The sequence below is a fragment of the Magnolia sinica genome, chromosome 12 (genome assembly GCF_029962835.1).
Source record: "Magnolia sinica isolate HGM2019 chromosome 12, MsV1, whole genome shotgun sequence".
Lineage (NCBI taxonomy): Eukaryota > Viridiplantae > Streptophyta > Magnoliopsida > Magnoliales > Magnoliaceae > Magnolia > Magnolia sinica.
This window is the reverse complement of record NC_080584.1, coordinates 40,180,612-40,252,700: the sequence shown is the minus strand read 5'-3', so window position 1 is coordinate 40,252,700 and position 72,089 is coordinate 40,180,612. Positions and strand designations below refer to the sequence as shown.

The 72,089-nt window shown below is 41.1% G+C and overlaps 1 protein-coding gene and 1 long non-coding RNA gene across 3 annotated transcripts; one reads left to right on the top strand and one right to left on the bottom strand.

Moving 5' to 3' along the window:
* Positions 1-29,714: 29,714 nt before the first annotated feature.
* LOC131221257 (uncharacterized) lies at positions 29,715-57,434 on the top strand. Of its 2 annotated transcripts, XM_058216460.1 has the most exons (6): positions 29,716-29,896; positions 30,970-31,097; positions 41,264-41,433; positions 42,026-42,103; positions 54,102-54,246; positions 56,754-57,434. In XM_058216460.1, exons 1-6 carry the CDS (start codon positions 29,800-29,802, stop codon positions 57,168-57,170), a joined length of 1,035 nt encoding a protein of 344 aa, XP_058072443.1. In that variant the 5' UTR covers positions 29,716-29,799; the 3' UTR covers positions 57,171-57,434. The 2 variants fall into 2 exon arrangements, with proteins under 2 accessions (XP_058072444.1, XP_058072443.1); XM_058216461.1 differs by lacking the exon at positions 42,026-42,103 and having other exon boundaries at positions 29,715-29,896.
* Positions 57,435-68,986: 11,552 nt separating this feature from the next.
* LOC131220481 (uncharacterized) lies at positions 68,987-69,502 on the bottom strand. The gene is made up of 3 exons (XR_009158615.1): positions 69,456-69,502; positions 69,237-69,345; positions 68,987-69,047 (listed from the first exon to the last, which is right to left on the bottom strand). It is a non-coding gene; the product is annotated as an uncharacterized LOC131220481 (long non-coding RNA).
* Between the last annotated feature and the right edge of the window lie 2,587 nt (positions 69,503-72,089).

Here is a 72,089-nt window from a genome sequence, read left to right as displayed (position 1 = left end):
AATTGTGCGATTCATTCGCTCAGCCACACCATTATGCTGGGGGGTCTTGGGAACCGTTTATTCATGTCGTATACCCAGGGACTTACAATACTCATGAAAGTCGCCAATGTATTCACCACCATTATCAGTGCGGATGCACTTCAATGATCTATCGGTCTCTCTCTCGACCATAGCTGAAACAATTTAAACACACTAAAGACCTCGTCCTTGGATTTTAAAGTATAAACCCAAACCCGTCTAGATGCATCATCTATAAAAGTGACAAAATACAATGCCCCACCCAAGGTTTTTGTTCTCATTGGACCAGAAACATTAGAATAAACCAAATCTAATGCATGCACTTTATTAATATGAGAAGCAGTTTTAATAAATGAAACTCTATGTTGTTTCCCTAATAAACAATTAATACAGGTTTCGAGAGGTGTACCTGTCACGTCTGGAAGGAGCTGCTTCCTCGCTAGTAGCTGAAGCCCCTTTTCACTCATGTGGCCTAGACGCCTATGCCACATGTCAATAGCTGAATCTTCCGCTACGTTCAACCCACCCTTGCACACACTGACACTTGCCTTGTAAAGGGTGCAACACTTCTTTCCTCTGGCTACTATCAACGAACCATTGATGAGCTTCTAGCGCCCACTAGCAAACCGGCTTTCATAACCATCATCATCTAACCTTCCCGTCGACATCAAGTTGAGGCGAAGGTTTGGGATATGCCTCACATCCCTGAGAACTAATGTGCAGCCTACATCGGTCTTCACACAAATATCACCGATCCCTACGATCTTCAATATATCAGAATTTCCCATTTTCACAGTCTCATAGTCATCTGACTTGTAGCTTGTGTAGAAATCCCTGCGTTGAGTCAAATGAAAAGAAGCTCCCGAGTCAATCACCCAGTTGGTGTCCTGACTCGTAGTTGTGAGACATATGTCATGATCTGCTGAAAGAATAACTACAACGTCGTCATCTGAATGACCGTAGTGGAATCTGATTCATCTTCCTTCTCCTTTCCTTTTCCTTTCTTGTCGTTCTTATTTTTACGACATTCATGCTTATAGTAGCCCTTCTTGCCACAATTCCAACATTCAACATCCTTCCTAGTACTCAACTTACCTCTTGATTTATCTCGGGCCTTCCTACCCTCCCTATTCTTTCCTCTCCCCCGTTCTTGTGTCACAAGGGCCTCTTGCTGAGTAGACCCCTGAGACTTCCTCCTTGTCTCCTCATTGAAGAGACAGCTAATAACCTGTTCCATGAAAATCTTTCTATCTGGCGTGGAGTTACTTAAAGATACCACCAATGTCTTCTAACTGTCAGGCAATAAACTAAGCAATAGCAAAGCCTGCAATTTATCATCCATAACCATCTTCATAGAAGAGAGTTGGTTAACTATATTGCTGACCTCATTCATGTGCTTGGCCACAGAACCACCATCTTTGAACTTGAGATTCATAAGTTGCCTTATTAGAAAAATCTTATTACCGATTGTCTTCCTCTTATACAGCCCTTCCAATTTCAGCCATAGGCTAGTGGCTGAGGTCTCCATAGACACATGGTGGAATACGGAATCGTCCAACCATTGTTTAATAAACTCCACCGCCTTCCAGTTCATCTTCTTCCAATCATCATCAGACATATCCTTGGATTTTGTTGATATGTCTAAAATTAGAGAATATAGGTCCTTGCAATAAAGCAAGTCCTCCATCTTAGCCTTCCATATGATCCAGTTAGAACTATTGAGGCTGATCATCCTTAATAAGCCACCTTCCATAATTCAAAACCAATCCCACTCCATTCAATGAACGTAGCTCTGATACCACTTTATTGGGGGTCTTGCACAAAACCTTAGGATCTAGCCTCCCAAAACAAACTAGAATTATGGAATAATAAAGTAATAAAATAAAGCAAAGCATAAACCACACCACACAAGAGATTTTTACGTGGAAAACCCTCAAAGAGGTAAAAACCACGGGATCTCATCCAGATCAACAGTCCACTATAAAGTAGAACGTTACAACCCTCTTCACTCACGCAGGAGTGGATAAATAATAAGAGAAATAAAGAAAACGAAGAGATCTCACCGATTACGAGGACGTGGAAGCGCTGAGATATGGTAGATCACCTCTACGAGCATAACCTCCCTTCCACAAGCTTCCTCTCTCTCTCTTTCTCTCTCTCATACCTTTGATAGCCCTAAACCCTTTAGCAAACCCTTACAAAGCTTTAGGAAACCCTCTTGCCTTACCTCTTGAATACCTTAGAAAACCCTAGGGACCTCCTATTTATAGTTTAGAAAACTCTCTTTTGCACCCTTGTGAAAGCTGCCTCAAAATTTTGAATCCCACACTGCGTAACCAGGACTGGTCGTGCAGGCTGCAAGATTGGTCGAGCATTGTTCGCTCGATTGGTCAAGCATTGTTCACAGAGCTCGTTGGACTTTGAGTCGAGTGACCCAGGACTGGTCAAGCACTGTTCACTCGACCGGTTGAGTAGGCTGCAGGATTGGTCGAGCAGCGTGGGGATTCCACTGTTTGTGGCATCCGAACCGCACTTCATCTCCTCTGACCTAAGGAGGAAAACCCCATCGGTGTTAACTCCATTTTGAACTAAGTAAATCCTTTAACAAAAGGATTTGCAATAGATCGAATAAAGATAACTACAAAAAAAGAGGCACTAAGATCTATAAAATATATAACTTTCACTTTTGATGGTAACTTTACCTAGGTTTTGAAATATTAGATAGGTTTAAAGGAAAAAATAAGTCAAGTAATTGATCAGAATATATGTTAGAAAATTTTGATTCTTATTCCTAATAATCTAATGTTTAATTTTTGCACTTATGTAAGAGGATAAATATTAACTTATAATAGATTTATAGGTAATTTGTTGGTGATGAAGTAAATTATCCTCAATATATTTACCTGTATAAGTAAAGAAGTGAGGTTATTTTTGAAGAGATTGAGATCTGTTCTAAAACACTCATGAAATTAGGATACGCATAAAGTCATAAATGTGTGAACTTTTTATATTTTTATGTTATATATAAATAGATGCGTAATATATGTTTAATGAGTCATATAAGGCCCTTTATTTAAGCTTGATGAGTTATTAAATGCATGACAAAATTTTGATACATAGGCACTAAATAAATGCTCAAGTTTATAAGGTATCTTTAGTTATGCATCTATTTATAGATATTCCATTTGTTTTTATATTAATATACCATTCATTTTTTAAACTATGGGGGATTGTTGTGCTTTTTTTTAAATTATTAAATAAATTTTAAAATAAAATATTTTATTTTTAGAAAGTGAATAAATGTATTATATATAAAATATTTTAAAACAATAAATGTGGACCAATGGTAAGAGGAGTTTTGTCATGAGAGGTATGGGTTTAAGTCTTCATAATTAACATCATCCATTCACGCACGCCTTTCGATGCCTTATGAGATATATTTTACACTTCACATGTGCACATCATCAAAATGCATCTTTTTAGCAAATGATTTGAGCCTATTTGAACCATATTGTGACTAAGCTTGAATTAGGGTCTAAGTAATGGTTCAATTTATTGATGCAAAGGAATATAATCCGTGGTTCAACCGTAGTATTTGCTAGGTGCCTACCAAATAGTTGTACACATAACATTACTATAGTTAGGTTGTTTAAGATCTAAGTAGCAATTGCAATTTCTATCTGTAACATAATTTCGTCCAAGTGAGCCCACCCTGCATGGAGATATGTATTATGCCAGTTATTAGATAACTTGCCTACCCATTTCTATAGCAGTTATGTAACTACACAAACCATCTCTCTTACTCGCAATAACTACATAATTTGGATCCATCTCAAATAAAGATGAAAACTGTAAAATTCGGATTACAACATTAGAGAGAGGATTCAACCAAAGAAAATATAGAGGATAATAATTAAATAAAAGACTAAATAAGGGAAAATCTATGTTCCATCAAACCATATGATTTGCAGTGTGAATTCTTGACTTAGAAAAGATTGCTCCCTTAGACATCTTCCTTCACCAGTGAAGTTACACACTTGCTTTTGGCGATATGAGACGCATCCGGTAAGATCCAACATTTAAACATCTACCTTCTACTGCCGTTGGACTCAAGGAATTGCTCCAAGGTAGATAATGGTATCAGAGCCCAATAGTGATAATGACATCCAAAAATGTTGTCACTGACCTCAATAAGGGCAAGAAATAATATAGGAATAATTATGATATCTAGCATCATAAAATTCAATATATGTTGGATTATCAATGGATTCTAGAAACACTTACCACATGTATGGACCTGCCTGAAGAAGGCAATACCGCTCATCACTGGCACTCCTAAGAAGAGTACCAGAATTATATAAAGAGAGATCGATGTGCAGACTTTACTATGCTGAGCAGCATACATAATGACTTCATTGATGAGTTTGAGGGGTACTCCATTGCCAAGAAAATGTGGTACGCCTTAGCGCTTGCTTATGGTGGCACCATCGCTACTTGACTGAGAGCTTTGACTCTCAAATTTGACACCTATAATATGGCTCCAACATCTCAATGGAAGAACACCTTAGGAAAATGTCGACAATGATCCACGATTTAAAGGCGGTGGAAAATGTGCTTATAGATGAGCAACAAATCCTATCCATACTACTCTCTCTTTTAGATTATTGGGAACAATTGAAGCTCACGATAACAGGTAATGAGGGCACCAAAACCTTTGTCCAATTGTCGCATCATTTGTAGTTGGAAGTTGAATGCCAATCTGCACTTAAGAATAGTCACATTCTTAACAGAGTCTAGTAAGCACAAGGGTATAAGACCCCAGCACAAACTAAGGACCGTACCTCTCAAGGGAACAAGTAGGAAGGAGAAGCAAATAGACAAAAGTGATATGGTAGTAAGTAGGGGAAAATGGCAGTAAGAAAGACAAGTTGAAGGTACGCAAAGTGCTACAACTATGAAAATCTTGGTCACTTCACTCAAGAATGCTCTAAGTCGAAGAAAGAGCAAGCTAACACATAGCTTGGGGTCAGACGGTGTTCGTGGAGTACCGGAAGTACCTAGCTAGAAGGCGAAGGATTTACATGGGAAATGATTTCTTAGAGGATGTACTGGGAGTTGGGTCATTTTGGCTTTACTTGCGGTCAAGACGCTCACTCCTCTTCCGTGACGTACTCCATGCGCTCGGTGTTAGGTGCAATTTGTTTTTTGTGCTTTCATTAGCTAGAATTGAGTTTTCCTTTACTTTTCATTAAGATGTGGTAGACATCTTTTTCAATTCTTCTTATTATGTACGCGATAATGTAAATGATGGTTTATTTATGCTTGATTCTGATTATTCATATGATTATGATGCACATACTTTTTTTTTAACTTCAACAGATACTGACCCGCACATTTGGCATGCTAAACTAGATCACATAGGTTAGGATAAAATGTGTAGACTCGCTAGAGGTCTCCTATGCCCACTCACAAATGTAGTTCTTTCTACCTGGGAATATTGTCTGAATAAGAAGTCAACTAGAAAACCATTTAGTAAGGCAGTATGCGCATCAACTCCCTTAAAGTTGGTTCACTCAGACATCTGCGGACCCCAAAATGTCAAGACATGACGTGAACAATCCTACCAAGATAGTCCCATGCAAAACAATCAGCAAACTCCCCAAGTAATCTAGTGAGTTGTACCTAGATGTGTGAGTCTAATAGTCCACTGATGAAAGTAGGTTTGGAATGTTACTCTATTCCTAAATTTATTTCAATTAAAGGATCTTAGACTTGACCTTGAGCATCATCTAGCTTTTCTGGAGCCTGTTTTAGATCCCTCAAATCAATACCATCGTCATCTACTTAATCGGTCGACACTGCTATTTCGGTCACATCAACAAAGCATCCATTATCATATTATTTCAGACTATCCCTGAGCTGCTTTATTCTAGCTGTGAAGTCAGCCTTAATTGATATCTTAGTCATTACGGGACCTCTTCTATAATGCAACTTGTAGTTGCTTGGAAGGGAATTATAACCTTCGAAAACATATCGTCCATTCGTATCATAGTGGCAAGATTTTGCATGACGTTATTTGGGTTAATTCTAACATCTATCCTATTTAGTCTGCCATTTTTATCTCATCCTATAAAACTATTGGTCTGATCTTGTTTCAATAGAAATAAGCTTCGATCATGTTGGATATGACTAGAATGGTTCAACTAAAACTAACTCTACTTTGTCTTAATTTCAGAAAAACACAAATTGACTAGTAATGATGAAATACATGAGAAAGAATAAATCCAATCTCTTCCAAACAAAGCATTGAATTTTGAGGAGGTATTAACTACAAAGAAAGTGGTCATCATCTTCTTGATTCCCCCATTAATTCAATAGGCAAAACACCATGTGTTTATGCCACCCCTTTAACACAATCATTGACCTTGACATTAGTTGGTATCAGGTCATCTTGAGTCTTCCCTTTGGCCATCATCCTGGCCGAAAGGATATTTACGGTTGCATCATTATTGACAAAGACCTTAGCGATTAGACATCATTCCAAATGCAAGAGAATGTATAGCAATTTCAGATGTTGAGTTGTGAGGCCCGTATCCTAGCCCGTACTGTTCCGTAGGCTTCCACGGTCCTCCCGGTTGAATTCCAGCGACCTGTGATGCGTAGACAGCAGTTGCCCACGATCCTAAGTCATATCCCATAGATCTGAGTCGACTCAATCTAAGACTTTTACCATTGTGACCGCACCGTCGCCGCGGTTCCGACGCTGCGTCTTGCACACCGATCCGATACCCTGGCCAGGAGATGTGGGCCCGCGTTTAGTTCGAGGAAAACACCGCGTGTTTGCAATCCAAAGAAAATCTCTACAACATGTCCCACCAATCAATCAATCACCTCATGTCAAGTACAAGACCAACTTCAAAGTTAACTTTCTCCCTCTCTCTCTCTTGCACACCCATACATGTCAAGTATAACTATCACCTCACATCCATCACTCACGCCCATCACCTCTCTTACAACCACCCCCCCTCTCTCTCTCTTTTTCTCTTCACAATTTCTAAGCAACACCAAAGAGGTGCACGTCCAAGAAATTCCAAGAGAGAAAAGTATTGTGTGTGGCCCACTTCTCATCCCATGATCCATTATCCTAGCCCTTCCTTTCTCATCACCTTCCATCAAAGTGAGACACAAGGAGATCGGCATTCCATCGGACCAAGAAGATCGAACGATGGGTGTTCTATAGGCCTAGATTTCATTCTTTTGATGATGGGCCAAGTGAGGTCTACCGATTGATGGTATGGATCTCACTTTGGACCCTAGGTGTGGCCGATAGCCCACCTTGATTCTCATAATCATTTCATGATGGGGCCATTCTCCATGGACCCCATCATGATGTTTATTTTCCTTGCTTGAATAGGGTCATCTAGACCTTGCATTTCGGTGGAGAAATGATCTCCACCGTTGATTTCAATCTTTAAGCCCACATGTAATGGGACCCACTTAATGTATGTTATGATGTATGAAAGGGAGGGTCCATAGTGTCGGGGTCCCTCCGTCACTCGATCTCTCTCTCTCTCTCTTTTTCCTTGTTGTTGGCCCTTGATGTATGCAATTTATCCAAGTCGTCCACCTTCGTGGGACCCACTTGAGGGACGGGTTGGATCTACACCATCCAGGCCATGTGGGCCCTACCTTATGGTGATGGAAAACACAAATATCAGATTAATCCAAATCAAAGTGGGCCACGTCCATGTGGGACCCACCTTGATATATATTCATGTTGTCCGTCCAACGTCCTTGGACGCTAGACGTGGGTTGAGTGAAGTGTGAATAAACAGTGAGATTTAAGGTTTTTGGATGGGCTGTTCATGCAGGCCCCACCTTGATGTATGGGTCTAATCCACGCCATCCATTCCATTCCCCAGCTCATTTTATATGAGGCCAATCCGATAATCAAGTGGGCCATACCATAGAAAACAGTGATATTGACCGTTAAAGGCTGTTAGGACCCACTCTGATGTTTCTATGCACCGAAACACATCGCATATTGGGCTCATTTGGTCAGTCATGAGCCATAGAATGCAATGGTTGGGTTGGATCCTCCTGATGCAGGCCCCACATACGTAAAACCACAAAAGAATGGTTTTCAAAAAAATAAAAATAAATAAACAAACAATGTAGCAGGCACTGCTGCAGTAACGTCCTGCTGTGCTGTGCTGGAGGGGTAGGGACGTGGTCCCAACCGTGGGCCCCACCATGATGTGTGAGAACATCAACACCGTGCATTTGATGGCCCCTTATGGCTACGTCGCCCCCCCCCCCCCAAAAAAAAAAAATCAGCCATATACACATCTCAGGTGGCCCAAACGACAGGAAATAGTGAGGATTGAGCGTCTGCCATTGAAACCCTTTTGTGGTTACAGGAGTTTTAGATCATTATAAAAATTGTTTTTCCTCTTCATTCAGGTCCTTGTGACCTTACTAATAGATTGGATGGAAAGGAAATGTTATGGTGGGCCCCATGTGAGACCCACTGGAGTTGTGTTGAACCTACACCGTCTCCACATATGTAAGTGGGACGGCTGGTGTACCTCACTCCAGCTACATAGCAACTATAATGGCGTCACCAAGTTCTGTGGACCCCACCTGTTTCATCCATGTTGTCCATCTATGGGACCCACCATGATGCATGTGTTGCATCCAAATCGTCTAACCATTTTGACAGATAGTTTTAAGACTTGAGACTAAAAATAAGACAGATCTAGGATCAGGTGGACCATATTATAGAAAACAGGGGGTTTGAACGTCCACCATTGAAATCCCTTGGGCTACCAAGTTTGGACCTATATGATACTCGTTTTTCCCTCTAAATCCAGGTCCTTGTGACCTTATGAATAGGCTGGATAGGAAATGAACCCTATGATGGGGCCCACTGGAATTTAACCCTTGGAAATCATTATCACCACGGTTAGATATGTTATGGTTCAGTTGATCTTTTGATATGATTCATTTTTTATATAATACCCTATATTGATCTCTAAAAAAAAAATTAAATAGATGAATTGTGTTAGCCCATTCAACTCGGCCCATTCGACTTGGCCCTTTCAACTCGGCTCGTTCGAGTAGGCCCATTTGATTAGGCCCGATGTGATGTGCTTCAGGCCCATTTAATTAAGCCCGATGCGATATATGAGGCCCGTTGTTGAGGCCCACCTTAATATATATGAGGCCCATGTGATTCGTCCCATTTGATGTATTTGAGGCCCATGGGTTGAGGCCCAATGGGATGTATATAAGGTCCATTGTAATGTGTGATTCCACTATGGTTTATGTAATGATGTTTATAACGGGTCATGCCTTGGGAGCAATGATGGTTTGATATCCACATTGTAAGAATAATGTTGGTTAAATGTCCGCATTATGACTCTCCCTAGGGCCCATTGATAGGCCCATACTTGTTGTGTGTAGGCTGTCTAGACCCATCTTCGTTGTGAGGATAGTTCATCACCATATAACATGCTTAGTATAATTTCATGACTCATGCCATACGCATCATATGTATGCTTGATATGAGTAGTGACTGATCATAGCATATGCCATTGGGCAAATTATTTATGGGACTCACTGATAGGAGTTACCCACATGAGCGTGCGGTATGTGCAAGATTGCTGCATGACTGGACGGTGTGACTCATGCATCTCGCATATGTGTGACATGATCATTGTACGCCCTAGCGACATCAGGGTCGTGGCCTCTACAAGCATATCGTGGATGGCCAGATGGGACACCGAAAATGTTTGGTTCGAGCATCTGGGCACTTTGGATGTTCGTGGGTGAAAGTCCTTAAACCTCTGAAGCCAGGAGACGCCCCAACGTCTAGACCAAGTGGATACATGAGCGCTCGAATGCCGAATACCAGTAGACCATGTCTCCTACTATGTCGTGGTCCGTTGGGAGGGGGTGTGGCCTTATCCGCCCGAGTGAGGGGGCTATAAGCTAGGCTAAGTTTGACTAGCTCACAAATGGGTCGGTTATCGACGAGCCGGGTAGGTTTTGGCAAACTACTGGTCAGGAGGATAGTGTGGTCTCTTCCACCTGCTGGGTTATGCGGTTAGGGAGGCGGCAGTCAGTGTGGTGTGTACTAGACCCTGATGATGATCCTAGAGAGGAACCGTACTGATATGTGGACTTATTGAGCAGGAATTGCATACTCATTCATTCATTCATTCACTATCCACTCAGGCTGGTGGTGCGCAACTATTTGTTACGTGTACCTTCGCATGACCAGGATTTCGGTTGGGTGCGCGACTAACCTGAGATCAGGAGTTTACCACATTGAGTCTGACTATCCAAATTTAGGTATGGGACTGGTTTGGATAGAAGTCCCTTGTGATGAACCCCGTAACCTGTGATACTACGTACTGTCATCCCGATCTCACACTCCAGCTTGGTCATTTCATTCGCATCGCATCCGCAGGCATATGTCATTTTGGGTTGTTATATTTTCTGTACTTATTGGCTTAGACGGACTTAGCAGGATTTACATATTGCATTGTACCCTCGACATTTGATATTTGGCTCTCTATAACTCCTCATTTGCATAGTTGATTAGTATTACGTACTCTAATATTGTATGACTAATGGACTTGTCAGTATTTTCATTTACTCTGTATTCGTATGATTCATGATCTTACCAATATTTCTGACATTGTATTGCATTGAATACTTGGCACTTATCTTGTGCACACACCTTCACCACCCTCTAAGCTTTCTATAAGCTTATGAACGATAGATGCGTGCAGGTGGCATTAGGTTGTAACAGCATTGAGCATGGAGTGTGCAGCGGTCTTCTGGAGCTTTGATTTCGATATATGTATTTCCCTTTTAGCACTATATTCAAATGTTTATATTAGTGGATATGTGATGATGATGTTGCCTTTGTGATTTGGGTAAACTTGTGGTTATACTTATTACAAGATAAATATACATTGAAAAATCCTCCTTTTAAGATCCCAGGATCGGAATCTAGCGTATGCGCGCTGGGAGCCGAGAATGGGGTACTACAGAGCCTGTCGGCACCGGATTAGGCGATCAGGAATTTTGTGAGCCCGATTTCCGGGTTTGGGGCGTGACATGAGTCATGCTATGAGTGGGTCTTTCGATCACCATCTTTTTAGATGGTGAACCTATTTCAACCGTAATAGTCAATATATTTTTGGTATCTTCTTCAGAGTCAAAGGAACCATATTGTATGATTATGGGAGAACTAATCTCCTCCACATATCCTTCCATCTTTTTTGGTTGAAACAGTTTTGCCCAAAAACTCAATGGTAAGGTAAGTACCATGTTGTCATCTAATACGATCGGTGGAAATGACCAAAATTGTATTAACAAATTCGGATATTGCCCCTCCAATTGTCTGCAAATTTGGTCGTTTGTTAGTCTCATTTGTTGTTTCTAACCAATTATCCTTATTCAGTTTGGATGAGTTTTTTTCCAATGACTCTACTTTTGTAAGAAGTTCCTCGATCAAAAGATCATCCGAAAAGCATTCATTGCTGAGGTATTCGGTCCATCCTTCAATGTCCATGCCCTCCTTTTTAAGATTTTGGGCATTCTCAGGTGACTTAGATCTCACATGAAATTCGACCATATTTATCATTATTTATTTTTCTTCTGCTTTTGGAATTTTCAGTCATGATTGCATTCGCATGGCCTTCATTTGATGTTCACCCCATACAACGGCTACTTGTCTTTGTTTAGCTACTTGCTGCCTTTGCCAACATAATTTTTTAATATGTGTCATCCCTTTTCGGTATAACTGGAAACTTTCGATGACTCGGCATTTTCCAAACTCCTTCTCAAGTAGGGCAACTTTTAACCATCCTTTGTCTAGGAGTTGACCTAGGGTGATTATCGGTTTACTTTAACCCTTTTGTTGGTGAAAAGAGCTACCATCTTCAATATTTTGAATGACTGACGGTTTTGTTCAGTATTTCAATTGATAAAATCGCCTATATGGCCGAATTGGCCTTACACATTGTTTACACAAGTGTGGCCTTTCAGAGGTTAAAGTTATTGTCTTTAGACATGCTTCAGTATTCTCAATGGTCTGTATAAATGTCCCAGTTTTTTTTTTCTAATAGCTCGATCCTTAGCGTAATTCTTTTGAGATTCAAGGTCAATTTGTTGTTGTGGTTGAACCAACTTTCGAGGATTAATCGTGGCTATGTTAATTTCTATACTAGATGGGAATGAATAAGTATCGATCAACATTGCCTTTTCTTTTTTCATAAACTTTAGCCATCCTTGGTCGATGTTGTCTTGGATACTATTTTTGAAAATGACACACTTTTTAGTGGAATGAGACCGAGTTTCGTGCTATTTACAATCATTGATTTTCTTTAACTCTTTGGTTATAAGTATCTTATGACTGATAGGAACTTTGATAAATTTTTTGGCTAACATGATATTAAAGATTTCGTCAACTTGAATAATATCAAAGGTATATGCCCTTTGAACTTTCTGAGTGTACGATGCAGTAACCTTTGTTTTAACCAATGTCGAATGGACAAATGGTCGTTTAGCCACTACCTCGCCCACTACTACGGTAGTTAGGATCATAATAATATGTTCCCGCTGACGAATTCTTTTACCGTGTCACCTCCTGAAGAAGAGCCTCATACCTAGATACATTTTTAGTTAGATAATAAAGATTTGTGAATTTTGTTCCAATGAACTTCTTTCGGAGTTTGAAGTCCATACCATTTTGGGTCAATTGAACGAATTATGCCTCGGTCGTGACTACCTTGCATCGACTTTTAAACCAAATAATACAAATTTTGATTGATTCTCCTATAAATTGCTGAAAACGTGCAAGACCAACCATGAAATTTTTTCTTGTCCTTATAAAAGAATTGTGTGTGAAACTTTTCTTTCGTTTTCTATTAAGTTTATATGAAATTTAATAACTAATTAGAATACTAGGGAAAAACTACCCCAGTTAGTGAATGGCTGAATAATTGTAATTTAAAGTATTCATTATTAGGCAATGCCCCACGCTATATAGTAAAACGACTAATATGTTATATGGCTGATTGCCCAGTATCACATGTAAATAGTGTAAAATTAGGTCGATAATTCACCAGTAATGGAAATTGTCGGTCGATCTAATCAAGATAAGGCTTGTGATACACTAGAGTAGTAGTTTGGTTGAAAATTGGCCTGCTACCTCTTGGACCATCAAATGTGACTCCAAACCAATGGGGTACTGCTCCTCATTAAAAGATTGATTTCTGGGCAAAGGCTATCTCGCAGGTAACACTTGATTCCTAGCTTCATGGATAAAATTACTGTTCTCATGTTTAGGTTGCCTGAAATCCACAGGTGGTGATGAATTTCGCACGTCTTATACTGGAATAGGGGTAGGATGTGTATTCCATTGAGAGGGGGAGCATGTGGTACTGGCTGTACCGAAAGTACTGGTGTCAGATTCCCAACTAAACTAGCATCAACCATTAAAGGTTTCAGTCTGAGCTCGTGACTGTTCATCTTGAATATGTGACAATTCTACAATGTGCTAAATTCCCTTTTACACATCAACCATCATGACTGACATAATCTCATTAGTTCAACCTGAGATGTCAATAATATATCTATGCTTAGTGGAACGGGCATCGGATTGGGTGGTAAATTCACTTTCTCAAGTACTTGTTGAACATGCAACTTTCCCTCTTGAGTAGGAGGAGGTTCATTAGCTAAAGCAATATTAGTAACCACAAAAACATCAAGACCACCTATTTGGCCCACGATTCTACAGAATTATTGCATCGATAAGTATACTAGTAATCAAAGTCCTATTGAATGTGTCACAAATTGTTTCTTTTTATACTGCTAGTGCAAAATGAAAATTTATAAGAGCCAAATGGTTTTTGTGTCCTATTGGGCGTGCCAAAATTTGTTGGTACTCGGTTTGTTTTCTATCATGTGTGGAGTGTATGGGCATGTTAGAATTGATATAACAGTTCGATTCAAACCGAACAACTTAACCTCAAGCACCAAAATAAGTAGATACGTCAAACTTGACAATATATGATCGAGATATAAGGCAATTGGTCGCCCACTCAGCTACTCACAGAATATTTGTAATGATCAGGCGATAGTCGGAGGGTGAAGTTCTTCCTCTAAAGATGGGTTACGCCTTATCTTTCACAAGAAATGACTTATACTATACTGGTGCAATCAAATAAAAGAAAATACTTACAGTCAGTGTCACGCCCCAGATTTAGTGACCGGAACTCACAAGAATCCCGATAGCCGATTCTGGCGCCGACAGCCTCCGTAGTACTCCATTCTCGGCTCCTGGCACCCATTCACCAGGTTCCGATCCTAGGATCTTACAAGGAAGATTTCTATAAAATAATCCGATCCATAAAGGGCATATCCAAGATCATAACATAGTAACCATAGATGATAACTAAGGAACAACATTACAAAATCCACTAGGAATTTAAACTTTATATAAGGTACAAGGCTCAAAGGAAAATACATAAACAGAATAAGGGAAATCTCCAAAAGGATCAGCGGCATGCTCTAGCTCCTGCTCCGCTCTTTGGCTTAGAATCACCTGCACGCATCAATCGTGCATAAGCTTATAGAAAGCTTAGAGGGCAGTGTAAGTGTGTGCAGGGCAAGTGCCACGAATGCGATATCAGAGTACGCGGAAGAATGCGGCATGAACCATAAATACCATTAATGCCAACAGTCATACCAAGGCTATACTATACCAAGCATGAATGCAGTAAGCCATACCAAGGCTATGCAATGCAACATATGAGTATTGGGCGCCATACCAAGGCGATGCACAAGAGGCCTACATAGCCAATGCCATATGCAAACTGCAAACACGATCATGCCAGTCCTCATGTCCAATCCACATATCCATACAGTTCCACTTTAAGGAAACCACCGCAGTTAAATACACTGTCAGCTAACTGCCGCTCTCATAGCCGCACAGTTTAACGAGCGTAAGAGACCTCACTACCCACCTGTGGACATCCAATCACCAACAAGGCTCGATGGTAGCGGACCCATTCACGAGCTGGTCAAACTCAGCCTAGCTATTGCCCCCTCACTCAGGCGGGTAAGGCCACACCCCATCTCGACCGACCACGCTATAGTGGGAGTCGCGGCCTAATGGTATATGACACTCGGGCGCTCATATTTTCCACTCGGTCTCGGCGTTAAGGCGTTTCCTAGTACCATGAAAGTTTATGGGCTTTCACCCAAGGACATCCTAAGTACCCTAAATGCCTAAGTAACATTTTCGGTGTCCAAACACGGCCATCCACGATATACCTGTGGAGGCTACGGCCCTGATGAAGCAAGGGCGAATATCCACGTGCTATGCAATACCAGATGCATGAATCACATGATCAACCATGCATTAATCCTAAGCATCTAACGTGCTTAAGAGAGAAAACTCCATCCCTCACAATATCATGCCTAATGGCATAACCATGACCAATCACATCTCAACTAAGCATGCATATGATGCGTATAGGAGTGGGTCATGAAGATGAACAAAGATGCTAATGTGGTGAAGATGTACTCTCCTCCTAACCAAGTAGGGTCTAGGTACTTAGACAATTTCTCATAAGGAATACAACCTCTAGTGGGGGCCCAATAGCCTGGGGTAGCCCACAAGACTAAGTAGACAAAGCTATGGGCCTAAATGATATAAATGGGCCTAACAAGAGTCTAAGGTGGGCATTCAAACACTCTTAGATGGAAATGGGCCTAGAGGGGTCCATAATGAGGACATTTAACCACCATTTCCCCAAAAGGCATTCCAACAATAAACCATATAGATACAAGGCCCAAGGCCCACATTCAAGATAAATAGGTGGCCACATACATATATCCCACATAATGGGCCATAAGAAAAATGGTCCAATCTACCTACAACAATATGGGCCAAAAGAAGGGAACCAAGGCCCAAGTCTCAATGGCCACCGAATCCATGCATTAAGTTGGACTTGGTGAGCAACCCATGAACCCAAGTACATGGCCCAAGTCAAATCTAAGTTGGGTAAAATGGGCATCACAACATCAGCCCAAGATTTGGTAATACAAGTGGGCAATTAAGGGCCCAATTTCACCCTTATCTCAGCCCACAAGTCCAACAAAATGGTAGGAAACAGCCCATACACATGGCTGGGCCAAGCTGGGACGTCCCAGCCCAATCTAGGCCCGCTGGATGTCCCAGAAATCTGATCTAAGTTTTGGTCCTCATATGATCACTAAAGGTGATCCAAAAATGCACTAATTAAGCCCAAAAATTCTAAAAATATAAGCATGCAACATATACCCAAGTTTCTCAATATGGTGGGCCCCACATCTAAAAAAATTTCAGCCACTAATATACATTTAAGGCCCCTTGCTGGACTTTCAGCCCACCCAACTTCCTGGGCCCGCTGAAGTCCATAAATTGGTCAAACTATGTGAAAAATAATCTCAGGAAGGCCAGCAATACTCACAAGGGACCCCACCAGATGGAGAGTGTGTAGTCATCATAAAAATCAAGTGGGCCTGCTGCTGGAGCCCTAGGACAGTGGGCGTCCACATGGTTGGGTGGTCCAAGGCCTGGATGGCGTGGACCATACATACATTAAGGTGGGCTCCACATACATTAAGGTGGGTTCCACAGTAGACGTCCACCAGGGGTGGACACTCCCACGTGGGCCACACCAAATGGGGGACGGTTGGATGAAACACATCATCATGGTGGGCCTAAGAGTTGGGGACGGCCAGCCCATGCTGGACGTCAACCCAGCTGGGGTATCCAGGAGGGCTGCTGGCCCAGCTTGGTGGCCCTCAAAATATGGCCCGGTGAGCCCCTAAAATATCAGAGGTGAGCCCCAATAAAACAACCACAAAGTACAATGGGTTGGGGCCAAAAAACTTCTACAATGACATAATGGACAGTAAGATTTTCTGAAAAATTCTGCTACTACATACTGCTGTCTTCATCTTGTGCACTCCATTAGAATGGGCCCAGGACCTCCAAAAATTTGAAAAATAGGGGGCCAAGATCCCCTAACATGTGTACATCAAGGTGGAGTCCAGAAAAGTGGCCCACCCCTTCTAGAAAAATTTATGAGTTTAAGTTTCCATCAAACAATATTGCTGGACTGTCTAGAAAAATCTGGACTGTCTAACCCTCTTGGCCCACTCTTTTGGGTGCCTAAATGAGGTCAGATGGAGGTGAAACTTGGCATGCATCTAGGTGGGGTCCACACCTTCAAGAATAACATATCAATGGGGATCAAACACCCCACAAATCATTCCAAAATCTGAGCTCAAGTCAGCCCACAAATCTGTCTAGAAAATTTCTGGACAGCAACATATTGCTGAAATAAAATAAATATAAACACCACAAAAAGGGGAAATCATTCCATAAAATTTGTGATATGGACCACCTCAGTGGGCCCTACAAATATGTAGACCATTTCCACCACTAAAAACTCTTTGCATGTGCCCAATTTTGGGGCATTTAGGACCCCAACGTCCATAGAGTGACTGTCATTGGCGTCTACTCTCCTTGGACGGTCTGGATGTTTCCGGGCCACAAGGTGGGCCACACGCATCATAAACAAAGGGATAAACAAGGGAATAAAAAGGATCCGGTCACAAGGGAAGGGGCTCCGCCACATTGAGGCCCTTCCCCTCATCACACAACCACAAACATTCACTATTTCATGATTTATATGGATCTACATGAGTATAACTCTTCCTACTCAAGATCTATGGTGGAGATGCCATCTCCACCAAGGATCAAGGGTCTAGATGACCCAATGATCGTTAAACATAAGAGAGGAAACCATGATGGGGTCCATGGAGGATGGCCCCATGCATGGATCATGCATGCACAAGGGGTGGGCCATGGGCCACACCCATGAAGACATGGGGGCCTCCACCATCATTTGATGGGCCCCACATGCTCCCAAGATGAAAGAAAAAGGAAAAGCATCTATGAAATCAAAGGAAATCAGAAATTCCTATCTACCAGAGCACCCACCTCAAGATCCTTCTTCTTTCCTTCAACACAATGTCCTTCTAGCTCCAAGGAAGGGTTTTCAATGGTGGAGATGAGTTAGTAATGGGTAACTTTGAGAGGGATTAGAGAGAAAGAAGGCTGGAGAATGGAGGAGAGGTGGGACATCCAAGGGATGCTTGCTATGGAGGGAAGGAAGAATGAGGGAGAAAGAGAGAGGGCTGGAAGGGTTGTAAGAGTGTTATGATTAGTTTTTAGGAAAATTTGAATTTTGAGAAGAGAAATTACTTATTGCTCATGGGATAAGGTGAATCATGATTACCTAGAGAAAACAAATCTCATGATTGTCTCTTGAAAAGAGACTCCATCATTGTTAGGCTAGGGGTAGCATGCTTGGGAGATAGTGCACTAGGTGGGGCCCACATGGGGAAACGTGCCCATGGGTCCAGGTGGGTCCCACATGCACGATCAATGACCCATATAATACATGGCCAATAACTTATGATGTACACATCGGGTGGACGCACGAGATGCAGCGTTGGAACCGTGGTGTCGATGTGGTCGCGATGACATAGGTTTCGAGTCGATCTGGGTCGAGTCTACATGACTGGATTTAAGGATGACTGCAAATGCAAACCGTAGGTCGCGGGTCGCTGGAATTCGACTGAGAGGACTGCGGGACCTATAGGAACGAAATAGACACTTAGGGTAGGGTCTTACAGTCGGTCACTTAGAATAACTGCAAGAATGCTTTTTTTGAAAGAACTACTTATATTAGATAAGGATCAAGTCTAGCGTATGAGCATAAACGTAGATTACAATTAATAATTATAGTTAAGGATTACCGTTACTAGATTATCATTACTCTTATAATATATTGAGATAAAGTAATTTGATAGATTTGATTTGGTTTGATTGATTTGAGTTAGTCTTTTTCAACTAAATCTCTAGTTATTTATAGATTTCTTGTGCACCTATTATTCGAACGCTTCTCTTCTTTATTGGACGATTGTAGCAGCTGAGGTGTCACCATCTAAATCTTTTCCTAGATACATTTCCTTCCTGCCTATTCCTCTTCTGTCAACCACATTCCGATTCTGGGTGCCCCTCGATCACACCTTGCAACTCGGTCATGCATCCTGATTCTGTTTTTTCAACTGCATTATTTTATCGGTCTGATAATGTATAGTATTAAATTGATGACAGTTATGAACCCACAAATTTTGCTTTAAATATCTTTAAAATATTCTCATACGCTTCCTCCCATCTTTAATGTAATGCCATTTTTCTAATGACTTTTACAAAGACAGTAAAAAAATAGTTACACGTATCCAAAACTTACATGAAACATATGCCGCTACCCTTCTATATTTGTTATTGAGCATGAGCAGCTGTCAAAAAAATCAATGGTTCTCAATCAACTTCACAGGTCAATGGTCAAGAAGACCCCTTTGGCGTGGTTGTTTTACATCATGTCCCATCTACAATAGGGCCCCAAAGATGGACGGTTCTGATCATTCGACGATGGTCCTAAGTATGCAAAACAAACACTTTTATGGACGTTTTTCAACACCACACCTAGTAATACGTGACACTATAGCACACGGTGTAAGATTTAAACTTGAGAAATCTACGACTGTGGACCCCACCTTTTATCCGTTGGATATTCTTGAAACAATACACACTTAACATACTCACTTAGACCTCCTCGTACGGACGACAAATTCCAGGACGAAAATACCCCTCCTTTTCACAGATACGGATTGGCTACTCCGCCTGCCAACCGCCAATGGCAGATCGTCGTGGTCTGTGGGCCCCACCATAATTTATGTTTTTCATCCATGCCGTCCATATATTTTTCCGGATCATTTTATGGTATGAGACAAAAAATGAGGTATATCCAAATCTTACGTGTACCACATTACAAGAAACAGTGTTGAATGAGCGTCAACCATTAGAAATCCTCCCCCGTCTAAGTTTGGGCCCACTGTGATGTTTGTGAGAAATCCTCCCCGTCTAAGTTCATTCATAGGGTCACAAAGACCTAGATGAAGATGAAAAACAAATTTCATAATGATCCAAAACTTGATTAACCCCTGAAAGGGTTTCAATGGTAGATTTTCAATTCCCCACTGCCTTTTACAGTGTGGTCCACTTGATGGTTAGATCCATCTTTTTTTTTTTCCCTCAAGCCTTAATATGAGCTCACCAAATAGATGGACGGTTTGGATATAACACAGACATCATGATGGGACTCACGAAAACAACCTAACCAAAAAAAAAAAAAATGGCACAGATGGCCGCGGCACTGCCGTTGGTTCGGTGGTAGTGCCGATGCTGTCTGGTAGTTTTTTTTTTTTTTTTTTAAATTTTAACAGAGAGAACCTTTTCTCTCCTACATTTTTCTCTAATACATAATTATGTAAATATGTATATATAAGTATATAAAAATATTTTTCTATCTTTTAATTTATTTCTTTGTCTATTTATTAAACAAGCATATCTCTTAAATTAAAATGTTTTTTTCTCTTTTTTTTAAAACATGCACACACATCCCCATGCACTCACACTGGTAGAATTTCACCACTTATGGATACTCTAACACTTGACCGGGTGTTGAAACTCCTAAGAGTCTACCACCCGAATCCAAACTAGAATGATTTGCTTAACGTACCATATATGATTTTCATGCAAACATGAAAATGAGCAAGGCAAACATGAAAATGAGCAAGGCAAGCATGAAAAAGAGTGGGGCAAATATGAAAAAGAGCGGGGTAAACTAGAAAAAGAGTGGGGCAAATATGAAAAAGAGCGGGGTAAACTAGAAAATCAGCGGGGGAAACATGAAAAGCAGCGGGGCAAACTAGAAAAACAGCGGGGCAAACTAGAAAATCAGCAGGGGAAACATGAAAATCAGCGGGGGAAACATGAAAAGCAGCGGGGCAAACTAGAAAATCAACGGGGGAAACATGAAAAGTAGCGGGGCAAACTAGAAAAACAACGGGGCAAACTAGAAAAACAGCGGGAAAAACATGAAAAGCAGCGGGACAAACTAGAAATCAGCGGGGGAAACATGAAAAGCAGCGGGGCAAACTAGAAAAACAGCGGGGCAAACTGAAATTTGAGCGGGGCAAACTAAAAAATCAGCGGGGAAAATATGAAAAGCAGTGGGGCAAACTAGAAATCAGCGGGGGAAACATGAAAAACAGCGGGGCAAACTAGAAAAACAGCAGGGTAAGCTGAAATATGAGCGGGGCAAACTAGAAAATCAGTAGGGAAAATATGAAAATCAGTGGGGGAAACATGAAAAACAGCGGGGCAAACTAGAATGCTAGCATGGAAATCCTGTTGTAGAACATCAATCCAAGCTGCAAATAGATTTTAAAGTTGCTACCCTCAAACATTAGACACTTCTTTAGTTGAACGTTGACCATTACATAGTTTTATGCCACTAATTAGAACATTAAGATTATCCTATTGAAATTTTTTTATACTACTCTTTCTGGAATGAGACTGAACAGACCAATCCAAATCATGGATGGATGATGTGGATTCCTCACAAACATCACAGTGGGCCCCACCTAACATCCCAACTTCCTCCAAAGGTCTCTCATAATCCGTGCTCGACCTCAAATCCCAAACCGTTCTCTCGCCCCAAACCCTCAACTCTTGTTTTCCCTCTCGCTGCGCCTCAAAGCCCCGAAGCCCCAAACCCTCTTCTCTCTCTCTGTTGGCGTTTTTCAGGTATTTTCTTTAAATAAGCTTTGATTTGTTTTCATTTTCTCTCGAAATTGAGGGATTTTTCTTCGCTATCTTCGATTTTCAACTGATGAAACCCTCTTCTCTCTCTCTCTCTCTCTCTCTCTCTCTCTCTCTCTCTGGGGTGAATTTGCTCTCATTTTCAAGTTTGCACCGTTGATTTTCTAATTTGCCCCGCTCATAATTCAGTTTACCTCGCTCATATTTCAGTTTGTCTCGCTGATTTTCTAGTTTGCCCCGCTCATTTTCATGCCTGCCCTGCTCATTTTCATGATTGCCCCGCTCATTTTCATGTTTCTCCCGCTGATTTTCTAGTTTGCCTCGCTCATTTTCATGTTTCCCCCGCTGATTTTCTAGTTTGCCCCGCTCATATTTCAGTTTGTCCCGCTGTTTTTCTTGTTTGCCCTGCTCATATTTCAGTTTTTCCCGCTCATATTTCAGTTTGCCCCGCTCATAATTATGTATTAGAGAAAAATGTAAGGGAGAAAAGTTCTCCCAGTAAAAAATAAAAATAAAATTTTCCAGACTGCCGCGACACTGTCGCCGAACCGGCAGTAGTGCTACGGCAGTTTGTAGATTTTTCTCCCTTACATTTTTCTCTAATACATAATTATGTAAATATGTATATATAAGTATATAAAAAAAAATTCTATCTTTTAATTCATTTTTTTGTGTATGTATTTAACAAGCATATCTCCTAATCTAGAATGATTTTTTTTTCTTACACATGCACACACACCCTTACACACTCACACTAGTGGAATTTCACCACCTATGGATACTCGAAAGCTTGACTGGGTGTTGAAACTCCTAATAGTCTACCACCCGAGCGGGGCAAATAGGAAAATGAGCGAGGCAAACATGAAAATGAGCGAGGCAAATTAGAAAATCAGCGGGGCAAACTGAAATATGAGCGGGGCAAACTAGAAAAACAGCGGAGTAAGCGTTCATATTATTATGACAAGATAATATGAATAGTACTCTCGGGTCTTAAGTTTATTCAACTGTGACACATGGTTTAGTGATCCAGGCCAATCATCTAATGGGTCGCACCATGAACCAAATTTTTCCCTGCAAGTAAATCATTCTAGTTTAGGATTCTTACTCTTGGTCGAGTGGTAGACTCTTAGGAGTTTCAACACCCGGTCAAGCGTTCGAGTATCCATGCGTGGTGATATTCCACTAGTGTGAGTGCATGGGGGTGTGTGTGCGTGTGTAAAAAAAAAAAAACATTCTAATTTAAGAGATATGCTTGTTAAATAAATAGACAAAGAAATGAATTAAAAAATAGAAAAATATTTTTATATACTTATATTTTCATGTTTGCCCCACAATGCTTGCCCCGCTCATATTTCAGTTTGCCCCGCTCATATTTCTCTTTATGGTAGTGTAATAGTGCTTAAGTAACTACTTATGGATCTTGGAAAATAACTAGGTTGGTACTGAGTTAGTCAGTACGCTCCCATTGTGGAGCGTAGCAAGCGTAATCGGATTGCGTACCGAGTTAGTCAGTACGCTCCAATTGTACTAAGTAAACTCAGTTGGGCCCACATTGAATGTATGTAGTATATCCGCGCCGTCCATCCGTTTTTCCATCTAATTTTAGGTTTAGCCCCAAATTAAAGCATATCAAAAGATCAAGTGGATCACACCACGGGAACCAGTGGGCATAATGATTTCCATCGTTGAAACCATAGTGGGCCCAACAGTGATGTTTGTTTGTTATCAAACCTATTCATAAGATCATATAGACATGGATTAATAGAAAAAACAATTATAGGCTTGATCCAAAACTTCTGTAGCCCCTAAGAAATGATCAACAATAGAAGTTCAATTCAAAATTTCATTTTGTGTGGTCCATTTGAACATTGGATACATTTAGATTTATCGGTTCAAGCCATGAAATTATCTGTTAAGTTTGCCCCGCTGAATTTCATGTTTGCCCGCTGATTTTCTAGTTTGCGCCGCTGCTTTTTATGTTTTCCCCGCTGATTTTCTAGTTTGCCCCGCTGCTTTTCTAGTTTGCCCTGCTACTTTTCATGTTTGCCCCGCTGATTTTCTAGTTTGCCCCGCTGCTTTTCATGTTTCCCCCACTGATTTTCTAGTTTGCCCCGCTGCTTTTCATGTTTCTCCCGCTGATTTTCTAGTTTACCCCGCTCATATTTCAGTTTGCCCTGCTGCTTTTCATATTCCCCCCGATGATTTTCTAGTTTACCCCGCTTTTTTTCATGCTTGCCTCACTCATTTTCATGTTTCATCTGCTCATTTTCATGTTTGCCCCGCTAATTTTCATGCTTGCCCTCTCATATTCATGTTTGCCCCATTGAATTTCATGTTTGCCCCGCTCATTTTCATGTTTGCATGAAAATCATATATGGTACGTTAAGCAAATCATTCTAGTTTGGATCCTTACTCTTGTTCGGGTGGTAGACTCTTAGGAGTTTCAGCACCCGATCAAGCGTTCGAGTATCCATAGGTGGTGAAATTCCACTAGTGTGAGTGTGTGGGGGTGTGTGTGCGAGTGTTAAAAAAAATAAAAATCAAACCATTCTAATTTAGGAGATATGCTTGTTGAATACATGGACAAAGAAATGAATTAAAAGATAAAAAAAATATTTTTATATACTTATATATACATATTTATATAATTATGTATTACAGAAAAATGTAAGGGAGAAAAAGTTCTCCCAGAAATATTTTTCTTTCTTTTAATTCATTTCTTTGTCTATTTATTTTATAAGCATATCTCCTAAACTAGAATGATATATTTAAAGTACCACAAATGATTTTGGGGTAGGAGAAGCTAATTTAGCCAACCAACCTCATTATTTTCCAAGATTCCATCGGGTTGATGGTCGAAAATCCATTTCATTCAGTTCATGGTCAATTTCAATCAGTTCGCGGTCAAATTGGAAATTCAGCGGGGCAAACATGAAATTGAGCGAGGCAAACATGAAGTTGAGCGAGGCAAACATAGGTCTATGTTTAAAAGGACATGTATCAGCAATCCCATGGATCTTAAAACGTGCCAAGCTGCCCCTCAATGGGCATAAACATTACCAGGAAGACACCACCTCACTCACCAACAACACGGAGGCAAATTCGACTCCTCCACTCTTCGACCTTCTTAAAATCCCACGGGCCGAAGTGACCACTCTCCCTACATATAATATTCCACTTATACAAACCAACCAGCTGCCACACCTTCCCATCTAGCCCTCCCAACTTCTGACCGTAGACCATAGTTTGCTGCTATGATCTCACATCCAAGACCCTGAACCAACCTTAGTGACAACACCTCCAAGGGAAGGCCTTCCACAACAATACATAGGCAGCATCCACTAGAAGAAGTAGAGAAGATAGACTGAAGCAAAGAATCATGAAATTGAGCAGGGGAAACTAGAAAATCAGCGGGGCAAACTAGAAAAATTAGCGGGGCAAACTAGGAAATCAGTGGGGCAAACTAGAAAATCAGTGGGGCAAACTAGGAAATCAGCAGGGTAAATTAGAAAATCAGCGGGGCAAACTAGAAAATCAGCGGGGCAAACTAGAAAATCAGCAAAGAAAACATAAAAATCACATTGAATGTATGTAGTATATCCATGCCGTCCATCCGTTTTTCCATCTAATTTTAGCGGTTTAGCCCCAAATTAAAGCATATCAAAAGATCAAGTGGATCACACCATGAGAAACACTGTGCATAATGATTTCCACCGTTGAAACCATAATGGGCCCAACAGTGATGTTTGTTTGTTATCAAACCTATTCATAAGATCATATAGACATGGATTAATAAAAAAAACAATTATAAGCTTGATCCAAAACTTCTATAACCCCTAAGAAATTATTAACAATAGAAGTTCAATTAAAAATTTCATTTGGTGTGGTCCATTTGAACATTGAATAAGTTTAGATTTATCGGCTTAAGCAATGAAAATATCTGTTAAGTTCGCCCCGTTGAATTTCATGTTTGCCCTGCTCAATTTCATGTTTGCCCCGTTGATTTCCTAGTTTGCCTCGCTGATTTTGTAGTTTGGCCCGCTGATTTTCTAGTTTGGCCCGCTGATTTTCTAGTTTGCCCCGCTGATTTCATAGTTTGCCCCACTGATTTTTTAGTTTGCCCCGCTGATTTTCTAATTTGCCTCGCTGATTTTCTAGTTTGCTCCGCTGATTTTATAGTTTCCTCCGCTCAATTTCATGTTTGCCCCTTTGAATTTCTAGTTTGCCCCCCTCAATTTCATGTACGACTGAAAGTTGGGCGAGTTCAACCCGACCGACCTGTGACCGACCCGACATTGGGTTAGGCTCGGGCAGGATATATCAGGTCCGATCTCAAGTTTGGACTATACAAACACCAACTCGATAAAACTTAGGTTGGGTTTAGGTTGAGGTCTCAGGTTGCCTGACCCAACCCGAACCCAATCAATATATTAGTTACTTATAAATTATAATTGAGTGTGGATTGTATGTGTAGAAGGTACATTAGTGATGTCGGGTCTCATTTGTCCACGTCATTTCCAAGGACTTAAGCTAACAAGATATGTCGGATTTCTCTCTCACAAATAGACATGTATACACTCGACCAACCTAATCAACCCGTCGAGCCCTCTTGGGTTGGGCTTGGGTTGAGAATTCCCAACCCAAGATTGGGTTGGGTTAGGTCAAGGTTTAGGTATAGGAACCTTGGGTTGGGTTAAGGTTGAGCACCAACCCGAACCAACTGGCCCGACTTTCAGCCCTAATTTTATGTTTGCCCTGCTCAATTTCATGTTTTACCCGCTAAATTTCTAGTTTTCCCCACTCAATTTTATGTTTGCCCCGCTGAATTTCCAGTTTGACCGCGAAGTGATTGAAATTGACCACGAACTGAATGAAATGGATTTTCGACCATCGACCCGAGGAATCTTAGAAAATAACTAGGTTGGTTGGCTTAATTAGCTTCTCCTACCCCAAAATCGTATGTGGTACGTTTAGTAAATCATTCTAGTTTAGGAGATATGCTTGTTAAATAAATAGACAAAGAAATGAATTCAAAGACGGAAAAATATTTTTATATACTTATATATACATATTTACTTAATTATGTATTAGAGAAAAATGTAAGGGAGAAAAAGTTCTCTATGTAAAAAAAAAAAAAAAAAAAAAGTTGGACTGCAGCGGCAGTACCGCCGGTTCGGCGGCACTGCCGCCGAACCTGCCGCCAAACCGGCGGTATATATATATATATATATATATATATATTTGCAATGTTACTTTTGTAGGTCCCATCATGAGGTCTGTGTTATATCCAAACCGTCCATCTATTTGGTGAGCTCATATTAAAGCTTGAGACGAAAAATAAGATAGATCTAACTATCAAGTGGACCACACCCTAAAAAGCAGTGGGGAATTGAACGTCTACCATTGAAACCCTTTTAGGGGTTACAGAATTTTGGATCATTACGAAATTTGTTTTTCCTCTTCATAAAGACCTTTGTGGCCTTATGAATAAATTGGATGGAAAATAAATGTCATGGTGGGCCCTACAAAATTTCTAACGGTGAAAAATCAATTTTTCCGCTACTCTCTGTGGTGTGGTCCAGTTGATCTTTGGATATGATTTTTTTTTTTTGGGATAATGCTCCGAAATGATCTCGAAATATGGATGAACGTTGTGGATCTAATAAATACATGGCCGTGGGGCATGTAACTTTGATCTCTTTTGAGCCGTTCGTACAACTCTCGGTTGGAGGAGCGTCAGCGCTCGTCTTCGAAAGGAAGGTGGGGGTATTTTCATCCTGAAATTCTGACTCCGTACGAGGAGGTCCAACTGCGTATTCTAAGTTTGTATTGCTATAAAAAACCACTGGATAAAAGGTAGGTTCCACAGTCGTAAATTTCTCTTTAAACTTTCCAACAGGCGGACTGCACTATTTAGATATTCTCTCGGATGTTTCATACCATTCCACGATGGGTACTCTGAATCCATGACCTCTTGCTGAAAACTCCTGTAATTCTAGGCTGAAGCATGAGTAAGGCCATTTCACACCTTATGGACAGAGAATACCAACAAATAGACAGCCAATAAATATTTTTACTGTCAGTACATAGCTCATTGCGGCCCACCTGAGCAGTGAAACAATATGGTATTTCAGATGGATAACTAAGAATGATTTCCAACTAGATGGAAAGATCAGATCTTAAACACGTGTACCATATATGCACGTGTGCCTGCATGTGAATGGGTATTCCACAGGGCCCACACGCGTGTGGAATTAGGAAATCTCAAGTAGTTGTGTTCGCTGGGCACCAAAATTGGAATTGAGGTAGGTCCATGGTCTGTGGGGCCTAGCCCACCATGATGTATATACACGAGGTTCATACATTTTCCAGCTCATTTTAGGGATGACCCAAAAATAAGACATGCAAATTTCAAGTGGACCACACGGTATGAAATGGTGGGGATGATTGAACGCCCCACTGCTAAAAACTTCTTAAGAACTACAAAAGTTTCGGATCAAGCTCATATTTATACGAGGTCTTTGTGACCTCATCAACAGGTTGGATGAAAAAAGAACTTTACTGCTTCCTTCAGTGTGGTTCTTCTAAGATTGGATATACCTCATTCCTTTGGTTCATCCCTTGAAATAATTACACGAAAGAGATGGATGTCATGATAAAACACACACATCATAGTGGGGCCTACATAGCATGACCAGTACCAAAGTCGCTGCTAGTATGCACTGTGAGAGAAACTCTTGATTTTTTTTCCCAGAGTTTTTTGATAATATAACACCTCATTACTCAAATTTAATCTGATTTTTCCTAAACAGCATCATTAATGGGTGGCCATTTTTGTCACTTTAAGAAAAATTACAATTTAAACTAACTGAAGTTAAAGAAAACTAAGGGGTGGTTTGGCACCATAGATTTGTTGGGATTTCAAATCCCCGCTTGTTTGGCAGCTAAAGTAAGCGAGGGTTTCAAATCCAGTGGGTTTCTAATCCCCTCAAAGAGGGGGTTTAAAATCTACGTGGAAAACTTAAATTACATCTAAAATTCTTTCAAGAGTTGCATGTGTAATATGTGTGTCACCTTACTATTATTTGAATGATATCTGAAACCAATTGGATTATCAATTGCATCACTACAATTAATTTAATATGATGATCAGCACCGTCCAAACATTGTACATGTAAATCAATGGTTAAAAATCGTTGGTTAGTTAGTTGGACATGACCTTGTGCTTGTGGCCCATCCGAGACTTTGAATTTCATCATTTTTGGGTAAAACATATATTTCAACGGGCTTATTACAACCATTGTGTCAAACATTACATATGTTACTAATTAGAGATATTAAAATTTTTTTAATAATTAAATTCAAACCCTCCTAAATATACCATTCATAACTACTTTTTGATTAAAGTTGATTCCCAATACCAGGTGCCAAACATAATGGGAGGATTTGAAATCCAGGGGTTTCCAGTCCACGCTCCCAAACAGGCCCTAAGAGAAGGTATCTTTGGCAAATTGAATTTAAAAAGGTACAGAGATGGAAATACCATATTAATTAGGTACTATTTTGTAAAGTTCCATTGTTAAAACCTACCCGTTCATCAATGTCAGCCCATGGTGAAAGTGGGACATCCTCGAAATCAAGCCATCCCACCAACTATTAGTTAAATCAGAAAGTGGTAAGATATTAATGAAAATTTCGGTGGCTGTGCATTATTTTCCATGGGTTGACCCACCTGATAATAGGATGAGATGTAATTTTTGGAACATGATGTGATCCTGAGAACCCCTCTCCAAATGAAGATGGGAGACGTGACACGTTTTCTGGTACACACGAGAAAAAAAAACATCCATTTCCAGTGTTTTTTTTATTTTTTTAAAAAAAGAAATACATACGCGCAAAAAAGGAAACAAAAGAAAAGAAAATAAAAGAGAAAGGAAATCTGTGCTTCGCCACCCTTTCCGTCTCTTCGTATGATGGAAAAAGGCAAATCTACAGCTAAACTAACTTCTTCATTGGAAAAGCTTCAGCTAAATTCGTTTCCGAAACCCCTTCTTACAGCATCATACGGTATCTTCTTCAAACCCATCATTTCTCTTCCTTTCCTGCAAAACCAATCTACTTGTTTCCTTCATTTTATGTGATTTTTCGAAGAACCCACATGATTGTTTCTTAATTGGGGTGATTCTGTGCAAAGAGGGATTACCAGCTGGGTGTCCATGGTTCAGTTATGCAGGCCGTTGGTGCGTTGAACCCCATCATGGATTGCATATGCCTTGAAATTCCCTCAGATTGGATAGCCACCAATCACGTGCCTTTTCTTTCCGTTGAATGTGGAAAATTGATGTATTTCTCTCCTTTAACTGTTTATTTGCATCGCACTAATGGAAAGGTAAAGATTGTCTGATCATGGTGATCTTTTGGGCATGATCTTTCCATGGTGGGGCCCAACACACCGATGGTCTGGATTCTGGATCGTTGAATTATCGGTCCCACTTGTACAAACTGAAAAATCGAGTACTTTGCATATCTGCGGGTCAGGATCCTATAATTCTTTCTTTGCAAAACCATGTGATGTTTTCTTAATTGATATGCTGAAAAACCCATGTAATTATTTCCTTGACTGAGGATTGGAGCCAGAAAAAAATTCATTTATTTCTCATATTCATCAATTGCTATTACATGCATAGATTAGGGCTTTTTCTTGTCCTGTGGAGATAAGAGATGGAATATACTGGCCTGGACTTACACACACACACGCACACACACACACACACAACTAGGCATATTGGCATCTATCTGATTGAATGATTGTAACACCAAAAATCCCTTTACGAGCCCTCCCTACATGTGTGTATACACAACCATTTGGCCTAGGTGCTTACGGTTGGCATTTAAAGTAAAATCAATCATACAAATGGGTATTCCAGACCTCATCTGACAGTTGTATAGACTTGTGGGATGCATGGTCCATTCAGTTAAACATGTGTCTCTCTCACATATGATGCATGGGCAGGATGCATCACTAAGTCTATTTCAGAAGATGGTTTCTCAGTGAATGCTGTATTTGAATTTCATTGGTGTACAAAGTGAAAATGCCTACTCTTGAGAGGATATTAACTTGTCAAGAATATCCATTACAGGGTCACCTCTTGAAAAGGTCAAACGTCGAAGTCTAGTCAGCTTATGTCTCGGAGTCCTTGGGCGACATTTTGAGGACATCATTGCTGACTTAAGCGAGATTGCTGCAAGTTTTCCACCAGATATAAAGGTACTGGATAGAAATTATTTGTTGAATCCTTCAGTATGTATTTGTAGTTTATTTCTTTCTCTCTCTTATATGAAAGGAAACTTCTTAGTAAAGTGGTCGTTTCTTTTATGTCAAGAGACTGTTTGAGTTTTGGTGTGATGATATAAACGATTTGAGAAGACAAGCAGGTCACACATGTTGAGTGGGGAAGAGAGAAATAAGATTACTTCAACTTTGATTAAAAGGTAGCTTAAAGCTACAAATATCAGCCAAGAGTGGCCTGCAAACTCGACCCAAAGGTCTACAAACTCAGCTTCACAAAGCCTACAATGGATTAACTCCAATCTTCATTCAAATATAAAAAATAAATTGAACTCTAACATCAACTAAGAAGCATATATAAAATTCTACATAGCCTGCATAGGAAAAGGGAAAAACATAGGAAATAAGAGAGAAATAAATGCAAAGTTGGCTTCCAAGGCAAGCCATAACTATTTTCATGCTTTTTTTATGGCTTCTCATGGTTTCTATGTATATGATGAGGGTTCCAAGCTGCATGTGGTGCTTTCCAAAATGCATAAGAGTCCCAAGGTGTGTGAGAAGTTCCAAGATACACGGGTATTGGTTGCACTTGAGTCTTTCCGAGGTTTTGACTAGTCAACATGCTTCTAGCAATCTTTGACTTGTCAAAGAGAGCATGAGCTGGTCTTTGGGTTTGGGCTTGAACTTTTGTGAGTTCGATTGGGTGTACAACACGTGCAAGGTTGGGCCTGTTTGCATCATTCTCCCTAGTTTGGAAGAGAACTTGACCTCGAGTTCAGCCTTGTATAGGTTCATTTTGGTGGGAGCAATCTCTCTCAATTTGGTTTCTGATATCCAAGAATTTTTTGCATCCGAGCGATTCTTCCACTTGACAAGGTATTGTGTACAAGAGTTGCTGCGAGAAGTGATGTTTCTATGATTGAGAATGCGGTCCACAATTTCTTCATCATATTTTGGATCTGACATTTGCATTTCTTCGTTGGGCAACTCATTTGGATCGCCATGTTACCTATATAAATCAACAACATTGAAGATATGGGAGATGTTTTAGCCTTTAGGAAGGTTAAATTTTTTTTTGAAAGATAACCAAATATCATTAAAGAAGAGGAACAAAACAAAGAAAGCCTTTAGGAAGGTTAATTTTATAAGCATTTGGCCCAAGTTTCTTTAATATCTTGCAAGGTCCTATCTTCTTGAATTGTAGCTTGTTATACGTTCCCTTTGGAAATCTTTTTTTTTTTTTTTTCCGTAAGAAAACCACAACGAGGTCCTCCTTTTCAAACTCTTCTTCTTTTCTATGCACATCAGTCGCCACTTTGTAATTTTGATAACTTTTTTGAAGATTTTGCTAAACTTATCGATGAAGTTCTTTGATCCTTAAAACATTAAAAAAAAGTTCCTTAATCCTTTCTACCATTGCTGCTACATCATCACTCTGTTGATTGAGAAGTGGTAGAGGAATCAAATCAAGCACACTATTAGGCGGTCTCCCATACACCATTTCGAAGGGGCTCTTTCCCATGGATTGGTTAACCGATCTATTGTAGGCAAACTCGGCATGGGATAGGAGTTAGCACTAAATCGTATTGATTGGCCTTCTTGCTAGCTAGAGCTCCTAACAAGTTTTCCAAACTTTGATTTACAACCTCTGTTTGGCCGTCAGTTTGGGGATGGAAGGCGCTGCTATTTTGTAGCTTGGTCTCCAACTTCTTCCATAGGGTTCACTAAAAGTGACTTACAAATTTTACATCATGGTTGGAAGTTATGGTTTTTGGAACGCCATGCAAACTAACAACTTTCTTAAAGAAAATATTGGCCACATTTGTTGCATCTGTGGTGTGACCTCAAGGTGTAAAATGAGCCGTTTTTTAAAACCGGACTGCTACTACAAAGAATTGGTGTTTCTTTGAGTTCGGGGCAGGCCTAGCATGAAATCCATGCTTGAATCAGTCCATGGGACTGTTGGAATCGGCAATGGCATGTAAAGGCCACTGTTTTTGGCACTCCCCTTGGTTGCTTGACAAGCAGGACAACGTGACACATATCAAGAGATCTCTCTCCTATACTTAGGCCAAAAGTACCCTTCTTCAAACAAGGTTACGGTTTTGTTCTAGCCAAAGTGTCCTCCAATGTCTTCTTTGTGAATTTCATCTATAATTTTAGTTCGGAGAGAACTATTAGGAATGCACAACCTGTTTGTTTGAACAAGAAACCATCTTGCATTTTGAAAGCGCCAACTAGTTCTTGTTGCCCATCATTCATTTCTTCTGTGATTTTCGAAAAATATTTGTCATTCTTATAAAGTTTAGATATTATTTCAAAACCTATGACCTTGGTAGCGAAGGTTCCAAGGAGAGTCACCTTCCTACTAAGCACATCCGCCTCCTTTCTATGCTGGACTTGTGTCCAAGGTGTTCCGCAACGGTAACAGTGGCTGTAACAGTCACCACCGTTACCTTTACGATACGGGGCATAACGGCTGTTACGGTCTCTTTTTAAATTTTTTATTTATTTATTGAAAACCCCTGAAAAACCTGTATGTGCCCTGTAGTGTTGATTAAAAAGTATGAAATACATGTGTCGTCTCGTAATAATAGACCATTACGGGGCTATTATGGCCTTTATAGGGGAAGTAATGTGCCATTAACGGCAATTACGGGTCATTTTTTTCCATAACGGCTGTTACGGCCGTTACGACCCCGTAACTTGTAACAGTTGCCACCGTTACCTTTACGTAACAACCTTTACGACACACCATGACTTGTGTCGTAAAACCAACATGAATTCTTGTAAATAAGCTACCCACTTCGTATGTTTGCTATTTAGTTTCTTTTGGGCATTTAAAAATTTGAGGGCTTCATGGTCTGAGAATAGAATAAACTCCCTTTGAATGAGGTAACGCTGCCAAAATCGCAATGCTTTGACTATGGCATAGAACTCCAAGTCATATGTTGAGTACTGGGCCTTTGTGTCATTGAGCTTTTGGCTAAAGAAAGTCACTAGCCTTGTTTCTTGGCTTAGGACAACTCCAATGCTAACTTTAGAGGCATCATAATGAACTTCAAAAGTTTTGTCGAAGTTTGGAAGGGCTAAGATGGGAGCTTCGATCATGAGCTTCTTTATGAGTTAGAAGCTTGCCTCGACTTCTTTTGTCCATGCAAACTTGGCTTTCTTCAAGAAATTGGTGATGGGGACTATGATGGAGCTGAAATTTTTGATCAGTCGTCGATAAAACGATGCCAAGCTATGAAAGTTCTATACATCTCCAATATTCTTCGGGGAGGGTGACGCAGGACAACTAACCACTTGCTCTAAAGCTCAAACTGATATAGCGTGGCGAATCAGTCATTTTTTCTAATAGCCCAGCCCCACTTCCCATGGGTTAGGCCCTCGGTCGAACCCCCTTGTGGGCCTCACTTCACATGGGCCCATTTCACATGGGTCTCGCCTCGCACAAGCCACCCGCCTCGCATGTGCTGCCCATACCAAGTGTGCCCCCGCTTCACATGGGCTGCCCGCTTTGAGTGTGACCCTGCATCCCACAGGCTACCCCACTCAAGCCTGGTGTGAAAATGCCCGTGCATTAATCACCCTCGGTGAGGAGTTTTGAACACAAGACCTTCTGCTTTGATACCACTTTGACGCAGGACAACTAACCACTTACTCTAAAAGCTGCCACTTTGATACTGCTTTTATCTCATAGCCTAGGCCCCACTTCCCATGGGTTAAGTCCTCAGCTGAACCCCCATCGTGGGCCCCACTTCACATGGGTTTCACCACACACAAGCCACCCGCCTCACACGGGCCGCCTATCCTAAGTGTGCCCCCGCTTCACATAGGGGTGCCCGCCTCACACGAGCTGCCCACCCCGAGTGTGCCCCCGCTTCACATAGGGGTGCCCGCCTCACACGAGCTACCCACCTCGAGTATGCCCCCGCATCCCACAGGCCACCCCACTCAAGCCCGGTGTGAAGATGCCCCTATATTAGAGGACCAGTCAACTATAGCTTGAACCTTGTTTTTTATCTACTTGAACACTTGTATGAGACATTAGAAAACCCAAGAACACGAGCTGTTCCACTATGAATGAACATTTCTTGAAGTTGTCAAATAACTTCTCATCCCTAAGGATTTGAAGTACTTGCTGAAGGTGTTCAAGATGTTGCTTTGGATCAGTGCTATAAATGAGAATATTGTCAAAGTAAACAACCACACATTTACTAATCAAACGAAGGTAAGTTTTGGTTCATCACCCTCATGAATGTGCTCAAGCGTTGGACAACCCAAATGGCATCACAAGCCATTTATAAAGTCCTTCTTGTGTCTTGAAAGCGGTCTTCTATTCATCACCCGATCGGATTCTTATTTGATGGCATCCGCTCCTAAGGTCTATTTTGGGAAAGATTTTTAAACCCACCTGCCAACATGTCTACCGTGTCATCAAGTCTAGGAATAGGGAACCTATACTTGATGGTAATCCAATCGATAGCCGGGCTATCAATAGACATTCTCCATGTTCCATCCTTTTTGGGTGTTAAGAGGGTTGGGACAACACAAGGACTTTGGCTTTCATGGATCAAGCCTTTGTCCAATAGCTCTTCAACTTGTTGGTTTAGTTCTTTGCATTCTTTTGGACTCATCCGGTAATAAGGCAGATTTGGAAGGCTTGAACTGGGAATGAAGTCAATTTGGTGCTGAATATCTCTTAGTGGAGGTAATCCACTAGGTTGCTCATTCGGAATCAAATCATCAAACTCTCTTAAGAGAGCTTCGACCGGCTTCGGGATAGGGGTGGGGCTGATTTTGTCTTTTACTACTAAAGCGTGTACCACTTCATCTCTTTTAATTTCTCTTACAAATTGAGTCATGGTAAGAACCTTCAAGTCTTCTTTAAGCTGGTCTAATTCAACACTTTGATTGAATGACCGAATAGTTTTCTTCTTTTGGTCAAGTTGAATCGTGTAAGTGTTTTTTTGGCCATCATGGATTGCTTTTTGATCAAATTGCCAAGGTTTCCCCAATAGAACGTGACAAGCATCCATCGACTCTTTATAGTTGTTTCTAATCGAAAACTTTACCAAGCATCGTTTTTCGACCAGAGTCTCGTTACCTTTTTTGAACCAAGCAATACTATATGAGTTTGGATGCTTTTCGGTTTTTAGTTTCAACTTATCAACCATCTCTTTGGAAACAAGATCATTGCAGCTACCACTATCAATAATGACATTGCAAACCTTTCCATTGGCTGTGCACTTTGTTTGGAAGATGTTATGGCATTGTGATGGCTGTTTCTTTGCTTTTGGAACCGAAAGGACTTGGTGAATTACCAAGGTCTCTCCATCATCCGGGTACACATCTTCTCCATTTGCCGAATCTTCTTGGATGCATCATCAAGCTCCTCATCAGGTTGGTTTTCCTCTTGTTCTTGTTCTTCGTCGTAAATAGGATCTGCAAGATGGGTTTCAACTTTTTGCCTTTGAACGGGATATTCATATGAGCGGTGGCTGGCTTCACCACATCGGAAGCAAGTGATGGAGTTTTGGGCTACTTTAGAAGGGTTAGAAGAAGTAGAGGGTAGGCTTTTTGCGGTTGGGGTAGGCTTAAGTGGATTAGGTTTTTTGTAGATTTGAGCACTTTGGGTGGTTGGTTTCTTAGACACAGTTTGAGATAATGTTTTGAAAGAGCAAGAAGTAGAACGGGCTAGTTTGGCTTCAACTTTGGTGGCAAATTGGAAAGCTTCTTTGATGGTGAAGGGAAAGTTCATCTTGCAAGGGTAGATTGAGACCACCAATGTTTCGAGCCACAAGTTGGTCATTGGACTCGTGAATGTCATTTCGGCTCCAAAATTGAAAGAATTCTTCTGTGTACTTGGTCATAGATTTGTTTCTTTAACGAAGATTGAGAAAGCTTTGATAGAGTGATTGAGCATAATCTCAACCGACAAGAACCTGGACTTCAACTTTTTTTTTTTTCATCTTCTCCCAAGTTTGGATTCTCTACTTGCCCTATTATTCTCGGGCATGCTTCCACCAAATGAGTGTATATCCCTTTAGGTGACTTGCTAGTGCTACAAACTTGACCTTCTTTTCTTCGGTCAAGTTTTTCCATTCAAAGAAAGTCTCGACGTTGTTTAACCAGTCCACAAACTCGTCGGGATCAAGTCGACCTTGATAGTCCGGCACTTCAACCTTGATGCCATGATCAGGTTATTTATTTATTTTTATTTATTTATAACATTCACCAATCTTTTTTCTAGAGAGGGCTGTTGCCGGCACTGAAAATGATTTTCAAAGTTGGAGAAGTTGCTACTACTGGAGTTCGTACCTTGGTCCGACTGCTATCTACAGTTTAGCTCTTGCTTGAGCTCCTCCACTCGCCTTCTCAAAGCCTCCATATCTTCAAGAATTGCATTTTGTTCCTGACCACGACTCTTCCTTGAGCTGCCATAGATGGGAACAAGGTGTGGGAATAACCTGCTTTGATACCAATCTGATGTAAACGATTCGAGAAGACAAACTCGATCCAAAGGTTTACAAACTCAGTTTTGCAAGTCCTACAATGGATTAAACTCCAATCTTCGTTCAAATATAAAAAAATATATTGAACTCTAACATCAACTAAGAAGCATATATAAAGTTCTACATAGCATGCATAGGAAAAGGGAAAAATATAAGAAATGAGAGAGAAGTAAATGCAAAGTTGGCTTCCAAGGCAAGCCATAACTATCTCCACATTTTTTTTATATGGTTGCTCATGGTTTCTATGTGCATGATGAGGGTTCCAAGCTGTATGTGGTGCTTTACAAAGTGCATAAGAATCCCAAGGTGTGTGAGAAAGTTCCAAGGGGCATGGGTATTGATTGCATTTGAGTCTTTCCAAGGCTTTGACCAGTCAACATGCTTCTAGTAATCTGACTTGTCAAAGAGATCATGGGCTGGAGTGGGCTGGTTGTCGGGCTTGGGCTTGAACTTGTGTGAGCTAGATCGGGTGTGTAACACATGCAAGGTTGGGCCTGTTTGCATCATGTGAGGCCGACACTTCTATTACCATACATTGTTTCTTAGCCACTGCTTACCTTGTTGCTTGAGCCGTAGATTGGTTTGATATAGAGCCTTCATATTTTGGTTACTCGCTTTGCTTGTGAGGGAGAACTACAATGGCCACCTGCAGGAGTAGGATTTGAATCCTATTCTTCCCATACATGCTTGCATGCGAGGCCTAGGGCCATTCATTATTTGGGTCCCATCATGTATGTTCTGTAGTAAAAAAATCATGCTGATCAGTCAACAGGTAGGATGCATGTGTAGGAAAATTGGATGATTGAAAAATAATTGACCAACTTCGTCTCCGTAATCGTAGTGGGTCAGTCTTTGAGGTCTTTAGGAGGGCTAAAATGGATGTAAGGGCATGGGCGTCAAATATAGAGGACTTTGCTGAGTGTCCTATTTTGTTGTGATTGCCATTTGGTTGTTTTCTGGCTTCAGCCTTACCCTATAATAAAATTGTTACCTTTCACCAAAGAAAAAAAAAAAAAAAAAACTTCTTTGACATGCTCATATGGCCCAGCTTGACCAGCCTGATTTTGAGGTCATGGCTTTTTATAATCTTATGTGGGGTCTGTCTTATGGATAGCCTTTGATCTTTCACAAATGAGGAGAAATACGAGGGCCAGCTGCAAGAGTAGAATTTGAATTCTATTCTTAACCAAACACGCATAAATGCGAGATCTGGCCATTCATTGTTTGGGCCCCAACGTGTATTCTGTGGCCAAAAGGTCACACTGATGCTGGTCCAGTCGATGGGTAGGACATATGTACGGAAAAAATGCACAACTTAAAACTAATGGATGAACAGCTACATTCGACATGCATGTATGGACTGCCTGGTAACTGGACCAGCCTGATTTTGGGACGACCGCTCATAGAACATGGTCCAACATGGTGCCAGTCTGATGGATATGGATAGCCTTGAATCTTGCACGCATGAACGATATTGGCATGTGAGGGGAGAGTAGGATTTGAGAACCTTCTCTTGTGAGTATCCTTTTGCAAGTTCATGTCTACGCCTCTTGAGATCATAAATACCAGAGTGGACCAATTCTATATTTTCGATGCTCTTACACTTCGAAAGGACTTTTTGATAATCTTGGATTAGATTTCATAGGTACACCTCTTGAGATCTTCACTCTTGATATTAGTGATAAGTCCAGATTCGGTCAATCTTTTAGAGTTCAGAAGTTACATATCCTAGTCTACCATGCCACACATTGGAACACTAATACAATACGAGCAGAAGAAGAATTGAAAGATTTATTTCATTTAAAATATTCATTTTGAAGATAACTTCAGAGAAATACCCTTTTCATTCTTGGATATTATTAACTGATTGAATTAACTTGCATTCGGATTTACTTAGGAGGTAGCCAGAGGCTAGATTCTTTCTCATTTCAGACGCATGGGATGCTCCTCATTGGTTTTGTCTGAAGTAAACTTTAGTTTGTCTTTCCCTAGACAATGATGCGTGTTGTGATGTTCGTTTGTGAAATGAGCTTCAGATGTTCATAAATCTTGAATAGTCTTGGCACATTACATGAGTTGTAACATCGTTATTTATCCAACATCAAGCACTCGTACGATCACTGATCATGGTTTAGAACATCGGCCAATACAGATCTGGTATGGCTGTATTGGATCCATATCGCTCATGGACTATGCATTTTAAGGGTAAAATAGTGGACCCGAACAATTGGTCACAATATCAGTTGTTACGGGGCTAATACAACCATAAAGGCCTCCTTTTTGTTATTTTGATTCTCTTTTCTTTCACCTTTTTTCTTAATTTTAGCGCTAAAGAAAGCTCAGAAACTCATTTTAGTCATCTTGCTAGCGTTCAGAGCATCAATATCGTTACATGTATCAATGATCGGGGATATGGAAACAGTATCTGTATCGCTGATATTATCGCCAATACTTGGAAAAATATTGCTATTTGAAGGTGTGAAATGTTCGGAAGGTGGAATTTTTCATTGGAACTTCAGGAGATGTTAAAAGACAAGTTTACACATTTAGGAATCAAAATTTTGCAAAAACAACTATACATAATATTTGTCCATTTTATAGGGGGTCTAAACCATGTGTTGTCAAAGAAAATCAATATAATATATATATATATATATATATATATATATATAAATATTTGCAGCCAATCAATAGATTGTGGCCAACACTCATCAATAAAGAAAATTTCCACATTAGTTAGTAATGTATGACATACACACTTTCCAATATAAAAATTTAGAAATTAGGATTTCGCCAATTTCCCTCATTTTCCACTTAAATCTTAACTTTTTCACCACAAAATACAAATCCATGTCAATGCATGAGAATCATGCATAGACTTGGATTTCCATTGGAATTCATGCTAACATTTGGAAAAGAAGAAGCTTCTTTGGATTTTTTGTCACCTTTGAGTTATGACCTGTCTTTGATTTGAGTCAAGATTTCTCACCAAATCCAAACCATTTCGTAAAATCCAAAATATTTAGAGGATTCCAAATATGTATTCCTTTATTTTAAAATTTTTTTTTTTACCGTGTTTATGATTGTGTAACGGTCCACTCTTTGGTGAGATTGTTGTCTTCAACTGTTTGATGATTTTATGAACTTGACAGCCTTGGGTTGATTACAAAAACTCCTATTTGAATTTTCTAAATATTTAATATCAATGATAAATATATTAGCATGAATGTAATACCATTTCATTTACAGGGTATTTCTATTACCTACCTCGCGTACATCAGCTGAATTGGTCTAGACTTCTGTCCTATCCTATCATCCTGAAGGAAAAGAAGAAGAAGAGGAATTAGTCTTATTTGACTAACTCCCAGAACCGTGAAAGCTGAAAGTGGGCATTAAAAACTTGGCTGAGTTGCCCCACTTGGTGGATTATACAGTGACGATGGAACTCATTTGAATTGGACAGATCCTGTTCTGTATGCCTGTTATAGTTAAGAACATAACATGATCTCAGGTTTCCTAATAAGGGTCTGACCTATGAGAAGGAACCGTTGATATGTAATGTACACTTGTTTGAAACTTTGTTTAATTGGAGTTTTTATTTATTTATTATTTATTTATGAACTGCAGATGGCAATGATGGCTATTGCAAGGAGAAGAAAATTACTGAATGATGATATCCTGATGATATTGGCTGAAAGTTCTTGGGATATCCTAGATGTCTCTGGATCTGACGTTAGTGATCTTGGTCTGACTAGAGTAGCAGAGATGTGTAAGAATCTTCGAGCTGTTGACATAAGGTATGGGATCAAGAATTGGTATTTTGCTTAACTAATATGTTATTATTTGAAATGATAAACTTTTTTCACTTTATCAGCACAATTAACTGTTTGCTTAGATTTGCTAATACTTTAAAAGTAGTGCTAACTACATGAGTTTTTTTGCACATTCTGCTCATGAGTTCTCATGGTGAGGATACATGGCTGAGATGTCCAAGACTGGACAACTCATCTGGCAGGCTTCACTGCATATGGGCAACGGCCCATAAATCAAGCTGGTTGGACAATCCTAACTGTTCGATTTCAGTTAAAGTGATCACTCGCAATATTGGGCCCTGTTCCAATTAAGCACCCATGATTGCTGGTCAGGCTAAATGATCGGACCTTGCGCACATATATTATGGTAGGCTAGATGAGTGGTCTAGATACATTTATAGCACGTCCTCACGTGCAAAAGTAATTTGCAGTAGCATTCCTGAAATTATAATTATTAATTTTGCTCGTCTACTCATATTTGGTTCAGTTTCATGTTCTTCATGGATGCATCATACTTTTCAAATACACTTGAAAATTCATGAAATTTCTGATCAGTAAGGGAATTGTTTGTCTGCAGCCATTGTGGCAAAATTACTGCACTGGGTGTTTCAGAGCTTGTCGGTCATTGCCATTCATTGGAAATATTGAGATGCGGGTATATTCTCTTCTTTAATCTACTTCTATCACCAGTCATCATCATCATAGACTTGGCCCATCTATCTGGGGCCCGCATGTTTCATGTTCTTTTGCAAGTATTGAAAATGCTCCAGAGTTTGTAGAACATCTGCTAAAAGGAAAAGTTTGTGGGTCAAGACTACAATAGTACAATTTGACGTGTCTCATACTCTCATTCACCATACATGTGGGATATTCTGTTGAGAATCCAAATTGTGGGCCACCTACAGAAGCATAGGCTGAAAGTTACACTGATTGAACAGTCCTAATCAAAGTTTTCATATGAGGGGTCAAATCGAATAGAATTGTAAATCATAAGTTTTTTTTTTCTCGATAAAAGAGATTGAAAATTAGATTTTTTTTTTTTTTTTTGAAAAATAGAAAAATTAGATATCCATCATCCATCCATTTTGCATTCACATCGATGAATTAAAAAGTTACCATACAACTTCAGTCCTCAAAATAAGAAAAGATGAGTTGATAAGAAAAGAGGACCTGATCTCTCATCAAAATAACCAATAAACTAGACTAACTAGTGACTAAGCTCAACCTACTCAAAACCATACAACTTCAATCATTCTGAAGCAGTCCCTGAAGAGAGGTGCCTTGGAATCAAGAACAGGAACCTACCCAAAAGGAAAACTAAATGGAGCAAAGATCAGGTAGAATGGTTGTGCGAAGATCCACAACCCTCTAGCCAAAACTAGAGATCACACAATTCCCCCTCTCCACTCCTCTTCTAAAAGCAACCGTGAAAAAGAGAATTGCAACTTTTTTTTTTTTCCCTCAAAGATGCTTCACACGTCTAAAGTGGTGCCCTAAATAGGCTTACTAGAGAATCCATGCTAAGATTTTTCCATGGTCCATTTGGCACTGGTAGTGGAGTGTACAAACTAGTGTTTTGTTTATGCTCTTTATCAAGTGACACTCAACATCATTTGACCACAGTTATGATGTCTTTCTTGATGCTCAATTCATGGAAATGGTCTTGTTAATCTCAAAGTGACCTCCTAGGCCACCGGAATGCAGCTCAGGTATCACCACTTCTCACAAAGAGCCCATCAAAATGCATAGCCTAGTGCTGAACAGGTACCCATCATGGAGAGCAAACCACGGGTACTTGTTGCTTGGCCTGGTTGATAGAGCGATGAAGATTTTCCTGAAGCCATTTGACCTCCTCAGTCCCACTACAGAAATAATATGTAGTCAAAAGATATGTCACTCTGCTTGGTGAGTCCCCCACCTCATTCTCTATGCCTTCTCAATACTTGAGGTTAAAGGTAAACTTCTAGATGTACACGCTCCACTTGGTGTGATACTCTCTTGAACATTTACTGGGAGAGTTCAGGTACTTCAATGCCTCACGGTTGGAGTACGAACTTTTGATGCACTAGATAGTCCCTTTAGTGCTCCAGGACTCGTACCATGGTGTAGAACTTAATGTCATAGGCAGGATATTGTTTTCATGCGTCATTGAGCTTTTCGTTAAGGATACAACTGGATATCCCTACACCAATGCTCACATGAGAAGCAGCTCACACCAATTCAAAGACTTTGTCAAAGTCTGGCAGGTGTAAAACTAGAGCTTCAATCATCTTGTTCTTAATTTCTTTGAAGGCAGAAGTTTCTACCATCAGGACTTTCCTTTGTGCACCCAGTATTTGGAGATATTATGGAATTGAAGTTCCGGATAAACCTTCGATAAAATGTCGTTAGCCCATGAAGATTGCGAACCTTGTGAATGTTCATTGAAGTAGGCTAGTTGAAGTAGCTTTTATCTTTTGGGATCAACTTTCACGCCTTCTGCTTATACAACGTATCCTAGAAGGATAGGTTGATGTAGAGTGTCTTGTTGCCCATCATCACTGTCGAAGATGCACAAATAATCCACTTGTGAGCAGCTATAGATGAGAATATCGTCGGAGTATATAACGTCAAACTTTCCTATGAACCAGTGTCGTTAAGCTGTATGAACCAAGGTATTTGATAATGGTAATGGTGGTCTTAATGGCCAGCCTCATGACCACTACAGTATGGGTCATAACGGCATTATGGCCCCTGTAATGGCCTTTATGGCCCATATTGGACCATTACGGACCTATTGCCCTGTTACGACCGTTGCCATTATGGGCATTTTTTTCTTCAGAATGGGCGTTGCAGCCCCTACTGCCCCGTATTGTATAACGGCTCCCACGTTTCTGTTAGGTAACAACAATTATGGCTGTTATGTAATTGTTTTTTAATACCATGGCATGAACATACTGGCTGCGTTTGTTAGACCTAAGACATGACTAGCTGTTCATATGATCCATCCCCTCATCTTGAACGAAGTCTTCCATTTGTTACTAGACGAATTCTTCTTTGGTGATACCCACTTTGCAAATCGATCTTCAAAAAGATCGCATCATTCAACATCATATCCAGCATTTCTTCCATTGTGGGATCGAGAAACAGTATATTACCATTATCTTGTTGTTTGCACGACTATCAACACACATCCGCCAGCTACCATCCCTTTCTTATGTCAACAAGCTGGCACCACACAAAGGCTGAGGCTTTCCTGAATGAAACCCTTGACCAATAATTTCTCCACTTGTTGACAGAGCCTCAACATACTTCAATGGATTCATTAAGTTGAGAAATCTGGTAAAGTTGGTGCAGGCACCAAGTCAATTTCATACTAAATGTTGTGCGTGGGGGGTAATTCACTGGGTAGTTCATCAGGGACCATATCTTGAAATTGGGACATGATGTCCTAAACTTAGGTGGGTGGGCAATCTTCATCAGTTGGATCAGTCTTGCACTCAGAGTATACATGATTCCCTGCTCTTGACTTTCTTCTACAAGTTGAACCATACCCAACATTGACGAAGTCAGCTTTGTCTCTTCGAGCTCCTCTTCTCTCATAGGGTTGAGACTTGAGAGTGACAGGCTTCCTATTGTACTTGAAATTGTAAAGAAGAATTGACCTTCTTGGACATTTTTGCGGGAGGATAATTCACCTTCTTGGGCATTTTCACATCCATCTTCCTCCTAGTTTCCACGAAGTTTTTCTTGTACTATTTACCTTCTTGTCCCTTGCAGAATTGGAGGTTGCGAGAGGGACACTCTTGAAATTCTCCTTGCATCGTTTGCAAAACTAGAGGTTGCAACAGGGACACTCTTAGGACATAATGCCCACCACCGCTATACTTGAAACAAGTGCGGGTTTTCCACCAAGTTTTTCTTGTACTATTCACCTTGTCCCTTGTAGAATTGGAGGTTGTGAGAGGGACACTCTCGAAGTTCTCCTTGAATCGTTCGCCTTCTTGTCCCTTATAAAACTTTGCGAGAGGGACACTCTACCACATAATGTCCATGACCACTATACTTGAAATGTGTTGGTTGACTTCCCTTGAGTTGGTGCAATCGACTTTCCCTTTGTATCAGTTTTTTCAAGGAGGATTCACCTGCTGATCAAACAAGGAATGTCTATCTGCTCTAGTAAATAGTGAGATGGAATCTCCAAATGTGAATCTCATGTCTAGGGATAAATTTGATGTTGATCGAGCAATGATCGTTGATCGGCTCCAGTAAACAGTGAGATGGAATCACCAAATGTGAACGTCTATTTGTCTAATAAAAAAGAAGAAGAGATGGAATCTCCAAACATGAATATGAGGTCTAGGGCCAAATTTGATCGTTGATAAAAAATGGACCGTCCGATCTATTTCAGTAAATGGTGAGATGGAGTCTACAACCCTGAATCAATTAGGGTTGATAATATGAATGGTGAGATGGAGTCTCCAACCATCAATCTTCTGGGATCATTAGTTTGAATGGTGAAACAGTGCCTCCAACAGTGAATTGATCAAATCATTAATCCAAATGGTGAGATGGGGTCTCTAATTGTGAATTTATTGGTATTGTTGATTTGAATGGTGAGATTGAATCTCCAACTGGGTTTGGTAGGTTTAGGGAGGCTCGAAATGGTATGAGGGTTTGGTAGGTTTAGGGAGGTGGGATGATAGCTCGAAATGGTATTAGGGTTTGGAAGTTTTCGGGAGATGGGTTCTCTGAGTTGGTGATTAAAAAAGGAACTAGTTTCTAGTTCTGTTTTGCCAAAAACACAGGTCTTTGCAAAGTTGTAAGACCATGCATGGGGGATGATGACTGCCCGGGTGCCGGAAGCTTAAGGAAGTTGGTGACTTGATGACGGGGAGTCACTAAAGCCTTGGCGAATGGAGGCCGTAACTATAACGGCCCTAAGGTAGCGAAATCCCTTGCTGGGTAAGTTCTGATCTGCATGAAAGGCGTAAAGATTTGGGCATTGTCTTAGAGAGGCTCAGTGAATTGGGGAGGAGACAAATCACTTTTATTTGATGTAATAATTGAAACTCAAATTCAGCCATTTCATCTAAGACCCAGTTTCCATTTGCATCGCACACTAGAAATCTAAGGATTATTTATTTTTGAGGGACTTATGAGAGATGATTTATTATTGGCTTGGAATTAAGCCGACAGGTCGTATTGAGCTTGTATCAATGTTTTATACACCCCAAATTGGCTGATAATGCCCATGGTTTTTGGGATGGGCCAATTCAACCTCGTATTGCGTGTCATATTTGGCCGATATAAGTATGACATGAACATTCAGATCCATGAGACCTATAGGGGATCCCGCGAGGGTAAGTGAGACCCATGGTGGGTGTTGGGGCTTTAAAAGTGGTTGGCTACGGTAGCTTGACCCTAGTTATGTGAAAAGGTAGAAACTAATCATGGTTGGGTTAGTGTTAGGTCAAGTCAAAGTTAGTCAATATTTGTTAGGGAAAATCGTTTCCCAAGTTAATTGTGTGTTTATGTGTCCACCCCCCCCCAAAGTGAGGTTGTAGAGTGCATATGGTAACACCTCTAGAAGCTATTCCAATAACTTCTCTCTTAGAGGAGTTATTCAAAGTGTAAAGGTATTTGGAGAGATTTCCTTACAAGCAGTGTTCGTAGTATCGGTATCGTTACATGTATTGCTAACCAAGGATATAGAAACATGAATTGATATCGATGATATTATTGCTAATACCAAGAAATGTATCATAGACTCGGGGAAACATGGGGAAAATGGCAAGATTTTTCAATGAAACTTTAGGAGATGGTAAAATCACATGTTTAGGAATAAAAAAATTGCAAAAAGAAATACACGTAATAAGTTTCCATTTAGGGCATGTTTGATTTGCTATAATTATCGTGAATTGGAGGTAAAATTGTATTAATGTTTTTTTTTTTTTAAAACGTGTTTGGAAAGGAGCTGGAATTTCACATCGAAAATCAACCTTACCATGATGTTTCCATGCTAAAATTCCGTGGACCCCACCATGATGTATGTGTTATATTATATCCATGCTGTCCATTCATTTTTTAAAAGATCATTTTAGGGCATGAGCCCAAAAATGAGGCTGATCCAAAGCTCAAGTGGACCACACCATAGAAGATAGTGGGGATTTGATGCCTGCCATTGAAAGCTTCTAGGGCCTAGAAAAGTTTTGGATCAAGCTGATATTTGTGTTTTCCCTTCATCCATGTCTGTATGACCTTATGAACATGTTGGATCTCAAATAAACATCATGGTGGGCCTTAACGTAGGTTTCAACGATGGGTGTCATTATTTCCACTGCTTCCTTTGGTGTGGTCCACTTGAGCTTTGGATCTGCCTCATTTTTGTGCAAACTCATATTATTTCTCTAATAACAACTGAATATATAGAGGAGATGGGAGGTGTGTAAGGGATATAGAGAGATCCTAATAGATGCACATTCAACAAATATGGAAATACTCCTAATCTAATTAGATATCCCAATATAATCTATTATACTCTAACATTCCCCCTTAAACTCAAGTTGGAGTAACTTGACTTTGAAAAGGAATAACATTTATTCAAACACAAAAGAAAACCGCAACTATAGCACGGGGCGAGCATGGGCTGACAAAACGACAAATAGGTTTAAGCGAGAGGCACTTTTGATGATTTTTGGGATGTGAACCAACATACTTCAAATAGCTGATGAATGATCTGGTAGCATTCCTAGTGGCCAGGATTTCACCTAGAGCTGTATACGAGTCGAATTAGCTCAGTCAGCAATTCGACTCAGTCAGCTTGCTCGACTCGACTCGACTTGACTCGGAAAAGCTCGACTCGGTTCAGCTCAATCAGCAATTCGACTCACTTTTGATGATTTGGATTGAGTTGAGCTGGTTTTTGGAGCTCGAAAAAAAATTCAGGCCGAGTTCGAGCTTGCCCGAGCTCGACTCGACTCGAACCTCGACTCAAATCGACTTAGATCGAATTGGCTCGGTGACCCGGTCATTTTGATCTTGATGCTATTCGCGGAGTGTTTGATGAAATGCCTAAACGAAGTGTTGTTTCTTGGACTGCCTTCATATCAGGGTATTTCGAAATGGGTATTCAAGGGAAGAATGAAGAAACAAATCCCCATAAAAAAAAACCTTACATTGTAGGACTGCCCTCATATCTCGATATTGATATTGCTCATTGAGTGTTTGATGAAATGCCTACAAAACGCTCTCACTGATTTGCATTCGAAGTGTGGGAGATTGAAGATGCAATCTATGTGTTTGAGAAAATGTCACACAGGCTCGAACTCGGCTCGAGCTGGCGAGAGCTGCTGACCGAACCAAGCTGAGCTGGCCAGTCATGCACGAGGACCGAGTCGAGCCGAGTTTGAGCCGAGGTTGGTTGATGGTCGAGCTGAGCTGTGCCAAGGTTGACTCAGTTCGACTTGTGTATAGGTCTAATTTCACCCATTGCTCTTTCGGTCCATATGCCCGACACAAATGCAAGTTTGATCCAACACGTTTGACATAAACACAAGTCCTGTCCAACATGCCTGATATAAAAAAAACAAGAAGAAAGAATACACATCTTGTCAAAATGCCTGATTCAAAAAAGTTATATCGTCGAAGTAGGTGGTGGAGGAGGCTAGCTCGCATGACAGAACCTAAGAATTAACAAAGAATGAGCCATCAACAACTGGGCCCACGTAGTGTTAATGACTAACTGGACCACGCAGAGATTCCGATCATAAGGAACTTGACCACAAGGAGTCAGGCCAAACAATAACCACGAAATCAGAAAGGCAAAATAACCCAACAACATCAAAACGAGGATGATCAACGGCCATAAACTACGGGGATGATCAACAACCAAAAACTATGGCCCAACGGTACTGATATCACATCTAACAAACAAGGAGGTCTAGTAGTAGCACTAGTCCAAGCTGGATAAATGGGCCAACATTGGTACACTGCTACATTGCATTAGGCCCAACAAGATTGCAATCACAAGGGTGGCCCACTAGCAAACAAATGCGATGTTCCACAGTATTGGTCCACAACAGAAGCAACAAATCAGGCTTTTAAGGTGGGCCCACTAGGCCCACAACAACTCAGTCTAACGGCCCATAGTCCACAATGGTCCAACAAGTAAAAAAGGGTGGAGGGCCCAACAAATGAAAACACGTGGTGCATGTAGAGGTGGAATAAGGGATCCAGATCTCCAGTAGATTTCATTGAGGTCCATGCGATTAGTGGCCACATAGAAAAACAACTTTATTGGGCCCCACAACAGATAAGCAGATAGGTCCCACAACGATCGAGTCTTGGATGGCAACAACTGATAGGAGATCACCGGATCTAGGCCGTAGGTGTGAGAGAATAGATACACGTCTGACAACAAATCGTGTTAGGGTTCTTCCATAAACTGGTGACAACGTCCAACTAACAATCAATGGCCCTGCTTTGATAATAGCTGGAGACGATGGGCCAAGTAGATGCAAAGATCAGTGAAATGATCGGTAACTTCAGGCATGGATGAAGAAATCGTGGAGGGCCCGGTGATGAACGATTGGCAGCGCAACACCATCGGTATATGGAACAAAGATGTTGCACTACAGTGTTAATGGCATTGGTAGGTTCTGATGTTATAGACAATGCGACCGATGACGGAGAAGATAATGCATATCTGGCCAAAGATGAAGCTTGGGCTGCCGGAATCAATGGATGGTGTTGCTTTAATGGCAGCAATTGACGCAAATGTTGGAGGTTGGAAATTGAGATGAAGATGGGTTTTTCGTTCAGATCGTTGAGTTGGGCGATGGCAATGGCAGGATATGTTGCCGGCAAATTCGGCGATGGGAAAGACGGAGCGGGTGGGTTCATAGGGATGATAGCTGATAGAGAGATCTCTGGCAGGGACGTCGTGCGTGAGCAATGACGGTGGTAGGGGCTACGAGTTCCTCGATAGCAAGGGGTGGAGATTGAGTATGGCGGCGATCGTATGAAAGGGGCTGCGACAACGGATTGTGATGGGTTTTGCTATTGCTGACGGAGATGGCAGTGGCCGCCTAGGGTTGACAAAGATGATGGTGTTGTCGGGGTTGGGGTTTTGACGGGAATGGGTTCGTTGATGTTAGCTGTTTTTGCTGGCAACGATCGTTATCGAAGCAACAAAAAAGCAAGTTTTTTTTTTAGTTGTAGGACTACAGTTGTTGGGAAACGTTGAATAGTGGAAGAGGATGATTAATGCTGGGGCATTTTCACATTGGGCTTGAGTGGGGTGGCCTATGGGATGCAGGGGCACACTTGGGGCGTGTGGGCCGCGGAACCCATGGATTTGGGGCCCATGTGAGGCAGGTGGCTCATGTGAGGCGGAACCCATGGATTTGGGGCCCACGAGGAAGGTTTGACCGAGGACCTAACTCGTGGATTTGGGGCATGGGCTATGAGATAAAGGGATTAATTTGCCATGCTCTATCAGTTCGAACTTTTAGAGCAAGTTGTTAATTGTCCTACATCGAATTGGTACCAGAGCGGGAGGTCTCGTGTTCGAGACTTCTCATTGGTTGTGATTAATGCGGGGGCATTTTCACACTGGGCTCAAGTGAGGTGGCCTGTGGGATGCAGGGGCACATTCGGGGTGGGTGGCCCGTGGAACCCATGGATTTAGGGCCCACAAGGAGGGTTTGGCCAATGATCTAACCCATGGATTTGGGGTCCAGGCTATGAGATAAAGGGATTAATTCGCCATGCTCTATCAGTTCGAACTTTTAGAGCAAGTGGTTAATTGTCCTGCATCAATGACATCTAGGTATTTGGCTGGAGTTAATGGCATTGGTGTTGCACAACGACGTGATGGTGTTGGCATCAAAGACGATGGAGGTGGTGCCAGATCCGGATTTGATGGCTGTTGTAAGAGGCGAGGGGCCATCAGAGACGAAGAAGGTTAGGTTTGGGGATTGGGTTGACAACGGTACGCATGGAGGGTGTGGTGGTGGAGACATTATATATTAGAATCAATGTTCTGATACCATGTTAAACCATGGAGACTACATTACGCAAAACTAAAACCAGTATTATTTCTCTAGTAACAATTGAATATATAGAGGAGATAGGAGATCTGTAAGGGATCTTGAGAGATCCTAATAGATACACATCTAACAAATATGGAAATACTCCTAATCTAATTAGATATATTCTATTATACTCTAACATATGCATATATATGTGCATGCCTAGCCATCCATCCATCCATCTAACCAACCTTCCAACCAACCAACCATCCATCTGTCCATCCATGCATGCAAGCGTACGCAAATCCATGATCCATCCATCCATCATGCATGTGTGCATACATACATACATGCATATACACATACACACATGAATGATCCATCCATCGATGCATACATACTTATGCTCATCCATGATCCATCCATCGATCCACGTTTGCAAACAAACAGACATGTACACACATGCATTTCATGATACAACCATACACCCATAAAAAGAAATTTCAAATGGAAAAATATTTTTTAGATAAATAGTTATTTTTAAATATTTTTCTTAAAAAAATTGATTTCTACCAACAAATGTAACCCATTGATCATAAACATGGAACCATAAATAAGAAAAATTAAAACAAAACAAAAGGGTTGATTTTATTTTTTTATTTTTTTTCAAATTAAACAAAAATTTGAAAAATTGAAATTATAGATAACTAAAAAAATCCAAAAATCAAGAGATCAACAAGAATCGATAGATCAACCAACCCTCATCATTATTTAAAAATTGGGCCCCTAATTACTTAATTTAGGCAAGAAAATGGGGAAATTTTGGATTTTCCCAAATTTCCCCCTATTTCAATCTTTTAATATCTCGATTTTCCCTATCAATGCATAAGAGTCATATGCATAGACGTAGATTTGGAAAGAAATCTAGGCAGAAAAAAAACCCCAATGACCAGTTAAATACTTGTCATAAATGACGCGGACTGTCCATTTTTTGTTTGCACGGACAAGAATGATGGTCTAGATAAATGACTTAGATTTTTTTTTTTGTCATAAATGATCTGGGCCGTCCATTTTGATTTCCATTAATCAGATGACTAAATATCGTCATATCAAAGTCATTCTTGGGAGAAATGAGGACTCAGAGGTGGGGTTGACAAGATGACTGTTGTCATAAATGATTTGGATTGTCCATTTTGTTGGGCATTAATCGGATGGCTAATATCATTAGATCAAAATGCTTCTTGAGAGTATCATTGATGGCAAAGTCGGGGCCCACAAGATGAACGGTCAAGATCCATGTTCAGACAACTTTTTTCAACAACGGTCTGGACCAGTCATTTTGTTTGCCATTGATCAAAATTTCCCGCTTTTCGGTGGGCGTCTCAATAAATTTCAGCTCTCTCTCTCTCTCTCTCTCTCTCTCTCTCTCTCTCTCTCTCTCCCTCTCTAAAAAAGAAAAAAAGAAAAGAAAAAGAAAGGCTAGGATCATCTTATTAGAGTGATTCTTGAGAGGAAGAGGAAGCAAAGGTGGGGCCCACAAAATTAACAGTTAGATCCATGATCAAATGGTAATTTTTCATAAATGTTGATTCTGGTTGTCCACTAATTTAGATAGTTAGGATCATCAGATTGACTTGATTCGTAAGAGGAACAAGGAACTACAGGTGATGATACTTGTGTGTGTGTGTGTGTGACCGTTTGTTTTATTTGCTTCTAATCAGAGGTATGATCATTAGATCAACACGATTCTTTAGAGGCATGTAGTGTGTGTGTGTGTGTGTGGTTCAGACCGTTTGTTTTATTTGCTTCTAATCAGAGGTACGATCATTAGATCAACACGATTCTTTAGAGGCATGTAGAATAAGAGATGGGTCACCTTGTGGATTGTCCCCATCCATGATCAAACATTTTTTGTCATAGACGATCTGGATTGTCCAAGTTTGTTGGGCATTGATGAAATAGAGAGGGTCATCTAATTCAAAGATATTCGTGAGAGACGAGTCATAGGTGGAACCCACATGATGTACAGTCTAGATCCATGATTAGACCTTTTTGTCAAAAATAAATTGGACCATCTATTTTGTCAACCATTGATCAGTGGCTGGGATCATTTGATCAAAATAATGGTTAGTAGGTTATGAGCAACTGATAAAATGTCCGATAAATTTCGTGATCCACATAGGTAATTGGACATTTTATCATAATCAATTAGAAGCAAGCTTGAATCTATTCCTCCAAAGTATTTACGTCCAAATACTATTCTTTCCAGGCCTTTCTTTTTCAAAAGTTGATTCTGAGAAAGTCTTTTTTTTTTTTTTTAATAGAATATTTTCTAACCTGAAATTGTTACCAAATGCACCCTTAGAATTGTTTAGGTGGTCATAAATATGGTCCAAACTGGGGTTACGAATTTTAACATGCTGGTTCAATGTGACTCATGGGAAGGTCTGGTTAGTCTACCCATGTACAGTGCAAAGACAATCAATTGTATTTTTGTTCTTTCTTTCCCTTTTCTTTTCTTTTCTTTATTTATTTAAATTTTTTGTGATCTCCTGCTTGCTGTATGAACGCCCTTAGATTTGTGACTAGCTAAAAACTCTATAGCAGGCTATGAAAAGAACTTAAATCCAATGATTGCAGAGGGTGTGTTAAGAGTGATTTCACCGTACGAGCGTGTTTGAGTATCTTCAAGCCAAAATTGAATGATGTGGAAGAGGAGTCCTGGGAAGAGCTGGATAGCAAGGACATAGCCAATGGTGCACAATCACTGCAGTGGTTTGTGTGGGTATGCACTCACTCTTCATGAGCATGTTTATCTTTTCCTCTTTTTCTTCACGGCAACGGTTTGACCAGACACTGGTTGTTGATTCAAATCGCTAACTAATGAATGGTCATTTGATTAAATTATATTCTTTAGAAAAAAAAAATTTATTTATCATGGTTTTAACTTGCATACTTGAGCAGCATATTTAGGACCCAAGTATGGAGAATTTGTCAAGTCAGAATTAAGGTAGTTCAAACACTTGAAAACCCAAGTTGACCCGATCCTACTTTGAGTCTCCATCAGACAACCAGATAGCCTTGTGCCCAAATTGCTGGTACATGGCTATGATGATTATTTTGATCCAGAAAACATATTAAAAATATTAATGTTGAAAAAAAAGTAGATTTTTTATTATTTCATTTTCATATAAATTATAGCAGAAACAAACTACTCTAATTGTTTTTCAAAAGAAACATTTTCTTTTCATTTACAACATTTTTTTTTTTCCTTTTATTTAATTTTGAAGAAGAGACCCTACGGGGTGCAGTAGTCTTGGCAAGTGAAGTCAACCAAGTGTTGGTAAGACGTGTGGAACTTGACTTGAAATTCCCAGTTGAGATTTGGCTAGACCTAGTTTAAATCAAACAAGTTTAGTATTATGAAAGGTGCTACAAGACTAGTTTGATAAATCACAGTGCTATTGGTAACTGTCCTGATTGGGTATCTGGCCGCCTGCATATGCATATCACAGCAGGTATGCTTGTGGTGATTTTCTTTTAGGGTCTGTTTGGATTCATGGAAAGGAAAGGAAATACCATTTCCTATGAAATTAAATTTCCATTTTTTGTTAAGGCTTTCTTTGTGGGAATACATGGGAAACATCATTTCACACATCCTTTTTTGTTTTTGTTTTTTGGGAAAAAAAAATCCCACCACCCCTAAGGCATTTTCCCACAAGGAAAATAGTTTTCTCAAGAGTTAGACTGAAATGTGCCACCTTGCGTCACATTTGCCACGCATGCCATGTACCACATGAGCCATCACTGATATTCAGTTATGCTCCACAAGTGCCACCATCCATCTTCTTGTGTCCCACATGTGCCACCATCGATCTTCTCTTTCGCCCTAGATGTGCAAAGTATCCAACTTGTGCTAATGTGCCACATGTATCTCTGTCATCTTCTCTTGCACCCCCACATGCACAAAGCACCCAACATATGCCAATGTGTCACATGTGCCATCGTCCATCTTCACTTGCTCCATATATATCAGATGTGCCAAGGTGCCAATGTGCACAATTGTTACCTTCTAGCTGTAAGTGCTCACATGTGCCGAATGTGCCACTGCATCTTCAAGCACCTCACATGTGCCACAATTCAGCTTCATGCGCCACACATCCTGCATACGCCATATTTGCAATCGCCCATCATCAAACAAAGCCCCCCCAACATATGCCAATGTGTGCCACATGTGCCGTCGTCCATCTTCACTGGCTCTATATATGCCACATGTGCCAAGGTTCTAGTGTGTACAATTGTTACCTTCTAGCTTCAAGTGCCCACGTGCCAAATGTGCCAATGTATCTCTTGTGCCATGTGCCATTGTGCATCTTCGAGCACCTCACATGTGTCACGTGTGCTACAATTCAGCTTCAAGTGCCACATGTACTGCATATACCATATTTGCAATTGCCCATCATCAAACAAAGCACCCAACATGTGCCAATGTGCCACATGTGCCATCGTCCATTTCACTCGCTCCGTATATGCCCCATGCCAAGGTGCCAATGTGCACAATTGTTACCTTCTAGCTTCTAGTGCCCACATGTGCCAAATGTGCAATGTATCTCTTGTGACATGTGCCACTGTGCATCTTCAAGCACCTCACACGTGCCATGTGTGCTACAATTCAGCTTCAAGTGCCACACAGATGCTGCATATGCCACATTTGCCATTGTCCATCATCAAATATCCCAACGTGCTACAATGTGCTAATCTGGCACATTTCAGTAATTACCGGGATTTTGTTTTTCAAATAACAAATTTGGAAATAGGTCCCAAATTTCTAGGAAAATCAGGAAAATCTTTTTGAGAAACAAACTTGGAAAACAATGTTTCCTTTTCCACAATTTCTTGGAAACAAGGTTTCCCGAGAAATAATGTCTTTTCCCATGCTTTCCACTAATCCAAATAGGCCCTCAATGCGAATGAGGTCTATGTCACCCAAAGGGGGGCTCCACCTGTACATGTTGGTGGGCTGAGCAACACATGTTTCTGCAAGGCCTAGCATCATAGTGTACCTCTATTATTAATTGCTCTTCTTCTTCTTCTTCTTCTTTTCTCCTTTTCCTTCACACGCACCCACACCCACAGCCACACACACCACATTGGGTACTCGAACTCATGACCTCAGTGTTGAAACTCAGTCTACAACTGAGCTATAAGTAGGGACCCCTCTATTATTAATTGCTCAATGTTGAGACCTTTTTGGCAGTTGAGTGTGCATAACTCCTTCCTTTCCCTTTACAGCCAACAATTGATGAGCATTCAAAAGAGATACTGGCCTCAGAATGCCCACGTATTATAGTTAATCCAAAGCCATCACCCCTTGGATTTCGTGGGGCTCATGTTCCCCATGAAGCATTGCCTGAACTAGCATTGGATGATCCGATTGTGAAGGACATCGACCCCAAGACATGGGCATTTCATGGTGTTGCTCCAAGGGTTGTTGCTTCGTCGGTGGCTCCAGATTCCTCCGAATTGCCAATGGCTGAGAGGTTCAGGCTTGCTTTCATGGAGAGGGATGCACGGTTGGCACCAAAGAGGGCCAAGAACGCGAGGCAACATCAAAGGCGGGCGGAGAGGGAGTGGGTGATGAAAAATACAGATGCAAAGTCGATTGCTTTGGCGTCACAAGCAAGCAAGTTTCTACACAACCGGAGCTGAGACATGCAAACTCGGTGTTCGCCGAGGTATGTTTGCTGTGACATGTTTTTCCCCTGCATCCTTATTGTTCAAAAGGTGTGGATTGTAGAATGAAATTGATCATCAAGGCCTTTTCCTTTTATTTTATTTTTCCCATTTGCTTTGGCTTATAATGTAATTGAGAAAGGAAATTAAGAGTAAAAATGATGTCCAACCAGATATTTGTTCATAGATTGAACTACTTACCCTTATAATTGAATGGGAAAGAATGGCAGTCCACCATCATATCGCCATTTCCAATTCCTTATCTTTATATATTTTGCTTCAATGCCCATACCAGGCCTGTCACCGTCACTTTTAGTTTTCTTTTCACTTTTTTTTTTTTTTTTTTTAAATGTTTTATAATTATTGTTCTCATTGACATTTTGAGTCACTACCTTTACAGCTGCTGTGGCGAGCGCTAGATATTGGGTTTAAAATTTTGGTGGGGTGGTGAGATCAATGGTGGAATGCATCCAGACAATGAATACATGTTCTTGATCGAATTTAAATTCTTTCTTCCTTCAAAAGCAAAAGTATGAAGACCAGATGCTACCCTTGATATTGGCCGAAGGACCAAGGAAGATAGGACTTGAGACAGTAGAGCCAGTTGCTTATGTTCAATTGGTGCAGCCTGGCGAGAGTGGTGGTGGGGATGCAATTCCAAATCACATTGGACTCCACCCATCCAAAGTGGGCCCACCTGAGCAATTCATCCAGTTTGCAGGGCCATCACCCTCTTTTGTGTCCCACCAAATCAAATGGTCTTGATTAGGAAACACAAGTCTCACAGAAATATTTTTGTATTGAATCGATAGTCCTGATGACGAAACATGGGTCACATGCAAAGGCCTTTATAGGGCATTATAGAAGTCAAAAGAACATTGCACATATTTTCTTGGATATTAGATGAAGAGTAATTAGAAGATCCTCAGCCACAGAACACTCTTTCAGTTGAGATGATGAGTTGGGCTTTCATGTTTCAGTAATCGAGACTGTTGGTAGGTTATGAGTCTCATTGTGTGTAGACTTATGGGAATAGTCATCCATGTTGGGCCTAATAGTTCAATGGTCTGGATCATCTCGAATCACAGGCCTATAGGTGAAACCCGTGATTCCTCATTGAGAAATACGGTCTGAAAGTAGGAGAGGAAGTGGCTAATCAAGTGATCTTCCCTGTAAATGACATGTTCTAAGAAAGAATAGGCCAATCTGATAATCAGGCATGGCATGTAATGGGCTCAGAAAGTTATGCCCTGATCGGAACCACAGGTGGCCATTCCCTTTGGGCCTACAATTAAAGGTCCAAGTGCAGCCCATGGTTGATGTAAATGGGCCCACTATCTTTCTGGCAATAAATAGCGGCCCTTGGCTCGTTCCATTTGATAAACCATCAAATCAGATGGACCAATTTGGACTAGCATGCAAAATGAGTGAATTTGAAGGATATTATTAGGAATCTCATATGATGGTTTTATTTATTTATTTTTATTTTTACATATGGAAAACTCTGGCGTGATCACTTGCCTACTGATTCTGTTGTGGTGAACAAGGCCTAATGTTGGCTTTGGCTTTTGGCCTTTTCAACTTTAGAATAGCACATCGATCCAATTGAAAACGTTCTAAAATCATGCCTAAAACCGGTGTGCTCTACCTCATTGTTTCAGAAAACCATGATTTTTGCTACGTCCCTTCATCCAAGATATTCAGCATCAGATGGGTGGGCCCCACATCAATCAATTAATGGTGGACATCCCATCCCAACTCTTCTCTATAGTGCTGCCTAACTGATTTTGATGGAAGGGGTGGCCCCCTCATGGCATGCTGTTAGTATTACGCACGCCTAGTTACACCTACTTCAATTTGAAAATAAAATTTACAAAAGTTTCTTTTCATAGCTAAAATATTATAAACATGTTTTAAAGAAGGTGTGGAAAAATAACTAAAAACTATTTTTAAGGAATGCTTTTATAAGGTTAAATTTCTGTACGGAGCTGAATAATTAGGTCAGCGAGGGGGACAAGTGAGAGGAAGATTGTCTTTTTTCCTTGCTTACCTTATTAGTTTCAGCTTGAAGATTATTCCAGAAAATTTTCACAAACAGTGCAAGCAAAGCAAAAGCATAAAAGAAAAATGGCGAAATAATAATAAGAAACGTGGCATGGAGATTTACTTAGTTTGGTGTTTATATTTATGTTCAAGGGTACCAACTAATAGCTTTCTTCTTTGTTAAAATAAGATAAACTAAAGAATGGAAGGCTCACTTTTTTCTCTCTTTCAATCATCCAGAAGGTTTCTCACAAAGAAAGATGCCCCTTTCTACATGTTTTTCCTTTTTATCCATAAAACACAAGCCAAGAGAGAGTCACTACTCCTAAATTTAACTGAAATTAGGTTTTCAAACATTTATAAAAAATATGAAAGAGAGAGAGGGATGTTTTCAATTAGGAAACATCGAATGCATGTAGCAATCACGACAACATTCTCTCACTTGAAGAGTAGTTTATCTATGTAATGTGAAAAATACTTCTAATAAGAGTTGTTTGAATATCATTCATTACTATGTAATAACAAGCTCAGGAAGTCTTTCACCTAACGAACTTCTTGTTAGTGCACTGATTTGTGCATACTATTTGTCAATTACATGAGTCCATGTGTTATATGGTCACATGAGTCCATGTGTTATATGGTCGGTTGAGCCTTTAGAAGTTGAAGATCGAAGACACAAGAGGATAAGAACATCAAGGAGTAAAGAACAGGTAAAAGAGGTGCCTTGATGACCCTAACCCTTGACCCAATAAAACCATTGAACCTCTAGATGATATAGGCTTAATAGAAAAATCTAATTGATCATCCCCTAGACTTAGGAACCTAATTGGAACATGATAGTAAGGCTAAAAGAGGTACGAATGTGTTGTGTAAACATAAGCTTAAAATAATAATTTTCAATAGTTCCTTCAGTTCTCGGGCATTTGTATGAGTTTTTATGCAATAGAAGCTTAGATAAATCCATGATCATATCCCTCATTACAAGCCTATGTACCATTGAGTTCTAAGCCATCTTGCTTAAGATTAACACTCTAATGAGAATTCGAACCTCCGCCCTGAAGATGTAATTGAACTCTTCAATTTTCTAGAGATTAGACTCAACCTCTACAGATATACCATTGTTTAAATCCTTTACAAGACCTATATAGGTGAATCCCCTAGGAAATACAACTTCTCATTAGTTATAGGAGATTCAACCAACCTCTATTATCTTGGTCACCTCAAAGGAGCACTACATGTAAGGTGTTTGATCTTAGAGCTGGAGCCTTGACAAAGCATCGACATCATGATCGGGGGAGCAACGGGAGCTGATTGAAGCACGAGAGAGCATCAATCAAGCAACTTGAGATGATACTACAAAAGAGGCTCAATCCGACAAGTAACTTATCAACGTAGGAGTCCATATACTCCCACTACATGCTAAAGAAGAAGGTGAGCTCGGGGAAAGGCCCTAGAGGTCACGGAAGAAAATGAGGTTCCCTGGGGGTAAAAATGAAAGAAATAGGAGATCAACTCGAAGCTATTCAACAAGCTTGTTGAGCAAAGGCCTCGGCCTCCGTCGATGCCCAACTCGAGCAGACAGAACCACTGTTTACGGACGACATCATGCAGGCTCAATTGCCATCTAGATCCCGAATGCCCCAAATAACTCCCTGCTCAGGCTCGGGGGATCCAGAGAACATCTGGAATCCTTCAGAGCATGGATGAAACTTCATGGTGCTTTCGGACCTGTGATGTGTAGTGCGTTCTCCTTAATGTTGATTAGAGCTACTTGAAAATGGTACATGCACTTAAAACCAAAATCTATTGTCTCATTCGCTTAGCTCAGCAAGGCATTCGCTTCCTAATTCATTGGGGTAAAAGACATAAGGAAACCCTCAACCCACCTCCTCACGATAACACAGACAGATGATGAACTCTTGAAAGATTATATCGTTCGATTCAATGCAGAGACTGTCTAGGTGAATGACTATTCTGATCAAGTTGCTCTCACAACCATGATGATTGGTCTCAAGCGAGGGAAGTTCCTTTTCTTGATTGGAAAGAATTCCCCAACAACTCTTGCCGACATTCTTAACCGAGCTCAAAAGTATTTTACTGCAGAGAGTTATTCAACGCACATAGAACTGCTCAAGGAGAAAGCAACTTGGCAAGAAATAGAAAAAGAAAGGAATAGAAGGAGGCATCCGACATGAGCTCTAAGAGGAGGAAGGATGACAATCAGGGCAGTATCCCCCGATCTAGCTGGCCTTTAGAAAGTCGATTATGCAGGTATATCCCATTAAATAGCACACTAGAACAAGTACTCATTGAAGTTAGAGATACGAGGATCCTGAGGTGGCTAAATAAGATAAGATGTAAGACCCGTATCCTAGTCCGTATTGTTCCATCGACTGCCGCGATCCTTCCCATCAAATTTCGGTATCATGCGACCTATAATCGACGTTTGCACGCGATCCTAGGTCATATCCTATAGATTTGAGTCAGCTTAACCTGAGACCCGTACCATTACGATCGCACCGTCGTTGCGGTTCCAACGCCGCGTCTCGTGCGCCAACCCGACGCTTAGATTATAAGATGTGGGCCGTGCATTTTAATGGCCATGGACCGCATATTGCGGGACCCACTCATCCCATGTGGCACCAATCTCTAGGTAATCATGAGGGTGATGGATGACATCACCCTAGTTATAGCCACCCTACCCCCTAGCCTTCTTACAAGCATTTATTGCTAGCCACCCTCCCTTACAACTAATCATGGCCTACCTAAGCTACCTTCTCTCTCTCTTTACAACCCTCTCTCTCTCCCATTTCTCATCACTTTTCCCAAGCAAGAAAATCCCACGTCCAAGCCTTCCCATGGAGAGAAAAATGTGATTTGGTGGCCCACTTTCTAACCCAAAGATCCTTCATCCAAGCCATCCACTTCTCATCTCCCTCCATCAAAGTGAAGCACAAGGAGATTGGCTTTCCAACGGACTAAGGAGATCGACGGTGGGTGCTTGTTAGGATAGATTTTTCATGTTTTTGATGATGGGCCAAGTGAGGCCTACCGATTGATGGTATGGATCTCACTTTGGACCCTAGGTATGGCCAATGACCTACCTTGATGCTCATAATCATTCCATGATGGGGCCATTCTCCATGGACCTCATCATGATGTTTATTTTTCTTACATAAAAAGAGGTCATCTAGACCTTACATTTGGTGGAGAAAGGATCTCCACCATTGATTTTTGTTTTAGTGGGCCCACATGTATTGGGACCCACTTGATGTATGATTGAATGCAAGGAGGGCCCATAATGTCGGGGTCCCTCCATCACACGTGTGTCCCACTCTTTCTCTCTCTCCCTCTCTCTTTCATTTTCTTTGTTCCTATTTTATGTGATGATGTGGCCTTTGGCCCACCCGGATGGACCCCACCATGAGGTGTGACTTTTACCCAAGCCATTTATAAGTGGGGCCCACCTTATATGTGTTGCACCCATACCATCCTCCATGTGGTGGCCCACCTAAGCCAGGCCCACCTCGAATGTATGTGTTTCGTCTAACCATCCAGCGTCCAGGGACGCTGGACGTGATATGGGAAAAGCACAAATATCAGCTTGGTTCACACCATTTTGGGGTGGTCCACTTGTGTGGACTCCACATTGATGTATGAGATCAATCCATGCCGTCCATTCCATTCTCGAGTTCATTTTAGGCGTTGAGCCGAAAAATGAAGCAGATCCAAGTATCTGGTGGGCCATAGCATGAGAAACAGTGGTGGTTACTGTTGAAAAACCAACTGTTGTTTTTATTCACCAAAATATATTGAATATTGGGCTCATCCTGCTTGTCTTGAGCTATGGGGATTGATGGCGAGGTCGGATTTCCTTGATGCGGGCCCCACGTATGCAAAACCTTGAGAACAAAGGTTTTTCAAAAAAATAAAAATAAATTAAACCAGCAGCAGCAGCTTCAGAGGCGCTGACAGTGCCAGGCGGGCGGGTGGACAACAGTTACCCACGGCCCCTGCCGTGGGCCCCACCCTGATGTATATTTGCGGTGGGACCCACCCCACGTATGGCTAGGTTGTGTGTTTTTGTGTGTGTGTGTGTGTGTATATATATATATATATATATATATATATATACATACATTATATTATAGTGTATATATTATAAATCATATATAGATTATATATTGCATTATATATAATATATACATGATGATGGGCCTTCATGTGGACCCCCACCATGATGCTTGTGTTGCATCCAAATTGTCTAACCATTTTGAAAGCTCAATCTATAGTCCAAGTGGACCCCACCTTGGTATATATATAAAGCCATAGGATTAGGCCCACCTTGATGTATTACGGCCCGTTGTTGGGGCCCACTTGAGTATAGACATGGGGCCCAATTGGGGTGGCCCACTTGATGTACATAAGGCCCATGTGATTAGGCTCATTCGATGTATTTGTGGCCGTTGTTGAGGCCCACCTTGATATGAATATAAGGCCCATGTTATAAAGCCCATTGTTGTATTCAAGGCCCATGGGTTATGGCCCATTGCAATGTGTACAAGGCCCATTGATGCCGCCCACTTGATTTATATAAGGCCCATATGAGGCGGCCCATTTTATGTATCTAAGGCTTATGGGTCGGGCCCAATAAGACGTCTATAGGCCCATTGCAATGTGTGATTCCCTATGGTTTGGGTAATGATATTTTATGGCGGGCCATGCCTTGGGAGCAATGTTGGTTTGACGTCCACGTTGTAAGAATAATGTTGGTTAAATGTCCGCATTATAACTCTCCCCATGGCCCATTAGTAGGCCCATACTTGTTGATGGTTCATCACTTTGTAACATGCTTAGTATATTTCCATGAATCATGCCCATACGCATCATATGTATGCTTGATATGAGGAATGTTTGATCATTGCATAAGCCGTTGGGCTGAGACATTTACGGGACTCCTTATGAGATGGAGTGCCCACGTGAGCGCGTGGTACGCACGAGATTGCTGCATGACTGACGGTGTGACCCATGCATTTCGCATTGTGTGTCGTGATTCACTGCACGCCCTAGCGACATCAGGGCCGTGGCCTCCATAGGCACATCGTGGATGGTCGTATGGGATACCGAAAATATTGGCTCTAGCATTGTGGGCACTTAGGATGTCATTGGGTGAAAATTTCAGAACCTTTTTGGTACCAGAAGATGCTCCAACGTCGAGACCGAGTGGATACACGAGCGCCCGAGTGCCGAATACCAATAGGCCGCGTCTCCCACTGTGTCGTGGTCGGTTGGAAGGGGGTGTGGCCTTATTCGCCCGAGTGAGGAGGCTATAAGCTAGGCTGAGTTTGACAAGCTCGCAAATGAGTCCGCTATAGACGAGCCAGGTAGGTATTGGCAGACTACTGGTCAGGCGGATAGTGTGGTCTCTTCCATTTGCTTGACTGTGCAGCTAGGGAGGAGGCAGTCAGTATGAGGTGTATTAGACCCCGGTGATATCCAGAGAGGAACTGTACTGATATGTGTACTTGATGAGTACTGACACGCTTGCTTTGCATATCGTATATAACATTTGGCTACATAGGCCTCGCATCACATGGCCTTGGTATGGCCGATAGCATTCATGGACTTACCGTATACTTTCGCATTACTCTGATATTGTACACTTGACGCTTGCCTTGCACCCACACTTACACCACCCTCTAAGCTTTTGTAAGCTTATGCACGATCGTTGCGTGCAGGTGTCGTTGGATAGCAGCAGCGCTGAGGCAGGAGCGCCCACCTGATCATTTTGGAGCTTTTTGATCACCTTGTATTTCCCTTTCCCCATTGTACTTAAAAGTTTTTGATATAGTGGATATGTGGTGATGTTGTTTTGTGACTTGGTTATGCTTGTGGTTATGCTCCATTATATATATATAAAAATTCATACTGAAAATCCTCCTTGTAGGATCCCAGGATTGGAATCTGGCATGCAAGTGTCGGAATCCGAGATGGGGTACTACGGAGGCTGTCGACACCGGATTCGGCGATCGGGAATTTTGTGAGCCCATTTTCCGAGTTTGGGGCGTGACATGAGAGTTGACCCAGAGAAGAGGGACAAGAAGAAATATTTTCATTTTCACTAGGATCATGGTCATAACATGACCGAGTGTTTCGATCTCAAGGAGGAGATCAAATCCCTCATCCGAAAGGGACACTACACGAGTTTGTCGACAGAGGTAGAGAGGATCGACCAGCTTGGCAGTAAGAACAATGTGACAAGCAAGCCAAGAACGAAGTAATACACAAAATACACACCATCTTTGGGGGACCCACTGGAAGTGGAGACTCAAACTGTGTGCACCGAGCTCACGTGCGAAGTGTGGACTGTATTGGAGAAGAGCACCAGGTAAACCTTGTCGGGCGACCTAGGAAAGAACTTAAGATGGATTCATGCAACACCACCTTCACCAAAGAAGACGCACGTGGGATTCAACATTCACATGATGATGCATTAGTGGTTGTCATTACCATTGCTAACAACAAAGTGCATTGGATATTGGTTGACATCGGGAACTCGGTGGGCATTTTATTTGCGACCGCCTTCAATAAAATGAGAATTGGAAGGTCAAGATTGCAACTTGTGCGAACCCCTCTACTTGGCTTTGCATGGGAAAAGGTGATCTCGGAAGGAAGTGTTCTCCTACTAGTAACGACCATGAGAAGGTACCAACCAGGTCACCACCATGGTCAACTTTCTTGTAATAGACTACCCCTCAGTGTATAATGTGATCTTAGGTAGGCTATCCTTAAACGCTATGTGAGCTGTAGTCTCCACCTACCACCTAACGATGAAGTTTCGGACCAAGAATGGAGCCAGCCAAGTCTGGGGTGACTAGCATGAAGCTCGACAATGTTATTCAACAGCTCTCCGAGGGAAGGCGCAACGACATCAGACAATGCAAATCTCCTCTTTAGATCCCTAAGAAGATACCGTCGAAAGAGGATCACCGATAAAGGATCTCGTCGCGATACAACTCTTCGAGGTCGACCCATCCCGCACCATCCAGGTCGGGTTGCTACTCGAACCACAACTCTAGGCAAAGATAGCCGACCTGTTAAACAACATATCGACGTATTTTCTTAGTCACACTAGGATATGCCCAGAATTGATCCGAGAGTCGTTGTCCATCGACTGAATGTAGACCCCGACCACAAGCCCGTAAAGCAGAAGAGACGAGCATTCGATCCAGAAAGGTATGCGGTGATCAACGAGGAAGTTGGTAAACTCCTTGAAGTTGGATTCATCGAGGAGGTACATTATCTAGACTAGTTCGCTAATGTCATGCTAGTAAAGAAAGCCAGTGGGAAGTGACAAGTTTGTGTAGATTATACTGATCTAAATAAAGCATGTGCAAAAGATAGCTTCCGTCTCTCGAGGATCGACCAGTTTATAGATAACACTGTTGGGCACGCACTTTTTAGCTTCGGAGACGCATATTTGGGGCACAATCTGATCATCATGCATGAACACAATAAGCAGAAACAACCTTCATCACCGATAGGGGCCTGTACTACTACCAAGTAATGTCGTTTGGACTAAAGAATGCTGGAGCAACGTATCAACGCCTGGTGAACAAGATATTCGCCAATCACATTGGGAAGACAATGGAGGTTTATGTGGACAACATGCTTGTTAAGAGCTCCATGCAAAAAGACCACATTACAGACCTAAATGAGATGTTTAGGATCCTAAGAAAATATCAAATGAAGCTTAATCCGAGCAAGTGTGCCTTTGACGTCAGCTCGGGTAAGTTCCTAGGTTTCATGGTCCACTAGAGGGGGATAAAGGCCAACCTCGAAAAAATTCGAACTCTCCTAGAAATAAGTTCCCCCACCATAATGAAGGAAATTCAGCGCCTCATAGACAGAGTGACAGCTCTAAATAGATTCGTCTACCGAGCCACAGACAAGTGCTTACCCTTTTTAAGCAACTGAAAGAAAGAAAAAAAGCCAACTTGGATAGAAGAATGTGAGCAAGCATTCTAACAACTCAAAACGTACTTGGGGTCTCCACCATTACTCTCCAAGCCGGAATCTAGGGAAGAGTTGTTGCTGTATCTAATTGTATTGCCCATAACGGTTAACTCGATCCTAGTTTAAGAAGAAGGAAGTGTCCAACAACTAGTCCATTACTTGAGCAAAGCCATGGTTGATGCAGAAAAACATTATCCTGAAATAGAAAAGCTAGCTCTAGCATTGATCGTATCGTCTCGATGTAACACCCTGTGTTTTTAGGAACCGAGTATATGATCCGTTTCCCAAAAACCCGAGTGTTAACCTCAAACATTTAGTGTAAATTTGAACCGCTTATCATTAATTAGAGTCAACAGCAATGAAGCTAGAGTAAACCATGCATTGAAATAAAAATGTCCAACTATAATAAACATCCAAACGTAGCACCTATGCAGGACTTATACAATCACAAATAACCAAGTTCATTAAACAAAGCAGGAATCTATCAACTAGTGGTGGAGCTCAATATGGGCCGCAGGGACCCCGTCTAGCTCCTTAGCTACCCGATCTATTCTAGCAACCTAGTGAACAACATCGGATCACTCTATACCTGCATCAATGTTAGGTTTGATAGCGTCAATGGCTATTGCAGCGAGGAGTACCCTCTAAGATTATGCACTCATCATTCATAATCTAACATGAATAAAAATATATGAGAAATGACATTTTAATAAATGCAATTCAAGAATGATGACCATGCATTCAGAATTAAGCTAGTTAACACAATTTCAACATTAAGGGAGTGTAATGAAAATTGCAATGTAAAGGGACATGTCTAGATAGTCAAAACAGTCACTCTTACGACCTCTATAAATGACTAGAAAACCAAGCTTCAAACGTCTGTTTCACCCGAAAATCATATTGTACGTAAACACCGCAAGATGGCTAGGAAATCACTAAGCGAACACCCGCTCCACCCGAAAATCATAGTATGACTGAACACCACAAGATGAAGAGACAAGCAACATACAAACTCTAGACCACCCAGAAATCGTATCGTAAGTGAACACCGCTAGATGGCTAGGAAATCGCTAAGCGAACCCCACTCCACCCAAAAATCACATTACAACCGAACACTACAAGATGGATAGCAACCCAACATGCAAAACTCTTCTTCACCTGGAAATCATATCGTATGTGAACACTGCAAGATGGCTAGAAAATCACTAAGCGAACACCTGCTCCACCCAGAAATCACCATACGATTGAATGTCGCAAAATGAAGAGAGAATCAACTAGCCACAAAAGACACCAATGTTCAATCAAGGCCACCAAGGGCAAATTAATGGTCCAAGCCACATGGAGTAATTATGTGGTCCATCCATGTAAGGCAAAGTGTGGTCCAAGCTATATAAGGCAGGTGTGTGATCAAGCTCGTATAAGTCAAATAGGGCCCGCGAGATGGTAAGTCCTTAACATGTTATATTCAATCCATGAAATAATCACAAACAATAACATTTGGTTAATTAACAAACTCTACAACATGTGGCAACCAAATCATTCATGTTACTAGTATTAAAGAGACGCAACATTCATACGTTACATGAGCCAATCATGTACTATATTAGCATATTCATGTAATGAAATAAGTAAACTAAATAATTTAGAGTTACTAACTACATAGAATTAAAGCATCGTTCATGTCCAGGTTGATGAATTTAAGTGGGAAGCTCAAAGGGTGAGTCCTCACCTCTCAAGAGTCGAATTGGCTACAAATGTTGTTGAAATCGTTCACACATGTTCACAAATCCAATCCTACCACACATCACCATTTGTTTAGTTCGATCACCACATCATTCCCTAAGGTCAATCCTAAAGATTAGATAGTGTAGGATTTGTGTATGAAACTACGACCTAGAGAGGGTAATTCAAGCTCCAATACAAGATTGCATAGTTAAACTATTACTACATTAGGATTTAAGCTAAACTCCAAAATCGATTTACTTAGATGAGTCATGGTACGATTTGACTTTGGATCAAACCAAGTTGAAATCTCCAACCCGACCTTAACTCCCTTCATCTTGGATTTAACTTGAGCTCGGCTAGCTCCAATCTGACAAGAGGTTGGTTTATTCGTGACATTAAGAAGTCTTAACTCCTACCTTGTAATAAAATCAAACTATATAAGAATTGATTTAAATGGAAGATTTCTAGCTAACATACCTTGGTCATTGATGTCAACTAATCCCGACTTGGCTTGAATCGGGTTCCCATCGTCACGTGAAATGCATGGCCCGCCAGAAAATCTCTCCGAAGATGTGTTGGATTAGATCCCAACCTAGAGTAAACCTTAATCAATGAAAACTAGGAAGACTCCACTGAGTCAACTCTGCATTTCAACTAGGCTCCAGTTTAAACTCGGTTTTGGGCCGAGTTGACTCGACAGCCAACAAAACTCAAGCTTCTCTCTCTCCTCCTTCTCTCTCACTTTTCTTCACTTTTCATTCTTCCTTTCTTCCTCTTTTCTTTTCTTTTATTTTTCTTCTATTTTTGCTGAGTTGTCTAGCAATGTCTGGACCGAGTCAACTCAGACTCAACTCGACAGCCCCAACCTCCTCCCTCTCACTTTTCTTCCTCCCCCCCCCCCTTTTTTTTACCTTTCTTCCTCCCTCCCTCCTTCTCGTTTTCTCTCTCAGTCACTCTCCCCTCTTCTTCTAACCTCCCCCCCATTTTTTTTATATTATTTTTTTGTTTTGCACTGTCCAGCAAACCTGGACCGAGCCAGCGCCTGAGTCGCGCTCAACTCGACTAGGTCGGGTTGGTGCGACAGCAGCCCACCCAACACTTCCTTTCTCCTACTCTCTTCCTTCCCTTCTTCTTATTTACATGCTGAGACGTCCATCAAGGACATCCAACTCGGCCTGACTCGAGCTGGGTTCATCTAACTCGACAGTGAATCGGGTTTGAACCCACTCTCACTCTCTGTCTCTCTCCTTCTATTCTTTTTCTTTTTCTTTCTTCTCTCTCTCCCTCGCCTTTTCTTCTTTCTCTGTAGCGTCCCACCCTCACGACCCGGCGGATCAGTGATCTGTAGCTCGGGCAGAGCTTGTGCTCTCGGGGAAGAAGCTCCGGCTTCAATGGCAGATCGCCATCTGATGGTGTTTTCTGTAATCCGGTTGTTGTGGATTGATCAGAGGGACCTTAGGAAGCTTAAGGATGCGAAGGATCGAAGCTTCAACGAGTTTTTCTCAATGGGTTCGAAGATGGAAGAAAATGGTTTGAGTTTCGTTGGTGCGGCTACAGGGGATAGGGCAGCGCACCCTTTGCAATATAAGCTCTCTGTTTTGATGCCCTAAATCTCCCAGCAACGTCGGATGGAGGACGCACGACCAGGATTCGATCCTGTTGTCTAGTTTCTTGAAACGGTTAGTAAAACCGTGGGTTCTTACACCGGTTTTCTACAAAAAACCTAATCCATGCCAACAACAATGGATGGCTGAGATAGGCTTAAATGAAGGGCTAGGATCTCAGAAAACAACCCCACGCAGATTGCCAGTGTGGAAGGGCAAGAAAAACGGAGGTTTTCTGTTTTTAGAAAGGAGTGTGTTTGTAGCTTAATTTACAGCTGACCTTGTGTGCACACGTATGCGAGACAGCGGGTGAAAATGGATAGTGATTGGTCGTTACCATGTCCTCTACGAGATGAACGGGTCAGATCATTTGATTAATGGCAAATGGTGGGCCATCTCGCAACAAAAACGGACGTTGTTCGCAAGTCGCTCGCGGGCGGGAAGATTTCGAAAGGGAGAGAAATCCTACCCTTTTTAAGGAAGTGTTGGTCAGAGCGGGTTGACTGGGTCTCCCAGATCCAGTGCATTGCAAGCGCACGCACACTCCAAAGTGGGGCCCACTGAGGTGATCTCGACAGATCTGCCCCGGCCATCAAGTTGTGTGGGTCCTGTTAGGACAATTGGTCAAAGGTGGGGTAAATCCAAGGCTTTGGTGGGCCATACTCGATCAATTCGCGTCATCCAATCGATTATAGCCAATCCGACCGATCAAAGGGTTTTAGGAGCCCAAGGACTATCCGCCTAGTGACTTATGGTTGAGTTCGTGGCCCAATTCCTACTGTATAACCTCATATCGTTCATGCTCCCTTTCTAGGGCTAAGGATTGATGGATTCGATGATTCGGAGTTTAAACATAGGCAGTGGATGGTTTGATTTGTTTGTCAAGGGGATTAAAACTTCCAAAGTAGGTCCATGTTGAAAATTAATGGATGGATGCACTAATTCATTGTTGGTAACGATCAATCTATGGTCAGATCAATTCTTAACTTGGTAGTTAGTGACGTTCAGGGTTCCTAAGGGAATCTTAGGTGGGATTAGACGGTTACTTAAGTATTAATCAGTGGGATTGCATGGTTTTAGGTGTGAATTGATCATTGGGTCGTCCGTAATGTAGTGGATGGTAGATCTCGAATCTCGTAGTTGCTTTACGATCTCGACGGTTAGATCTTATGACTTATCAATGCAATCATTTCAGCTTCCTTCCTCAATAGTTCTAGATGTCCTCAAGATAATATAAGTAGGGATCTACCCATTGATCCTATGCTTAGAGGCTTGGATTTAAGGGCTAATTCTTATAGTCTAGTCAGATTAACATGGTAACACCCGAGTACAGGAAAGTACGGGCTGTTACACCTGATGTATTCGACCTTACTTCCAGGCCCACACCATCGTAGTCCTGACCAATTAGCCACTTCATCAAGTACTACAAAAACCTTAAGTGTCAGGGTGACACACCAAATGGGCGATTAAGCTAGGTGAATTCAACATCCTATACACCAAGAGCGAG

Bases quoted from the DNA above. Each gene is read 5' to 3' on its own strand.
- LOC131221257 (XM_058216460.1), top strand. From the start codon at position 29,800: ATGATGGAAAAAGGCAAATCTACAGCTAAACTAACTTCTTCATTGGAA. The intron at 31,098-41,263 runs GTACTGGATAGA...TATGAACTGCAG, and splicing joins GTTTTCCACCAGATATAAAG to ATGGCAATGATGGCTATTGC. The intron at 41,434-42,025 runs GTATGGGATCAA...GTTTGTCTGCAG, and splicing joins CTTCGAGCTGTTGACATAAG to CCATTGTGGCAAAATTACTG.